This window comes from Callorhinus ursinus, unplaced genomic scaffold (genome assembly GCF_003265705.2).
Source record: "Callorhinus ursinus isolate GAN/ISIS: 27379988/994484 unplaced genomic scaffold, GSC_fseal_2.0 scaffold7, whole genome shotgun sequence".
Classification (NCBI taxonomy): domain Eukaryota; kingdom Metazoa; phylum Chordata; class Mammalia; order Carnivora; family Otariidae; genus Callorhinus; species Callorhinus ursinus.
This window is the reverse complement of record NW_027397069.1, coordinates 48,395,801-48,467,889: the sequence shown is the minus strand read 5'-3', so window position 1 is coordinate 48,467,889 and position 72,089 is coordinate 48,395,801. Positions and strand designations below refer to the sequence as shown.

At 41.4% G+C, this 72,089-nt stretch overlaps 1 protein-coding gene across 1 annotated transcript; it reads right to left on the bottom strand.

Moving 5' to 3' along the window:
• Positions 1-33,631: 33,631 nt before the first annotated feature.
• TNFSF11 (TNF superfamily member 11) lies at positions 33,632-64,968 on the bottom strand. The gene is made up of 5 exons (XM_025874694.2): positions 64,738-64,968; positions 57,806-57,973; positions 39,141-39,186; positions 38,962-39,060; positions 33,632-35,062 (listed from the first exon to the last, which is right to left on the bottom strand). Exons 1-5 carry the CDS (start codon positions 64,966-64,968, stop codon positions 34,641-34,643), a joined length of 966 nt encoding a protein of 321 aa, XP_025730479.1. The 3' UTR covers positions 33,632-34,640.
• Positions 64,969-72,089: the final 7,121 nt, after the last annotated feature.

The following is a 72,089-nucleotide window of genomic DNA, read 5'->3' as shown; positions in this document are numbered from 1 at the left end:
CCTTTTGCATCAAAATCTTTAGATTTGAAACACAGATCTTCTGATCCTTCGATTCATCCTCTGATACATAGCAGAAGAGCTGGCAGAGAAGGGGTAAAGGAATCTGATTTTCTAAAAAAGAACACTCTTTTATTCATAGGCAGTGGACCTTCTAGGAATAGCTGGATATAGTTTTTAAAAGTCATAAATATTAAATCTGGAGGGATTTCAAAGGTAAATAATTTAACAAACATGCTTCGTTATGTCTTCCAGACCTTCCCTTTAGTCTTATGAGCATTTCCATGATGAAAACTTGCTATCTCGCTATTAAAGATCTATCTCCTTTCCCTGTCCCCCCCCCTTTTCCTGCTTTTCCATTGACCACATGCATGTTAAATGCAAATGCATGTTCTCCTCATCCAGACTCAGCTGTATTAACCGTGCAGGGGTGGGGATGGGGATAGGGTGCACACTCTATGACCTGCTTCTCATCAAGCTGTTCCCTACTCAGCACATTAACCTGTATTTAAATTTTTGCAAGACCAGGTCAGGTCACAAAGAGTAACAGATATCCTGAGATGGCTTTTGTATTATGCTGGCCCCTAGTTTGTTTCTTTTTTTTCTTTTAACTCAACAGAAATCCATGCAAATGGGAAGGTGCTTGCCTGCCAAATATTTTTGCCGGATCCGCACATATCATTTGAATATTTGCAACCACATGCAAATTATGCCTGGTGCTCTGTATCTTGAATGCAGGAATCTTTACTGCACTAACTAAGACATATTATTCACCACTCGGGAGGTAGCAGAGGGATTGATTTATCTTGGTACATACTGCTTACCCAGCAGCTGTTAGATTCAGAATCGTTTGCTTAGAAAATCCATCAGAATTAAAGAGCAAATTTCAAAATAAATTGTTATCATTTTCATCTGCAGCCCGGCTGCATACACCGTGGGAAGTACAAAGATCCTTTTGCCTAAATGTTTCTTTGAACCCCTTCTTAGTAACAACAGTTATAAAAGCAAGTGCCTCGGGAGTTTTTCCAGTGACAACAGCCAATGTTTCCTCGTCATGTTGAGGTGGGCTTTCAACTTCATCTGATTTATGTTAACGGCAAGCCAGCTCATCCAAATGAGTCAGATCTCTTGAATCATTGTAGGTCTCCAGCTCTGAAAGGAACAAACAATCTAGAAATGGAAAATGGTTGTTCATCCACCCTGCAGAATACTGTAGCCTTCTAGAGTGTTACCATTTCCCTTCTCCAAGGGCAAATCCCCTCTGCTCTCCTCCATCCTCCCCTCTCTCTGCAGTCTGATTCAGGCTCATAGTGTAAACATCTTTCTTTAGGATAATTTATTTTCTTCCTCAACCACCATCACAGGTAAGACTCAAGCCGAGATGGCAAAGGAATCTTGGTCCTGGGATCCTAGCCCTTCTCAGGTAGCATGGCATTAGAGCAGAAAACAACAGTGACCATATCTAACTTTAAAAATTCTGTTAAGCAAAATAAATAACAAAAGACCAGTATTGCTATTTTGCTCCAGTATGCAAGTTAATGTGTGGCCTTGGTCCTGAGAAGTTTACGTTCTCACCCAAAGCAACAAAGTGATAATGGTGTTCAACCTCAAGTTTCTTCCCTAATCTCAAAAAAACAAAAACCAAAAACATCGCATAGCTCCTTCTTTCCTCTAGAAAACACCCTGACAGTGGTAATCATTGAGTTGCATGACATTTGTGTCAGCCATGGTTCCAACATTAGTTCATACAATTTGAACAGACTAAACAACTAATAGTCAAGTGCTAAATTATGTGGTGTAACCTCTGGGTACTATAAATGTTCAGTGAACAGATAAGGCATGGTTGGCTTCACAGAAGGGTTGGTACTAAAATTCTCTCCACTGAGTAATCCAGAGATGGTGTCTTTTCTATGTTCTCCTTCTATTCTTCGTTCTGTTTTATGAAGCCTGACCTCTTCTCAGAAACCTTTAGAAATACTGGCAATTTTTAATTTTCTCAAAGCAAATGAAAACTCTCAATTTTGAATTTCAGGATGTTGGGCTCTATAACTTACCCTCCTCGTGATACCGAGTCATCCTCAGCCCCAGAGCTGGGCTCATGGCTCTAATCTAAACAACCCTCATTGACCTCATCCAGTCTCACCTTTTGTGCTTATCCCGGAAGCTCCCCGACTCTCACCCCAGGCTAACCCCCGCTCCTTTTGTAAATACTGTTGCTTCTCATCTTCCTCTTCCTCCTTCTCTTTCTTTTTTTCAAAATTTCCACATTTCCATCTAACTCCATTTCTAACTCCATCTAACGCTGGTCACCCAGTCACTCAAACAGACCTGACAGGGCTAAGTATGTCAGCAAAATGGCGGTTTGGAGTTTTTGGTTTGGTGTGGTGGAGTGGTTGTTTCTCTCATTTATTTCCTTACATGTTTTCATGTGTGTGCTCCTGACTGCCCCAGTAAATTTAAAACTCTTCAGGAGCAGGAGCAGTGCCTTCTCTTTGCTCTAATGTTCCCCATAGTGCTCAGTGCTCTGCACACAGTGGGTGCCCCAGAGTTGCTGCTGACTGATGGATGTAATGAAAGCTTCAACAGCTTGATGAGCCAATGGACCACAGAATGGTATAATCACACTGCTGATTGTCTCAACCCCCAATCTCTGGGCAGAAAGCCAAAGCCCACCCAAGATGTTGTAATGGTCTTATAATGACACAGTATTTGTTTACAAGGCTTCTTAAGAGAAAGTCAATTGGTAGCATCTGAAGCCTTCTAGACATGTTGTCTGATTAGCCTTCCTATTGTGGCTCTGGAGTGATCTAACCCTCTACAGAAAAGGAGCAGCCACAGAGGATATGGAGCCTGCTTTATATGTGTCCTTGATGACGTTCGTAAGACCACTGAGAGAAAAACCTACTGTTCCCCTACTCCTGGAAGTCTTCTTTGATCTCTTGGGCCACTGGTAATCATTCCATTTTTTATAAATTCCTGTTGTGTCTATTGCCTGGAGCACATAAATTGGTCTTTGATATTTATAGCAATAAGTAGATAATGCCAGTCAATAGCAATGACCAATAATAACAAATAAATAGGAGATTCTTGCTAATTATCCTCTGAAGCAGAGTTCACAGATATCGTTCATTTTTAGTCTTTACCTAAAATTAAATGGCCATTAGAAAGCAAGAATTCCCATTCTTGTCCAGCCATAGACCACCAAGATGAAATAAGTTCATATCCTTTTAAGTCTGTGATGGAAGTTTCTCTTTTCTCTTCCCCTGGAAACAGATATTAGCTACATGGAAACACGGGAAGTTCCAGCCATTGGGTAGTGATGATATTAAGGTACTTAACTTGTTTTTGAAGATCTGATATGTTTCCATGGAAATAACAGTTGGAAGCCAATAACTGCAAAATAAGAATTCTGGTTTTTCCTCAGCTTCTGGCTGCTGATAGAGAGCCAGATTTTCATATAAGCTGAAGAATCTCAGAATCTTTGATCTTGTGCATTAACTGTACTCCATTAAAACAAAAATCACATGGTTCCTTTTTTGTGACCTTCTATTAAACTTCAGGACTGTCAACTAATATTTAAGTCACCCGACAGACTGAGTTGTTGGCCAGTGTGGTAAAGGAAACAGTCCTGAGTCTGTAAGTCAGAATATCTGGGCTCAAATCTCACAAATTCTAGTGGTGGAAACTTGGACAAATTATCTGGACTCTTAGAGTCTCCATTTCTTAGGTAGAAGGCAAATTATTATTTACAGGGTGATTATGAGAATTAAATGAAAGAAAACATGGGAAACATTTCATGCAGGGCACCCTGTAATAAATGTCTATTGGACCTTAGTGAGGTGCTCGCTTCGGCAGCACATATACTAAAATTGGACCTTAGTGAAGAAACAGAAAAGCAGAATAGTATGTGTTTGTTTCCACCTCCACCCACCCTCATATTCATGGACTTTCCCTCATCAATCAACCTGAGAGGCAAAACACTTCCTTTTAACATTTCGTTGTTATCTCTGACCCAAAAGAATTTCATGATGTGTATTAGTTTCCTCTCACTGCTGTAACAAATTCCTGCAAACTTAGTGATTTAAATTACACAAGTTTATTACCTCAGCGTCTGTAGGTCAGAAGTTCTGCCCAACATACCTGGATTCTCTGCTAAGAGTCTCACAAGGCTGACATCAGGTGTTGGCTGAGCTGCATGCAGTTCACATCTGGGGCTCAGGGTCCTTTTACAAGCCCACTGGTTGGAACTGGTTGAATTCAGTTCCTTCTCACTCTTTCCACATGGATCCTTCCATCTCCAAGCCAGCAGCTGTGCTTCAAAGCCCTTTCAGGCTTTGAATCTCTCAGAGGTCTCCCTCACTGAGGTGGGAGAAAGCTCTGCTTTCCAGGGCTCATGTGACTACACTGGGTCTAAATAATTCAGGGTAATTTCCCAGGTGACGGTCAGCTGATTTGTAACTTAATGACACCTGCAAAGTCCCTTTGCCACGTAGCACAGCTATTCAAGGGTGAAACACCAGAGGGTGAAGGTCATGGGGGCCAGAATTCTGCTGAACATATCATGTGTCATATAGAATAAGAATATAGGTTCCTCCACTTTATCTGTTACAAATGTGGAATTGGAAAACAGTGTGAAATTACTATGGTCACCTAACTGTCCAGCGACAGAACCAAATAGCCCAACTTCCCTCTAAGTATTTCTGATAGACTTGTGATCTCCACACCGAACATTCTGGATCCTACTCTCTCCTCCGTCCTATTTCCAGCCTCAGTATCAGCCACCTGCTTTCTTATCTGCCATCTCTTAATTCAATTCAATGGCAAGAAAAATAAAATTCAGGAAACAAAAAACCTCGGTGCCCGCTGTCAAGACCACCACATACTCTAGGTACACGGCAGACAGGACAGACAGTGTGCAGAACACCAGAGGACAAGGAATCTACTCCTCCATCGTGTCTCCCTGCTGTGCCTCTTCTGTTCCAGAAGGCAGCCCTCCCCACCCCACCCCGCCGGCAGCCTTGCTGGAGCCACTGCAACCACAGACAGACAAGAGCCAGGACCCGTGGTGCTGCCGGTCCCGAGTGGCTCACCCCAGACCCCTTCTGGCCAAAGCGGCCCGCCCCCCTGGTTGTAGCAGCTTCTCCTCACCCCCCGTTTCCCCCCGACTCCTGCCACCCACGCCAGCAGCACTAGGTTCCTGGGAACCTAGTGATACTAAGCTGCTGAATTTGGGGCTAATGTGTCATGTGACAATAGGTAACTAATAGAATGAATTAACCTTGCGTGGATTAACAATAAAGTACTCATCCTTTTAAAAAAAAGAAGAAAAAATTCAGTTTTCTTCAGTATGATTTTGTAACATGAAAAATCAAATATCAAATCACCATGTGCAATTTTATTTGTCAATTATACCTTGGGAAAGCTGAAAAAAAAATGAAGTACATATTTTCTCTTCGGAGACTCAACACTGGAGACAGATTTCAGGGGTATGATGGAGTCTGTGTCAGTGTTCTCCAACTGCTCTTCATGAAAACACTTCCAGAGAACCCCACGTTCTCTGGAATATTTTCTGAAAGTCATGGGGCCAAGGAAGCCTCATTCCCGGTCCTTCCATCCACAACCAACAGCATGGTAACCTCTCTCTGCTGAGCCAGTAAGAAGTCTGAGTGTAAAGAAAGTTGAGAAACAGGTAAAAATGGAAGATCTGGGCTAAACACGTGAAATCAAAGAGCCCCAGCACTTCGCCTAAACCGTTAAGTTGATGTAGACATGTGTGTGCTAGGAGGGTTCCAGAAGCAGGTGACATTTAATTATTCATGAGAAGGAGAAGAACCCCTCTCCCCCTTTCAGCACTGTGCCTCTTCAGGAAAACTGATGGCAGGGGGCGGGGAGGGGTGTGGGATTTCAGAGATGTTACAAATAAGGTGGGAAATTTCCCAGAAATGTTTACCTGATTTTTGAACTACCATATTCTTTAGGTAGGTCAGGAAACAAGGCCTAAATTGAAAATGTGGAAAGAGGAAATTGCCCCTAAGTTCCCAGCACGAAGCCCGGTACACCGGCCTCAAACACTGACTCTACAAGTGAGCTGTGTGGTTCCTTCAGGAAAAGGGTCTTGGGCTATAAATCTGCTTCACGGAAGGTGCATTTTACATCTTACCACTTGGAATGCATGTCCTTGCTAGTGGACAAAGGCCAGACCAACTCTCTCCTGTTTATTTTCTTTTTTGTGTGTGTGTTTATTTTCTAACAATACTTTATTCTCTTGGAAAACAAACATCCCCGAAGTCCCCAAGAACATTTGCATTTTGGTTGATAATGTGGTCACTGAGGAATACTCTTGTTTACTTTACAAGTAATTGCTTTGACTCAGAGAACACCTGTCTCTAGAAAAAGACTCCCTTCCTCAGAATATTGTCTTTGTTTCCCCAGGGCATTATTGATAAACCAAGTCACAAAGGCTAGAGACCTGGTAGTACAATGTTCATTCCCCATGGGGAAGAGCCATCCAATGTAAAGCAAAGCTTGGATTTACAAAAGTAGCCCTAGTGATAGTTCCTGAATTTGGAGGTTGTATTGGAAGCGGCATTTAGCAACTACCATTACAAACAAAAAATCAAAAATCAGTGGCATGTGAAAAGAAAAAGTTGTATTTCATTCTTACTCCAGGCTGAAATAGGAATTCCTTGTCAAGTATTTCTCCTGGATGCCTTCTCCTTCATTGAAGACTTGGGGATCCAGCCTCCACCTTGCTTTACCAGCCTCTAAATCCTCAGAGTTCTCCCCACTCAACTGGCAGGTGAAAGAAAACAAGAGAGCCATTGTTTCCAAATTGTGTACCAACATGCCCCGGTGTGTGGCAGGGGATTCACAGGGGGACCACAAGCTAGTTAAAAATATTTGGGGAAACCCAGCAAAAATCAGTATGGGCTGGACACTGCAAAAACGACTTGCTTAAGGTTAATTGCAATTTGATCATTGAATCAGGCTATACTCATTTATACAATGCTACATTATTTTATTGAATATAATCGACATAGAACATTGTGTGAGTTTTAGGTGCACAACATATTGATTTGATACATTTATATATTGCAATCTGATTACCACTGTAGCATTAGCTAATACCTCTATCACGTCACATAATTATTTTTTGTTGTGGGAATACTTAAGATCTAGTCTCTTAGCAACATTGCAGTTTATAATATTGTTCACTGTAATCGCTATACTATGCATTAATTCTCTAGGACTTATTTATCTAGTGATTCCCCAGTATGTACCCTTAAACTTCATATCCCCAATCCTTCCACCCCCAGCCCCAGTCCCTGGTAACCACCATTCTTATCTGCTTTTGCAAGTTCAGCTTTTTTAGATTCCACAAACAAGTGATATCATACTGTATTTTTCTCTGTCTGACTTATCTCACTTAGCATAATGCCCCCAAAGTCCATCCATGTTGCTGCAAGTGGCAAGATTTCTTTCTTTCTTGTGGCTGATTAATATTCCAGTGTGTGTGTGTGTGTCTGTGTGTCTGTGTGTGTGTGTGTGTGCGTGCGCACGCGCACACGTGTGTGTGTATAGATATTGATATCTATATTGGTATCTATATATATCACAACTTCTTTATCCATTCATCTATTGGCAGTCACTTAGGTTCTTTCCATAATTTGGCTATTGTGAATAATGCTGTGATAAACAAGGTAGTGCATGTATCTCTTTTAGACTTCTGTTTTCATTTTCTGGTTATATATTCAGAACTGGAATTGTTGAACCATATGGTAGTTCTATTTTTAATTTTTTTAAAGGAACTTCCATGTTGTTTTTCATAGTTACTGAACCAATTTAAGTTCACATCAACAGTGTACAAGGGTTCTCTTTTCCCCACATCCTCGTCAACACTTCTCTTTTCTTCTTGATGATAGCCATTTTAACAAGTGTGAGATGACATTTCATTGTGGTCTTGACTTGCATTTCCCTGATTAGTGAAGGTTAGCATGTTTTCATCTACCTGTTGGTTGTTTGGATGTCATCTTTGGAAAAAAATATCTATTTAGTTCCTCTGCCCATTTTTTTTATTGGATTTTTTTGTTTGTTGTTATTGTTATTATTGAGTTGTATGAGTTCTTCATGGTTTTGGATATTAACCCCTTATCTGATATATGGTTTGCAAATATTTTCTCTATTATAGATTGGGTTTTATATTTTAAAAATTATTTCTTGAAGGATGTTGGTGGGGATGCGGAAAAAGGGGAACCCTCTTGTACTCTTGGTGGGAATGTAAGCTGGTGCAACCACTCTGGAAAACAGTACGGAGGTTCCTCAAAAAGTTGAAAATAGAGCTACCCTATGACCCAGCAATTGCACTACTGGGTATTTACCCCAAAGACACAAATGTAGGGATCCAAAGGGGTACGTGCACCCCGATGTTTATAGCAGCAATGTCCACAATAGCCAAACTGGAAAGAGCCAAGATGTCCATCGACAGATGAATGGATAAAGAAGATGTGGTATATATATACAATGGAATATTATGCAGCCATCAAAAGGAATGAGATCTTGCCATTTGCAATGATGTGGATAGAACTGGAGGGTATTATGCTGAGCAAAATAAGTCAATCAGAGAAAGACATGTATCATATGACCTCACTGATATGAGGAATTCTTAATCCCAGGAAACAAAGTGAGGGTTGCTGGAGTGATGGGGGGTGGGAGGGATGGGGTGGCTGGGTGATAGACATTGGGGAGGGTATGTGATATGGTGAGTGCTGTGAATTGTGTAAGTCTGTTGAATCACAGACCTGTACCTCTGAAACAAATAATACATTATATGTTAAAAAAAAAAAAAGAAGGCGAAGAAGAAGATAGCAGGAAGGGGAAGAATGAAGGGGGGGAAATCGGAGGGGGAGACGAACCATGAGAGAACTATGAACTCTGAGAAACAAACTGAGGGTTCTAGGGGGGAGGGGGGTGGGAGGATGGGTGAGCCTGGTGATGGGTATTAAAGAGGGCACGTTCTGCATGGAGCCCTGGGTGTTATGCGCAAACAGTGAATCATGGAACACTACATCAAAAACTAATGATATAATGTATGGCGATTAACATAACATAATAAATAAATAAATAAATAAATAAATAAATAAATAAATAAAATTGTTTCTTTTGCTGTGCAGAAGCTTTTTAGTTTGATATAGTTCTATTTGTTGATTTTTGCATTGGTTGCTTGGACTTTTGGCATCATATCCAAAAAGTCATTGCCCAGTCCAATGTTAAGGAGTTTCTTCCCTATGATTTCTTCTAGGAGTTTTACAATATCAGATCTTATGTTTAAATCTTTAATCCATCCCTAGTTAATTTTCAAGAGTGGTGTAACATAGGGGTCCAGTTTCATTTTCCTGCATGTGGCTGTCCAGTTTTTTCAACACAATTTATTGAAGAGACTATCCTTTCCTCATTGTTTTTTGTTCCCTTGTCAAATATTAGTTGGTCGTATATGCAGGGATTGATTTCTGGGCTCTCAAGTATGTTTCATTGGTCTATGTGTCTATTTTGATGCTGTACCATACTATTTTAATTACTATAATTTTGTAACATTGTTTGAAATCAGGAAGTGTGATGCCTGGCTGCTTCTAAAATTCTTTACTTTTGATTTTTGACAGTTTCATTGTCATGTGTCTTGGAGAAGGTCTTTTTGCATTGAGATAATAGGGCGATCTATTAGCTTTGTAAACCCTGATATCCAATTCTTTCCCCAGGTTTGGGAAGTTCTCAGCTATTATTTCTTTAAATAAATGGTCTCCTCCCTTCTCCCTTTATAATACCAATTATTCAAATATTTGTTCTTTTGATGGAATCTCATAGATCATGTAGGCTTTCTTTGCTCCTTTTCATTCTTTTTTCTTTTTTCTCGTCTAACTGGGCTATTTCAAAATTCTTATCTTCTAATTGATTAAGTCTCTCTTCCATTTGTTCTACTCTCTGCAGATATTCTGTATTGCATATTTTTATTTCATTCATTGAGTTCTTCAGCTCCAGAATCTCTGTTTGGTTCTTTTTTATGATTTCTATCTCTTTGGAAAAAATCCCATTTTGATCATGTATTTGTTTCAAGATGTCATTGAATTATCATTCTGAGTTTTCTTGTAACTTGTTGAATTCCTTCAAAATAGATATTTTGAATTCTTTATGAGCTAGATCTTAAAATTCTGTGGCTTTGAGCTCAGCTATTGGAGAACTGTTATTTTCTTTTTGTGATGGCATATTTCCTTGGTTTTTCATGTTCCTTATAGTTTTGCTTTGTTGCTTTTGCATTTGAAGTAGCAGACACCTCTTTAAATCTTTGCTAGTTACCTTCAGACAGAGTATTCTATTCCATGATGTTGTTATTATCTGGGGGTTTATCTTTGTATGGGTATTCCTGCCCCACTTCTCTTGCTTCCTCTTGTAGCAGGATTCTTAAGCATTTAGGTCTCTGGTTCTCACAAGTCACCAGGCTGGTTACTGGAATCCTCCCTTCGCTTTCCAGGAGGTGGCACTATAACTCAAATTTGTGGTTTCTCCATTGTCTGTTTTCTGAGCATGCTCTCCCTACTGAACTCTTACCATCCCGCATGGGAGCAGGCACAAGGAGTCAACCACAGAGTGGGGGGTAGGTGTGGGTTTAGCATTTGAGGTATTGGAGTGCCTGCAGACCCCACTGGGAGATCCACCAGCATGGTACTACATGCTCATGGGTGGACTTTCTGCCCAACACAGTCAGCTGGAACCATGTCTTTATCTGCCTCATTCCCAACCACCACCCCACCCACCCCCAGAGTCCCTGTCTCAGGACTCTGAGTGCTGCTGGAGAGAAATGGGTTTCTCCAGCCATGACCAGCAGAGCTGGGGTAAGTAGCCACTTACAACTAACATTCTCCCTTGGAGGAGAGGTCACCATTACCAGATAAATCGACCGTGTGCAGTGTTGCCTTGGGGTGATGGGGACTGCTAAACTTTCTTTTGCCAAAACCTTTGCTGTGACGAAATTCATATATTGTTTTGCTTGAATATCTTGCTGTACCTTTAGATGGCTGGATTTCTGCAAATTCTCTCCCCTGCTTGTGTATCTGCCCAGGTCAGTACCCTTCTGTTTTTTCCTGACTGCAGCAAGAGGGATCTGGGTAGTTTGGGTGGCTCCCTTGATTCTGCAGCCTATCCCAAGGTCTATCTGCTTGTGCTTGAGTGCACAGGTGGATGAGACTCCTCCCACATTCCTGGGCATATGGTGCTAGGTCCCACAACACCGACAAAGGCACTTTTGTCTGTAGATGGATGTCTGTTTTGTTGTTAAAAGGCGGGGGGGTAAAAAGGAGGAACGTCTTATGACACCATGATTCTGATGTCACTAACAATGCTATTCCTTTTTGAATCTGGGTTTTCAGCCATTGTTATTAAAAAAACCAAGTACCATATGAAAATTAATATGCATCAGGAAATGAGGGTCGCTGTGTCTACTCTGATTCTCAGGTTTAAGAAGATATGCAGTGCCCAAACAGGCATGCACATTCCGTTAGTAAGTAACTGTGGTTATTTAAGAATTAAATAAAAATATTATTTGGCTTTGAATTCATGTGTACTATTTTTTCAACATCATGAAGTTATTAAGATATAAATACTTATTAAGTTGCTTGGGCCTAGCCACTTTATAACTGGAACTGTTACATATTTCTTCGACCAAGAAGTAGCATAAAAAATTTACTAAGATTCTAAGAGCACGATGAACTGAGAGTGGAGGCTTGTGCTAAGAAATATTTAAAGGTCAAGCCAGAAGTAGTATACATCACTTCCATCTGTATTCCACTGGCCAGAATGGAAAATGTAGTATAGCCATGTGCCTAGGAGAAAAAGGAAAACAATCTGATGAAAAACCAGTCATTCTCCACTGCAGAAATGAGTAAGCAAAGGCACAGAAGGGTTCCACATCTATAGTCTGAGTTGTCCTGAAAATTGATAGAGCATATATTCTCAGTAACTCAGCATCCCCACCATCCTTTCGATTCTACAGCTCTTGGCATCCACAAAGCACATAAAAACCATTGTTCCACTTATTTCTCACAACCTCCTGAGCTGGGCAGAGCAAGGATTTTCTCCTAGATTAAGAAATAAATTGCAAACAACTGGATTCCTTTAGGTCATCCAGGTAGTGAGGAACAGAAGTCAGACCCAAATCTGAGTTTTATGCCATCTTAAAAGTTCTTTCTGCTGCAGTCAACTGCCTGGCCAGTGAGAAGTCACTGGACGGGGGGAATTTGTGTTTAGCCAGAGGGACGTGATATGTTTGGCAGGGGACTGAGATAAGCAGGAACGGGCGCAAGGATTGTCAGACGAGCAGTCCCTGTCCTACAAGTAGAAGATGGTCATGTCCTGAAGGGGACAGTTCTTGGGACAGGAGACACTGTCATCCAAGGTACATATGTTCTTCGGCTTCTCCCACACTGGGCAAGCTCACAGAAGGTGTCTGGCCTCACCCTCTCCCCAGCTCTGAGGCTTGCACAGGCTTTGTACCGTCAGCTCTCAATTCCAGTGACAATTGATCAGGGAAAGGAGAGAGAACTGTCACCCAAATCTTATCTACCAGTTGAATTGCCTTATGATTTGAGCAAATTTGTCTTGAGGACTTTTTTCTAATATAGTTGAGTTATATTAGAAGTCGTCCCTCTCTTTTTTGAGCTCATCACTATTAATGGGAAAAAAGGAAGCTGGCAAGAGCAGGGAAGAAACCTCTTTGGGGTCCGGAATCTACCAGTGAAAGGCTTATAATGTGAACAATTTTTCTATAGTCTATATAAACATTTGTCTAACAGAGGCAGTTGCTCAGCCTCTTAAGTTCTCTTCGGCCCCTGTAAACAAGAGGTAAGAAGCCGGAAGCACTGAAGCTGAAGAAGTTGCCATCTATAGTTTTCTTGCTCTGAATGGTGGGCATGCAGTGAGAGATAAATGAGCTATTGAAGATAGTCGAGAAGAAATTTTCTTGCATGGCCAATCTTTATGTTATTGTATTTTCTGTTCACGTTTATTTTCTTCTTCAAGCTTCAAATGAAAGTCATTAGAGGCAGGGATTTCATCACTGGGTGTAGGTCAGAGGCCAGTTGACTTTCTGGTATATTCCTTTTTTTGGCAGTCAGCTAAAAGACGCCAGTTTGGGGGCGTGTGCTAAGACATGATTTGAGACCAGGCTCTGGGAAGAAAACTGAGTTCCCTTATGCTTATCCGTGATTTATTGCTACTTGAACCAGAACTAGCTTGCCTGCAAAGCTATACTTACTGCCAGGCCATTGAATCTGACAGGGCCAAAGCTAAAATTATTGATGAAAGACTAAAGACCACATGTGAGAAGTTTATTCTTTTGCTGTGATTTCTAGATGTGCATGCAAGTGGCTCACACAGAACATTTACACCCTGCAGGTTTCTCTAGTCAAAGACACAAGCACTTTGGGCTGGCGGGTGGAGTGCAGTCCAAAGAATTCCCAGTTTTCTTTGCTGCCATTAAAGAGAAATCTTGTAGACATTTTCATTCTTGTAAGATACCTTCACAGGAATTCAATTTGTGGTACTAGTAGTCCACTCTGCTCATAAAGATTCTGGGAGAGCCAGGGAAACAGCATGGTCCTTGTGTCTAAATGTTGAAAAGGAGAATCCTAAAGCATTCAGTGATTTGCTTGGACTCATTTTGTTGGGAAGCGATGATCACAAACTAGACCAGAGTTTTCAAGGCCTAAAGAGAACTTCCCAGTGCTTTTGAGCTTTGGCATAACCCCGTCCCATTTCGCTCATTCCTGCTCTCCCTCAGTAATCCATGCTGTTTGAGAACTGCCATTTCCTATTTGCCTGCTGTGTTGTGACATGCTTTACATGCATTGTGTCATTTAATCCGCACAGCAACACGGAGGGTGATGATGACACCAATGCTCAGGGTAGAAAGTAGTGGCAAGAGAGGCGGATTTGAGCTATTTGACTCCAAAATCCATATTCCAAACTAGCATAAAGCACTGCCTGTTTTGTCAGGCTGAAACAGTAACTTCCCACTTCTCTTGGGTTGGTGGCATATTTTCTCAAGTAACAGAATTTTTGGAGGTATCTTTAAGATTTAAAACTGCACGAATTAAGTCAGAAGTCACTCAGATATCAATACTAGATTATTTCCATGTGTCACAGATTCCAAAGAGAGTACCCACAGTTACCACATCATTCCCCTGGCAGACCTTCAGCCTTGGGTCAGTCAGCGTTTAAACAGAACTGTTGTTGCCCCGACCAAGAGAACAAATTCACACATACTCCCAGAAACGCAGGGCTCTCTCTGATGTTGCCTTGTTCCGCTGTACCTCGTATCCCCGGAGTAAATTACGCTCTGCCCGATGTGTAGCCACACCACAGATACAGCACAACGTTCCCACTGATGGTCATCATTGCAACTGGATATGTTCTTAGTTGTAACAAAACATTTTTATTATAACAAAAGGTTGATGGCATTTGGCTGCCTACCTAAGAATGTAGGAGTGTGGTCCTGCAGACCAAATGAAAACCACTGGTCTGAGGTTCGGCTGAGAGTCAACCAGGTGAGCCCTGCTCCTTGTGTTGTAGGGCAAACAACTCTGAAAATTGCCCTCATCAAAGCGATGGTCTTACCAACCAAATGCAAAAAGCCCAAGTTTAATAGCTGAGTTTGCCTAGTGGAGAGGCGAGACATTTCTATTTTTATGACTAGCTTTGTCTCTCCGTATATATATATATATATATATACATATATATATATATATATATATACTATGAGTATGCATGGCTATGTTCATGTTGTTTATATGCCACACTGGCACGTATCTTAGTGTGTTCTTTACATGTGACTTCTAGCTGTAGAACCCTTTTGTCAATTCATGAAGAGAGTAAGAGCTACCTCCATTGCTTTGGCATCCCCCTACACTCTTCATCCTAGCCATGATTTACAATTCAGTGATCCATATGAGATTCAGGATGTTATTGAAGATTGAATGTCTTTTTTTAAAGATTTATTTATTATTTATTGTAGAGAGAGAGAGAGAGCTAGAGTAGGGGGAGGGGCAGAGGAAGAGGGAGAGAGAGAGAGAATCTCAAGCAGATTCCCTGCTGAGTGCGGAGCCTGATCCCACGATCCTGAGATCAAGACTTAAGCCAAAATCAAGAGTCACTTAAGCGACTGAGCCACCCAGGCGTGCCTTGAATAATGTCTTTTAAGGCAGCACATCATAGTGGGATGGCGAAGACTTAAAGACAATATAGCCCTTTAAATTATAGAACCTTGAAATTCTTGGGACCTGGATGGTTTTGTGACATTAAAATTATTTCATGTCTCTGAGTTGCCATTTCTTTATCTGAAAAAAAGTAGAAGAAATAATGTCTACCTGGTAGAATTGTAATAGGAATTAGAGTCAAGTGTGATGTCTGTCAGTAGAGTAGTTCTCCAAAAGGATCCATTGCTGAGCAAGTAAGAGAATGAATGAAGTGTGATGGGTTCCACCAGCCAAAGCTTTCATGCCCTACATCATTCTCTGTGATCATCTCTTCCCAACTAGGGGAGTCCAAACAAATCCCTGACAATGGGGTGAACTGTTCTTGTTTAACTTGAATTTTTAAAATTTTAGGATTTTTCTTCTCTACATTTAGGAACAAGGACCATCCTGTTTCCCTGGCTCTTCAGGGATCTTTATGAACACAGTGGATTACTAGTAACACATATTGAGTTCCTTTGAAGGTAACTAGTGCAGTAAGTGATAGCAATTCTACTATAATCACAGGGTGAAGCTAGCTGAGAATGTCTCTGTGTTTAGGGTAGTGACCAAAGACAATAAAAATGTTCAGTGGGTGAAATAATTCTGAGGAGCAAATATTCAGGATTATTTTTGTATAAAAAATTAGAAAGTACCAATGACTCTTGGTTAGTTAGCAACAGTACTTAATCCCTTATGTGTACCAAGCCTCTGGATTTAGGGTGGAAGAAATATAAAAGAAATAAGGATCATGATGACTTCAGAACAGTTATCAAACAACATAAAATACCCTTATTTTATAATACATAGTATTTTATATATATATTATGTATTACATGTATTTTATAATATATGTTACTCCTATGCATAATATATATATGTAATTCTCATAGATATGAAAAATATACCATACTATAATACTGTAATATATACATTATATATATTGCTACATATATTACTGTATTACTATATATTACATATATATAATATTCCTATGAGATTAGGCAGTGCAAGCCAAGTGGCTATTTATTTGACAAATACTTACCGAGCACCTACTATGTGTCAAGGGCTGTGTTACATGGCTGAGATTTGATGATGAGCAAGGCATATCTGGTTACTGACCTCCCTGAGCCCAGAGTCTAATGCAAGATAGAAATAAACAGAGATTTTCTGTTTAGGACAATACATGATGCTAGGCTAGGGGTAGAGTAGAATATTGCAGAAGCACAGAGGAGACATATGTAACTCACTGGAAGGTGGGAAGGTGGAGGGGTTAGGACAGACTTCTTGGGTGAAGTGATCTCTACGTTGCAATCTAGTGAGTGAATAAGAGTTACCCAGGTTGTGAAAGTTGGAAGTGTGTTCTAGGATATCGGAACAGCATATTTGGAGGACCAGAGATAAGGGATCCAACCAAAGGACATTGGAGAAGATAAAAGATATACAGTAGGTGAAAATATTGCTGCAAAAAACCTACACATGAATGTTTATAGTAGCTTTATTCATAATCACCAAAACTAAAAAGGAATCAAATGTCTTTCAACAGGAGAATAGGTAAACACATTCTGGTACATCCATACACTGGTATATAAGTAAGTAAGTAAGTAAATAAATAAATAAATAAATAAATAAATAGAAATGCCCTAACAAGTCATGAAAAGACCTGGAGGAACCTTAAATTCATAATACTAAGCCAGAGAAGCCACATAGCATATGTTCTAACTATGTGACATTCTGAAAAAGGGGAAAATATGGAGATAGCAAAAGGGCATTTGTTGCCAGGAGCTCAAGGGAAGGGAAGGATGAATGGGAGGATTCTTAGGTCCGTGAATCTATTTCGTATAATAATTTAATGATGGATACATGTCTTTGTACATTTGCCAAAACCCATAGAATATACAACACAAACAGCGAACCCTAATGTAAACTGTAGACTTTAATTAATAACAACATATCAAAATTGGTTCATCAGTTACAAAAATGAACCACACTAACGCAAAATGTTAATAATAGGAGAAACTGTGTGTGTTGGAGGTAGCAGTTAAGGGCATAACGGAACTCGGCTCGGTTTTTCTGTAAACCTAAAATTGCTCTAAAAATTAAGGTCTATTCATAGACAATTATCATATGATCTCACTGATATGAGGAATTTGAGAAATAAGACAGAGGATCATAGGGGAAGAGAGGGAAAAATGAAACAAGACGAAACCAGAGAGGGAGACAAACCATAAGAGACTCTTAATCTCAGGAAACAAACTGAGGGCTGCTGGAGGGGAGGGGGTGGGGGGATGGGGTGGCTGGGGGATGGACATTGGGGAGGGTATGTGCTACGGTGAGCACTGTGAATTGTGTAAGACTGATGAATCACAGACCTGTACCCCTGAAACAATACATTATATGTTAATAATAAAAACAATTAAGGTCTATTCATGAAAAAGACATTCAGTGTAGCTGAATTACTGAGTGCCAGATAGGGTGTGTTTGCTGGGGTGGAGGGGGTGGGGAATCATGTCTGGAGAGGAGATTGGGAATATAGGCATTTTTTGGATCATGAAGGGTCTGTGAGGCATTAGGCTTGACCTAGAAAGCAAGACTTATCCACTGGATGGTTGGCTATAGGGAGAGAAGAAGAGGATTTTGAGCAGATTGTGATAACTGTTTTTAAAATCAATCATAACAACCTCGTATAAAGTGTAAAAAGCATGCTTGCCAAAGAGGCTTCTAGAGAGGGAGAAAATGTAGGCAAGTTCTTTAAGAGGCCATTTCTCTTCCCTGTAACTGCCCACTCAGTTGGTCTTGGTGTGCTTTAGCAGCTGTATGAAGGCCTTCACTGGTAATTATTCTTCTAGTTTTCCATGAAATGTGAAGTATTCTGATAGACGTCCACCAAGTGTTGAACAGGTCTTACGGCATTAAAAGATAAGAAAAAGCACTTAGAGCTTCCTCCGGGCATTTATTTGGTCCAATGTTCCTGGCTTTGAAAAAATTGTGGCTCTTGGGCAAAATACTAATAGTTAAATGTGAGGAAGGGAAATGAGGGATCCATGCTTATTCATTTTAAAAGAAAATAGCACATATGGGTGCCTTAATTATAACAATAATATATATGCAAAGTAAAAAAGTAGAAAATATGGGAAACACAAAGAAGAAAATACAACTATTTGTAATAATACTATTCAGAAATACATGTTTCAATACTCAGTATTTCAAGTTTTTTCTATGCACACATGACTCTTAAAAATTTTTTTTGAGTTTGTAATGCGCTTATTATTTTGCTTTGTTTTTACCTGAACAACTGAGTTTTTAGGGTAGATTGAAAATACTGTACAAAAAGACCCCAAACTATAGTGGTTCCATCAAGATATAAGCTTTCTTCTCTCTCAGGGATAAATGCAGAGGTGGACAGGAGTTCCTCAGGTCCCCAGGTAGCTCTGCTCATACGGCTGCCTGGGGACCCAGTCTGTGCACATCCTTGGGAACACTGCTCTAGTCCAGGTGGGTGAGGCAGGCCTGACAGCCCCGCATCACATTTCAGCCAAAGGGAAGGAGAAACAGAGGGGATGGAAGGCCAACAGCTTCCTCTCTTAAGGATGTGACCGAGGAATGGTTCACTTCTTTTCTGCCCGCTTGTCATTTGCCAAAATTCAACCACATGGCTACACTTAGTTATAAGGGAGGCTGGGAAAAGCTGGTCACCCATTGCCCAGCCACAAGCTTGCAAAACCACAGCATGGGAGAATTTTACTAAATGCCAGGAGGCCTGAATACTGAGGACAGTTCCAGCCTCTGTCTCAAGTCCCCCAGTTACTCATCTGTGCCCTCCTAACCACACATAAAACATACTCCTGCCCCAAGGAGACAGCCTAAAGAGCCATCCAGTTACTAAATCCAACTCAAAGTTTAAGAGTTCTGGGTGACATCAAGTCTTTTCCACCAGAGTTGAAGGTGCCCTGATCTGGAGACGTTTAAACTAACAGGCATGTTTTCTGGCACCTTCTGCACACTTACTGTTCAATAGTGGAGTCAAATAGCATAGTTGCAATGAAAATTCCTCTTTTGGAAAAAGGGTGAATGAGGCAGAATCGTTATGGTCCTTAAGAATGATGACATCTCTTTGGGAAGGAACTGTGACAAGTCTGCCACAGCAAATAACAAAAATTCCTTGGCCAACAGACACTGGTTCCCTCCCCTCTCTGAGAGAAGGTCCTTTGTCCACTGACCTCTCAGAGACTCTGCTTGTCCATTAAGTTCTGTGGCCACAGCTACAGTGAGTGTGGGAGAGCATGCCTTCCTTGGGGACGCACAACTTTCCCGGGGGTTGCTTTAGGGATCAGAAAATTATGAGCTTCTGCGGGCCAGGTTCGTGGTTTCTTTGATCACATAGTACTTGCAAAATTCTTAGCTGTTTTCTGGACTACTCCATAAACATGTCAGGATAACCAAAGATCTTTTCTGCATAAATTTTAAGTGTATGAGCACTCATTTGTTTACTCAACTCTGTACTTGGACTATTTCCTCTCTAACTCAGTAACAACTCAGAGGCCATTGGAAATAACAGGGTTGGATGAGTAGACACTATGCCTAATTCTGTATTTGCCAGTGGACTGCCTCCTAGGGTTCCGATAAGAGCAGGCCCCGGAGAAAGGTTATAGACCTAGGTATTATCGCTTTCTGTTTATGGTACTGAAGCCGTTCAATTTCCCAGGTCCATGAGGTCTGAAGTACTGGACTGCTAGTCAATTCAGACTGCAGTCCCCCGCACAGGGGACATCCCCATCTGAGCTCTATTTCCTTTCGTCTCCGCTGAGATGCTGACGAATTCTTGCCAAACTTCACCTCTCTCTTTCTCATTGCCTACTAAAAGTAGCAAGGAACGGCCAACAGAAATCAACATTCTGATTTTGTCTCACTGTTTCCCCCAGAGCTCCAGGCCTGGTAAGTGTGTAAACTGCCTTCAAAGTTATCACAGGGACCAGTTTTTGTTTTTGTTTTTTTATTACTTTTTTAAAAAATTTATTAGAGAGAGAGAGAATGAGCAGGGAGAGGGGCAAAGGGAGAGGGAGAAGCAGGCTCCCCATGAGCAGAGAGCCCAGCATGGGGTTCTATCCCAGGACCCTGAGATCATGATCTGAGCAGATGCTTAACCGACTGAGCCACCCAGGCATCCTTCACAGGGACCAGTTTTGCCAACTTCTGTGCTGTGATTTGATAAAGGTCGCCAGCTTGTCAGCCAGCAATATCTGTTTCCTTGCTGCCTATCCCGTGATTGTTAAAGGATCAGTTTTAAACACAATCAATTTTAACACAATTGTTAAAAGATCACATACTCATTAAAGTGATAGAGTTTACATTTTTGTTACCCCTGCAGGATACTACTTCTGATACCAGAAGTAGTTTATATTTTGTTATGATTCAGACTACGCTACTGTTACAAAAAACCCCAAAATGTAGTATTGCAAAACAGATCGAGAACATCTTTATTGAACAGTTTTTTATATACATCTCTGGATGACTTACTTAAGAGAGATAATACTTAGAAATGGAAATGTTATGTGTGAACACTTTAAAGGACTGACTAATTGCCTTCTAGAAAGATTGCAGGAGTTTGTAATTGCAGCTGCAGTATGTATATCTGCCTCCCCACATAATCTCCAATACCTAATATTTTTTATATTTTAGAAATCTTCCCCAATTTAATACATTCTTACCTTTAGAAGAGATTTTTACTGCAAGAAATGAAATCCCGAACTACACATATTTACTGACCACCTATAATAGTTTCTCTGAAAGACCAAACCAAATAGGGTGATTTTTGAAGGGCTCTTCATCTTCAAAGGAAATGTTTTGGGAGGAGAGAAGAGTCAGGTTGGAGAATCTTAAATAAATTTTATGTTGTGGGGCACCTGGGTGGCTCAGTCAGTTCAGCGGCTGCCTTTGGCTCAGGTCATGATCTCAGGGCCCTGGGATTGAGCCCCGCATCGGGCTCCCTGCTTGGCGGGAAGCCTGCTTCTCCCTCTCCCACTCCCCCTGCTTGTGTCCCCTCTCTCACTGTCTCTTTCTGTCAAATAAATAAATATTAAAAAAATAAATAAATAAATTTTATGTTGTGTGTGTTCGTGTGTGCAACTTGTTCTCTGATTTAAAGAATAAATACAATCTCACTGTGAGAAATTTAAGGAAAAAAAACAGAAAAATATAAAGAAAATGAGAAATCACTCCTAATTACACCACAATAGAAAATCACCTTTTAATGGTTTATTGTCCAACTATTCTTCTTCCTGAGTATTTATATGCCTGTATCATTTTAGATCCTTTTTTTTCCACTTAAGAACATTTATACTTTTTTTCATGATATTAGAAATCCTTCAAAAATCTTTCAATGACCACATTATATGGCTCTAAATTAACAGAAACTAGTATTTATTAAGTACTTATTAAAATAGAGGCAATTGAACCTCATCATTTGAAAAACAATATAAGGTCAACAATATTGTAACCTTCACAGTGGCAGACTTCATTACTGTACCCAATTCTTCATCCCTCCCTACAGAGTAGTGGTTCTCAAGCAGGGACCAATTTTGCCCTCTAGGGAACATTTGGCAAAGTCTGGTGACGTTTTTGGTTGTCACAATTATGGAGGTGCTACTAACGTCTAGGTTGTAGAGGCCAGGGACACTAACAAGTCATAGGACAGCCCCTCACAAGAAAAAACTATCAGGTCCAAAAGGTCAATAGTGCAAAGGTTGAGAATCCCTGCTGTTGAATCCTAACCTTAATTGTGTGATTTTTTTTTTTTTTTACATCTTGACTTGAGGTTTGGTCAATGCAACTTGCTTTAGCCAAAAGAATGAGGTGGAAATTTCAATGCAACCTTGTCTTATGAGTTTTAACATTTCCCTCTTGTGGCTCTTCTATCACCACATGAAGTACATGCTTGTCTATCCCACTAGGGTAAGGAGAAGGATGAGAGACTCGTGGAGCAGGGCCACCACCAAGCACATGGATCTGCAGGGAGGAGCCCCAGCCCTGCCTACATGGGGCCAACCCCAGCCAACCTGTATTCATGCGAGCTACGATAATTCATGAGTGCTGTTTTAAGGCACTGAGTTTTGGGGCAGTTTTTTATTTAGCAATAGCTAAATAAAACATTAGATGATAAAACTAATTGCTTCAGGTCACAAAATTAGCAAGCCAGCCCCATTTCAAACACAGATCTAGTTGACTCCAAAGCCTAGTCTTAAACCTTGAGAGTATATTGTTTTTCTAATACCATCATTTATGTAATCATTCTTCTTTTGGATAACTAAGTTATTTTCGGTGTTTTGCAGTTGTAAATAACGATTCTTTGGTAACCATTTTTTTTTACATGTATGTTTATCCTCCCTTTGATTTCTCCAGTCTAGAATTTCTCTGTCAAAGGATATGGACTTTGATGAGGAAATTGATGCATTTTGACTGTGTAATTTTTTAAATGATTTTATTTATTTTTATTTTAGAGAGAGAAAGAGAGCAAGGGAGGAGCAGAGAGAGAGGGAGATAATCTGCAGCAGACTCTGCACTGAGCACAGAACCCAAGGTGGGGCTCCATCCCAGGACACTGAGATCATGACCTGAGCCGAAACCAAGAGTTGGTCACTCAACTGACTGAGCCATCCAGGTGCCCCTTGACTATGTAATTTTTAAAACATATTTGAATCATCCAAGTAATTTTATTAATTTAAAAAAATCTTAACGATCAAATCACAATATATATATATATCTGTATGAAATCATCATATTGTACACCTTAGGCTTACATATGTTCTATGTCAATAATATTGCAACAAAGTTAGAAGAAAATAAAATGAACCCCAGTTCTATTAATTAAGAATTTAAATAATATAGCTCATAGCCAACATTATAATTTTAGATAAAATATACAATGCATAAGAAATTAGTTTTAGGCAATATTTATAAAATTTAAACTGTGGAAGCTTACAGTTCTCTTAAAGATAACCATGCAGTTTCATGCAAGATGCAATATATCTGTGCTTCTAAACTATATTATGCATCATTTGCTGCACCTATAGTCAAATATAAGTTTCTTCTTTTTTTTTTAAAGATTTTATTTATTTATTCATGAGAGACAGAGAGGCAGAGGCAGAGAGAGAAGGAGGCTCCCCACTGTGCAGAGAGCCCAATGGGGGACTCCATCCCAGGACCCCGGTACCTGAGCCGAAGGAAGACACTCAACCGACTGAGCCATCCAGGCGCCCCTTAAGTTTCTTCTTATAACTGGAAAAATGCAACCCACTTCTATGGAAATTTATTTAGAGGAGCCATTTTCAACAATGAATCAGGACTAAAAAATTTTTTTGAAATGGACCTGTCTAAACAAGGCACTCCCTGAAGGTGAAGTTAGCAACAGTTGGATGCCAGCACAGGAGTTAAAGCTGACTAGAGGCTGATGTTTTTCAGGGATCCTGTGTCTAATAAAACGTCAAACACAGTGGCACCTGAATAATGTTACTTTGCCACTGCAACCCTCGGTAAAAAATATAGATAGATGTAAATGGCTCCCTAAAGCCAGTGTGTGACCCCAGTGCCGAAGGCAGGATTTATTAGTGTTTATTTTCACTTAGCATAACGACTTCAGCCCTAGAACATCAATGCCAAACCCTTCCTCCCAAAAGGTAGTGGTCAGCAAAAAGCAAAGCAAAGACTATCCAGGTCTCCCTACAAAGGGAGGGACGAGGAGGCTGAACCAGAAGCTCGGAGGGTGGGAACCTAATCAACGTTCTTTTGACCCTGGGACTTGGCGCTCTGAAACTCAGGCTTGAATGTTGCCTTTAGAACAGGGTGAGGGCTGGGGCGCCTGGGTGGCTCAGTCGTTAAGCGTCTGCCTTCAGCTCAGGTCATGATCCCAGGATCCTGGGATCAAGCCCCTCATCCGGCTCCCTGCTCGGCAGGAAGCCTGCTTATCCCACTCCCCCTGCCTATACTCCCTCTCTCTCTGTCAAATAAATGAATAAAACCTTAAAAAAAAAAAAAAAAGAACAGGGCGGGGGCTGCACCAAGCCCACCCCAGCAGCCAAGCCGGCCTTGCTTTGCTGTAGAGCGCCAAGCTCCGCCACGGCCGTGAGCAGGGTGCACGAGAGCAGCGAGGTCTCACCGGGCCCTGCACCCAGCCCGCCTGCGCTTGGGGATCAAGGCTCTGTCCAGGCAGACTTTAGGTTCTTAGTAATTGTATCTTTTAATTGCTTTGCTTTACGGAAGACGCGTTGATGGATCAATGGAGCATGCCCTGGGGGCTCAGAATGTCAGCTGACCCGGGGTCCCACCTGCCACTGCCTCGCCTCTCCTGTCCCTTCTGCCTCCCTCATCCTCTCCCGCTCCCCACAGGGGACTGCTGCAGCTCCCACCCTGAGGACCAGGTCATGGAGGGGGTGGATTGGGAGGGAAGGGAAGCCCACTTCTGGCCCTTGGCCTCCACCCCGAGTGAGCACCTGGAGGGGGAAGAGGAGGTTAGCTTGCCCCATTGTCATTTTGTCCTTGGCCCCTGTGTGGGAGGTTCCTGTGGCTCTCGCACCCTCTTCTCATGGCCGTCGCTAAATTTCCTAATCTGGTATAATCAGTGGTCAGAGGGGTCTGGTCTGAATATTGTCTTCCTCTGCGGGGTCACTGCCACCTCTCCCTGTCTGTCCCCGCAGTGATGCGCCTGTCTGTTCACTCACTCTCTATCCCTACAACCCCACAGCCCTGAAGATAAGTCATTCAGTTGAAGTCCTAGGATCTTCATTTTAGAATTTAACCTGGAGATTAAATGGCGTGTTCAGGGTCACAAAGGAGCGATGGCAGAGCCTAGACCTAAACTAGATCTCGTGAGTCATCCAAATTCCAAATCCAGCCCTCTTCCCACTCCAACATCTGCTTGAAGCCCTTGATGTTGATAAATGATGTTGAAGCCTGGCTTCTGCCTGACCTCTCCTGTCTAAACATAGTGACTGCATTTTGCTCTCATTAACTTCTGCTGCTGGCATTTAGCCAGGATATGCACAGAAAATGGGAGAAGTGTGTATCTGGCCATTGTATTGTACATAAAAGAGTGTTGAGTAGTTGGCCTCTGGTGTATAACTGCCTGGGTTTGAATTCAGGCTCTGCCACTTACTGGGTGCCCTTGGCCAAGTTGCTGAACCTCTCTGGCCTCAGTTTCCCCATCTATACAGTGAGGGTAATGATAGTAGTCATTTTCTAGAAACATTAGACTTGATGGCACTCAACAAATCTCTCAAAGATGTTAATTATCATTATATAATAATAAATAATTATCATTATAATACAGTCTTCTGCTATTTTGTAGCTTGGCGGGGATGGGTAAGTTCCCATACGTCCTTACTACATTTGAACATTGGTATTTCAGATGCTGAAATCTGACCTTGCCGCAATAACCTTCTGCTTGCTCTCCCCACACTCTCCCCCTTCACCCACCCCTGTATCTCTACTTACTTAGCCTCTAAAGCGATACCGTGTAAGAAGTGTAGCCACCCTGGGATGGCATACCATCAAGAAGCCTAGGCCATTTTGAGAAGGTATTTGAAGATGCTCTAGCCAACAGCGAGCGTCCGTGGCCAGCCACAAGTGAAGGTATTTCTAAATGATTCCAGCCAAGAGGGTGCTTTATGCAACTACGTTTTGGGTGGTTTGTTATGCAGCAGTAATGACCAGAATATGAAATGACCAGATATTGAAGTTATCAAACACATCAAACACAGATTAAGCAGTGCAAAACAATAGATGGCGGGGGGGAGAAGTTCAGCAGAAAAGCTAAAACTTCTAAAAAAGAATCACATAAGAATTCTTAAACTAAAAACTAAATCACTGAAATGTGCGTGTTAAAGGGGGTGAGCAGCAGGGAAGATGCTGTACAGGCTAGGATTAGCGAGCTAGGCGACAGATCAGTAGGAAATACGAAGACTGACATGTGGGGACCAAAAAGGATGGAAAGTACAGAAAAGCATGGGGGGTGCACTTGGGACCAGTAAAAAGGTCTAATATGTCTATAACTGGCATCTGAGAAAGGGAGGAGAGAGCGAATGCATTAAGAAGCGGATTCAGGGGGAAAAGAAACCCAAAGAACACTAACAATAGGTTGATCATCTGACTTCTGCTTTCAGGTTCAGTGTGGGGTGAAAACAGGGGCATTCTCTAGTGTTGAGCAGTGACATCCAGAGTTCAGAAACAACCAAGAACTAACAAGGAGGGGGAGTTTATGATGTGAGAAAAGAATCTGGCATCTGCGGGATCCAGAGGAGAAAACTGAGATAACTAAATCGTAGACTGAAACTCCCGAGGGCTGGGCCTAATTCATCTTTTTAAAAATATCAGTGACACTTGGCATCTGAGAAGAGATTCTCGCTAAAACACTTACTGAGTAAGAAGCATCTGTTCCACAGAGAAGGTTGTTGCTTATCTTTAGGCTGGCTAGTGAAGAGCTGCCTGGGGCAGCTAGACACCCTCCGGATGCTACCTTTTGGGTCCTCTCATTACCTTTAGACTTCTTTTTTCAAGATTTTATTTATTTATTTATTTATTTATTTGAGAGAGAGCATGAGCAGCGGAGAGCAGAGGGAGAGGGAGAGAGAGAATCCTAAAGCAGACTCCGTAGTGAGTGCAGAGCCCTACGCAGGGCTCAATCTCATGACCCTGAGACCATGACCCGAGCCGAAACCAAGACTCAGACCCCTAACTGACTGAGCCACTCAGGCGTCCCTCAGGCGTAGTGTGGAGAGGCCCAGGGTAGAGATTCCAGGAGAAAAACTAGCAAAAAGAGGTTGATGCCAGTAGCTATTTTGCATTTAATCTGTTGGCTCAGAGAAATGATGTAAGGCTTTGGGACGAGTGAACACCATGACTATAACTGTGTTTTATTAATTAATTTATTTATTTTTTAAATTGTCCTGCCTGGCACCGTGGAGGAGGATTGGGTGCAGCACAGAGGTGGAGATTGCGTGGGAAGATCAGACTAGGGCTTGGCCACATCTACCTGCTGACCCGAAATTGACTGTTGTGCCATTGAAACTTGTTTCTTAGCCATTTTAATGACCAATTTTTGCAGTCATTGAGGCCAGTTGTGCAGCTGATCCAAAGCGGTTGTTAAGTCATCTAGGAACGCAACATGGCTATCGATCTCATGGTACAAGTAGTCAAACAAGTGTGGAAGAACAAGTCCTGAATAGGGCTAATGTTAAAAGAACAGAAAGCTTTTATGCTGGATCCTCAGTGTATTGGCTCGAGTAGAAAATTTAGGGAGGATTTCAGATTTCAGAAACATGTGTGCATGTTAGAAATCCAGCCCCAAAGTGGTACTTGTAAGCCAAGTAAGCAGAGTAGCAAAGGTTCAGGTGAAGGTCATATAGCTGTGAGTGGATAGTGCCCAGTGGAGTTTGTTGCAGAGAAATCTTCCAGTTTGAGTTCTGCACACAAATGTGGCATAAAAATCCTTAACAATATGGTTTTCCATAAGCTAAGCATATAGCTCCCTCTGCTCTCGTCTGACTTCTGTCTAGAAGCCGATTTGTGGGAATTGTAAAACTTACTTTCTGTGCCCTGGGAGGCCCCCAAGGGCACTGGTGGAGCCTGGGCCAGTTATGCTTATTATTTCTTCCCTTAACGTTGTTGTATTGGAATTTGATGCCTGGATCTGCTGTGACCGTTTTGCTAGCGGGAGGTCAGCACACAAAGGAGGACAGATCAAAGGGAACCGTAAGAAGCAGATTTGGAGCCCTGATGTACTACACTGAAAGCCTGATTCACCGCTAGATTTCTTATTATGCAAGGAAACACATTTCCTAATCTCCTGATTGTTCAAGCCACTTTGAGTTCGGCTTGTCTGTTATTTACAGCTACAAGCATCCGAAGTTACACCCACCAAATACACACAGGCACACACGCACACAAAATATCTCTTCCCTAACCAACGCTTGCTGTCTGAAATGCTTCTCCTTAGTGAGCCATTCTTTTCGCTGGGGAATTTTCTCTCTACAATATCTACATATCTCTGGAAGATCCTCTTTAAATCTTTTCGTTTTTCTAAAGATTGGTTTAGATGTTGCTTACTATTTTATTGAGTCCTTACCAAATGCTAGACCCTCAGGGCTGTGAGGATTTGAGGTTAAGGGAAGGTGCTAACAGATGGGAGTGGTCTTTAAAGACTTGCTTACAATAAATGAAGGAGAATTATCTAGGCCACTGTCTTAATGGACTCCCCTCACTTTCACGACTAGGCTCAGCACAGGCTGATGGGCTCCACCAGGAGGAGAGAAGAAAGCAAAGAAGTGCCCAGTGGAGAGGGATAGCGAGGTGGATTTGGCCCTGAGACTCTAATTCATTGCTACTTGCCTGTAGGAAAGAGAAAATGATCCATCACCACCGTGATTAAGGTGTACTTCTTTTGCCTTTCCCCTTTCTCTTCCACTTTAGAAAAGGGAAAGGTTGGAAGAGATAAACTCAATCTCTAGAATGTGAAACCAGAGTTGAACAGGAGAAAAAAATTTTGACCTGTCAAGTCCAGGTAGAATTAATTTAAAGACTAATGTGTCACCACTGATAGTAGGGCATGCATGGAGCCCATGACCACTAAAATCTTGCCCGGAAATGCTTGTTGGTATGGGGGATGGCACCAGAAGAGGTATGCTTGAGCTGGAGGAGGAAAGCAGCTTCAGGGAAGATACTAGATGTCGATCAGGTCAAATTGTGTGATTGCTCTGAGTAACTTCAAGAACAATGACCCTATCTAATCCATATTACAATTTATTCTTTCTGACATGTTTGCACTTTTTTTTTACTTGAGGTCTCAAGAACACGAGACAGGTGATGTACTATGATTATTTGAATTTGTGAATAAAGAAGTGGAGAAAGGCTAAGCTATGAAACAATTGTTGAAGAGGCAAGTCTAGATCTCTCTTCTCCCGACATCAAATTTTCTCATCTTCCCACTTTTTCAAACTTCCCTGCCTTAGGATTCTATGTAAGAAGGTACTACACCTGAAAAAGCTCATCATGAAAAGTGGCCTCTTTGGCTCCACTTCCCCTTCCATCCCTCACCCAATTCTATGTAGCTCCAGCAAGAAATGGGGGCAAAGCCACCCAGTTTGTGTAATTGTTACATATCGCAGCCCTAGAAAATTAATTTTAATATCTATCCTAGTGTCTCTTATAATGCATAGCACAGTGCCTTGCTCAATATGGCCATGCATGGCAGCTATGGAAAAAAGATAAAATATGTGCTTGACTCTGGGGCTAAGGATGTAGCAAATGGGATGGGAAGATAATAATAGTGGCCCCGATTTGTTGAACCCCTCCCATGTGCCAATCCTTACAACCTCTCAATGCACATAGGTTGACTCCTTCTTTACAAGGCAGGGAACCAAAATCCAAATGGTGGCGCCTGCCCCAGGTTACCAGGCAGCAGAGCTCAGACTCCAATTCTGGGTCTAGCTGACACCCACGTTTGTAATCTGTCTTCTAAAAGATATGTACATTTCACGAGGAGTTTCATTCCACCAACATAAGATTTTTTTTTTTTTTTAAGTGGAGCCCAATGTGGGGCTTGAACTCACAACCCTGAGATCAACACCTGAGCTGAGATCAAGAGTTGGCTGCTTAACCAACTGAGCCACCCAGGCGCCCCCCACCAACATAAGATTATTAAGATCAGATCTTTGAGAAAATGAAGCTTGTGCAGAATCCATACAGAAGGAAAAAAATGGGTTTTGCCCAAGACAGTGACATACCATGATTTTAGGACCCTCATAAGAGAGCTTAAAATAGGTGGCACCTGGGTGGCTCAGTCGTTGAGCATCTGCCTTCAGCTCAGGTCATGATCCCAGGGTCCTGGGATCAAGCCCCACATTGGGCTCCCTGCTCCGCGGGAAGCCTGCTTCTTCCTCTCCCACTCCCCCTGCTTGTGTTCCCTCTCTCGCTGTGTCTCTCTCTGTCAAATAAATAAACAAAATCTTAAAAAAAAGAGAGAGAGAGCTTGAAATATCTATCAGGGGTTTTTTTTGTTTGTTTGTTTGTTTTGTTTTGTTTTAGGAGAAATTACTGTCTCTGAAGCCAGCCCTGATCCCCAGGTTCTTAGTTCTGCATGCTACTAATGGAGTAAGTAACATCTAGCTCATTCCTTTGCCAAAAGGAAGAGACACCTTCAAATTTTCAAAACAGAAGATTCTACAAGATTTCTCTATAAACACTGAAAGCCAGTAGCAATATAAATAATGTTATAACTGGTCCACATCTGATAATATCAAAGAGATTGTCACTACAAATAGCTGGAGTACTGGTCAAGATGTGGTAACAACAAGCTTCTGAAAAGAAAATAATCAGTCAACAAAGGAGAGGGGAGGTGAGGGTAAATGATTAGGAAATAGAATTTTTCAATTACGAGAGTAGAAGAGTAGAGGTAGCATAAAAGTGTTGCTAATCAAAAGGATAGATTTCTGTTTTATAGCTAAAATCTAACACTCACGGTGTGCAAATTTTTTATTGTAAAAAGTGACACAAGCCTAAATCATAATAATGTGAATCAATAACTAATTAGCATTTATAAATGCAGCTTCTGGGAAACATATTTCAATTTCATAGCAAGGAAGCTAGAGAATCGATTAACAAAGCCAAAAGTGAAGCCAGCACTTGCTTGACATGCCCCGAATGACTCCACAGGCTAAATGTACAACTGCAAGCTGAGTCAGAGGTGTGTCCCCAAAATGTACAAGTGGAACCCCATGCCACTGTCCCAAGCCAAGTCAACAAGTAGACACAGAGAGACAGGATGAGACACGAGGTGTTCAGGTTTCCACTGGAGTCACTGGGGAAACAGGTCATCTTCCCTGGGAACTTTTCTAAGATGGCCTGATGGAAACAAATGAGACAAAAGAAAGCAGAAAGAGAGGGAGGAAAGCGACTCCACTGAACAGGAATTGCTGCACATGTTGTGTTTTGGAAAGATGCAAGTGTGCGTGAATCTGGTATATTTGTAGAAGCTGACTCATGAAGACAGAGGACTTCAAATTTTGCATGCTTTCCTTCCTTCGGATTTGGCATGTGGTGGGAAGAAGATAGAAAGGGGATGTTTACAATGAGCAGACAATTCCATTTGCCAGAGCATCCAGAATGTGTTGGTTTCCTCACATGACCTTGTCAGGACATTCACTTGGTTGTTGCTGAGTGTTGACATGATCTGGTTCCATCTCAGTCGGATACAGCAGCCTCCTTTTTCCTCACAGGCCACTGGAGAAACCAAGTGGTCCTCTGACGCAAGGGCCAGGGATGAGGGGGGAAAAGGAAAAGAAAAAAGAAAAACATTAAAACAGGAAGAGTGGAAGTGGGAAAAGGGGTGAGTGAGAAGAAAGAGCAGGAGTAAAAGTAGTGCATGAATGGAAAAGTTGGGTATTGAATCCTGCATTTTAGATCCTTCTACTCAGAACCTGGAAAACCTTGAGCAGCACTAGAAAAGAAAAAGCTTTTCCCATACCTCCATACTCTTGGCATATCCACTTGTTATAGCTGACTCCTTCAAGGCACAGGCCAGTTCCCATTAATATTTCATTAAGTCATAGATTCATTCCAAAAAAGCTCTAAAAATCCCTCACCTACCAGGTTGTTAACATATGCAAATTTACATTACAGTCAGGCTGAATTTTCAAGCTTTTCTATAGAGGTCGCCCTTAGCATGGCAGACCATCCGCCATGTTAGTTCCCTAGTCTGGCTGGTGCCACCATGTGTTGTCTCACAAGATCCTAGGTTCTTTCCATCCCTAGACTTTGGATTTTAGCTCATCTTTGAGAGATTGCAAGTTAGTTGCCTCTAAGTTAAAAAATAGTAATAGATATTCTACTCTTTATCCACTTTGGGAGCCTTTCAGCCCACCTCGTATTCAGTCCAGTTTAATTTCTAGAACATCTGTGATTCCCAAGGTTGGGTTCAATGGCCCTCTCTGATGCCACAGCATGCTCTACATACCCTGGAGCTTACCTACCACACTCTTAGGAGGCTCCTCCCCACTAGAATGGAAACTCTTTAAAGTCAGGAAGAACACTGTAGGATCCCCAGTGCCTAATACAGTACCTAGCACATAGTTGGTGCTCAGTGAATAATGTGGAACAAATGAATGAATATCATTCACCTATGGAAAGACAGAATCACATTCCAGGAGCCAGTGCAGCTAATAAGGTTCTTTATATAACAAGATTTTGTGTCAGTGGAGAGTGGAGAAATTCTGATTGCATATCAAAATTCATTTTTCCTTAAGCCAAGGCTCAGCAATTGAGATATGCAATCATATTTTGTGCCAATCTACCTCAGATTTACTGATAGTTTTAAAACAATAGGTGGGGCGCCTGGGTGGCTCAGACGGTTAAGCGTCTGCCTTCGGCTCAGGTCATAATCCTAGGGTCCTGGGATTGAGCCCTGCATCTGGCTCCCTGCTCCGCGGGAGGCCTGCTTCTCCCTCTCCCACTCTCCCTGCTTGTATTCCCTCTCACTGTCTCTCTCTCTCTCTCTGTCAAATAAATTTTAAAAAATCTTAAAAAAAATAAATAAATAAAACCATAGGTGTATTTTGGACAATGATTGAGTCCTACAGTCATAGCTTTGCTGCTTAAAATGTGTATAATTTCTTCTTTAACATCTGCTATTTCTTTCCTTCTTCCATTCTTCACAACCATCAAGAAACATTTATCCACGAATGTCAAGTGCCTTAAATTATGGTTTCCTGTGCCTTCCCAAGTTGCTTGTTTTCTGCTGTCTCCCTCAACGTGAGCAACCAGGATGGGTTGAGACAGCTCCCCGACATAAATTTCCATGAGGTGGAGCATCTAGTCCATTGTTAATGTTTCCTCACCATGGTAAGCTATAAAAATGTTCAGGGGCTCCTCCAAGTCAATTGTCCCTCAGGGCATTAGGAACTAGTGCACAACACCACTTTTTTTTCTTATGACAGATGCATAACACAAACTTTTCTTTTTTGAGTGAAGAAGCTTCTATTTCCTATCTGACTCCATTCTTGCATACATATCCCTTGTAAATTATTTTTCAAATTCGGAGGTTCATTAATTTAATTGAATCTGTTCCTAATTTTTAATTAAATCTGCATTTCTCCCGGTAACCTTCGGAAAGATGGAAGCCACAACAGCATATTGGAGAGAATGGGATCACAGAGTAATACAGACATGAAAGAGAAGCACAATATCACAAGGCAGGTCTTCTTATAAATTTATTTTTGTACCAAAAAAAAATTAACATTCAAAGGCAATGTTTTTACTGTACAGTAGAAAATATCAACTATATTAAAAATGGGATTTTTTTTTTTTTGCTGGTAAGCCACTGATAACTGTTCCATAAAAAAAACCCACAAAATTTACAATTTGCAACACTTGTAGAAAAAAACACCTGTTCAATAATTATATAAATACTCTTGACAGATTCCAGTAGCCCATTATGTATACTTTTTGGCAATGTCAGCTTTCTAAAGTCAATTAGCTTCTAAATTTGAAAGGCACCTGGTGGCCAACATCCTGCTTATTATTCAAGGCAGCCATTTTAATTTTTTGCACAGACTTGACAAGTCTGAAAAATCTATTAAGTTAAAAAGAGTAAAGAAGTATAATACAGTTGATATTAGCAAACAACATTTCTTTTTCCCTTAGCTGCAAGTTTTCCCCAGGGGATTTACAAAGTGCACCAGTTAAATATGTCTGTACATTTAAAACATTAAATATGTCAACAGCAAGACATTTTTAAATATTTGAATCAAATACTATGGCACAAATATAATTTACAATACTTTGCACAGAAAACATTACATCTGAAATATAACTTTAGATATTATATAAAAATACATATATCTTCTCTCCTCATTAGAAAAAGTATTTATTTGCAGGTTCTGGCATGATGTAACGATTCAAAGGAACTTAACCCTTCTGATGATCATCCACTGTCAATTAGATGACACCCTCCCCACGTGAGCTGCAAAGTGGCACATAACCACAGGCTAGATCCAGAGAATTAACCCCTCCCATAGCCCAAATGCAGTTTCATATAAAGGCAATCATAATTGCTCTAATCTGGTATAATTTTAGGAATTCATTACAAAATTTAAAAGCCATTATGTAAGAAAGCCTTTAGACTGTAACACACTTTACTCCAACATCTCCCATTGGCTGTAAATACACATGCTCGCTACAGAGTCAAAAGCATGGAAAGAGTCTTCTTGTACCATTGTGGGTCATACCCCTTAGTAGTCTCACATCTATATACATCTTTCTTGGCTTGTTTAAAATTTTTTTCCATACATCCTAGGAAGTACAGAATAACGCTCCACACAATGGGACTCAATCTATATCTAGAACTTTAAAAGCCCCAAAGTATGTTGCATCTTGATCTGGATCTAGTAGTGATGGGTTGGATACCTCGATGCTTATTTCCTCACCAGATCGTAGCTTAAAAAATCCCCCAACGTTTATGGAATAAAAATGGAATTCGGAATTCCCTGACCAGTATTTGGTGCTACCTCCTTTCATCAGGGTATGAGAACTCGGGATTTTGATGCTGGTTTTAGTGACATACACCATCAGCTGAAGATACTCTGTGGCGAGGTCTCCCGAAGTTTCATGATGCCGAAAGCAAATGTTGGCATACAGGAAATAAAAGCCATCTTGGTTAACTATTAGTTTTCCATTGCTGAAAGTCATGTTGGAGATCTTGGCCCAACCTCGGTCATGGTACCAGGAGGACAGACTGACTTTGTGGGAACCTGAGGATAGGAAGGGCACATGATTTAAAATCCACCCCTTCAATGAGAAGGACATCCTCACAATTCCATGAGGTTGGAGAAAAACCTAACAGTTATTGTTCCAAGGGGAGAATACTTCCTCAGAATTTATTTTCTAAAAGGGCAGAAATGCATTAAGATGTGCTTAGTATTCTCTGCTAGGTACCTGAGAGAGTACGAAGACAAATACTCAGTTTTCCTTCCCTCAGGAGCATACGGTCCATGACCGTTAGGTAGGGTATGTGTTCAGTTAAGAAGCAAGGCGTGAACCTTGAGAGCCAAGGTGCAGAGATAATTGCCATGGGAATTCAAAGGAAAGAGAGTTTAGTTCTTCCCAGAAGAATCAAGAATGACTTTGTTGGATTGTTACTGAACCTGAGAACTTAAAATAGGTACAGGATTCAGTCAACAGAATCAGAAAGAGCACTTAAGGTTGAAGACAGAGAATAAGCCCAAGGCAGTTGATACAGAAAAGCAAGAGACAGAACTTCCAGGCTGCTTGATTCCAATGGTTCCGATCCCTTCCAAGGACAGTTTATTTCCTCAACTCCAGAGGTGGGCGCTAGAGTGAGCCCGAGAAGCCATTTCAGGCACTGCAACCTCTTTGCACCCTTCCTTCCTTTTCACTGGAGGTCCTACCTCAGGTCACACCAGATTAAAGCATCCAGAGCGTAACTATCACCCCAAATGTAAATATCATTCCAAATATAAATATCATCCCACGGTCCCAAGTGAATCAAGATGAGACTGCAAGATTATTCATCACAGCCCCACAAACACTAGTAAAGTAATTCCTCCAGGCTGGTAAACAGCCACCTAATCCATTGACAGAGCAAACAAAATTCAAGATGTTTCCCACCTAAAATTATCCCATGTTTCCCTCTTCTTACCCTCCTCCCGTATTCAGTCCTTCTCTCAATTAATAACTTGTCTTAGAGTTTATCTCCTATGATGAGTCTTAATAGAGAGAAGCAGAATGACTAAGGTAAAGTCTACCCTCTCAGTGGGATGGATCAGTTAGTATTAGACCAAGGGCTCATAGGTACAGCCTGGAGAGGCGAGAAACGAATAGGAAACAGGGAGGGGAGAAAAGACAGGAACCTTGACCACAGGCCACTTCCACCGTTAGCCAGTGAATTGGAAAGAGTGTCCATATTCCCTACTAAACATATCTCTATTTTTATTCATCCATTCGTCAATTCATCGATTCATTTAGTTGATCAATCATTCAAGAAATAACTGTGCGGGGGTTTCTTTGGAGATTCACTCTGCCCATAATTAAGAATGTTATTAAGCAGTATCCTCTCGAAGCACTTAACACTAATAGTGGAGAAAACAAGAAATAGGCATATAGATTGGAAAACATAATATCTTCGTTGCTGCATGTCACACAGCACTTGGTGGAAGTTCAGTTAAGCAACTGCCAAGTGAATGCTGCAGAAGTGAGTGGCGATCAGGAACACTCAGCCCAATGAGGAGGACAGAGGAGCCAGGGGACAGGGAAGGCTTCAATCAAATGTGGATGGGCTGAGAAAAGGGAGAGCGTAGTGTCAGCGACGGAAACTGTTGGAGCAAATAATGGAATGCACACAGCAGGCAGAGGAGAAAGGGAGTGTGAATGAATGTGAAGACTCAAGAATAGAGAAGAGCGGGAGACAGGGAGAGAAGAATACACTACTATCAAGTTGAGGGACCTCACATGGCAATCCTAGGTTTCCATGACAAACAAGGTACGCTGATGACCTTTTACCCCAGGCCCTCATCCCCTGTGGTCAGTGCCATTAGGCGCTAGGGAAGAGAGGTCTCCAAATATTTAGCCTGAGCCGCCCCCTTAAGAAAGCCATGCAGTCTGGCCTCACAAAACACTTCCCGATGCATTTTATTCAGGAAGTGAACAGTCAATATAAGGCAGATTCTGATTTTTTTCTTATGTGTCAATCAATATAAAACAGAGGCCAAAAATGAACATGCGAAATTAAAGCCACCTTCCTCTGAAGAATCCCGTACTGGCCAAAACTGGGAGATAAATGGACTCAAGGAGTTGTTGGCTCAGCCAGAGACGCAAATGCTATTCTCTTAAACAGAAGCATACACTACTTCATTTCACTCAGTCACAAACTCAATAACTGTCGGAAAATAACTAGGAGTTTTGCCTTGTTTTTTGGCAACGATTTGACGCTAGGTGCCTGAACAGAGAGCTTGCTATTGCCAAACAGACTTTGGCACACGGTGTAATGTAATATTTATCATATGTCATTTAAAATGAACTGAAAAGATAAATGCAGAGCACATTCATAGCACAAACAGCTGATATATCGGTATTAATTTGATTGCATTTGCTAATATGCAAAATAGTTTTCACTCAGAAAATTAGTGTAGCTTCAATGTAAGGCACACATACACATGTGCAGAGAGAAAATTTGTTTATGAAGCAGATATCTGAGGCAGGATAGATGGTTTAGGAGAATGTGCTACCAACCAAAGCATTGGTTTCTCAGTTTCCATGTCTGCAGTCAGGAAATACCTCTCTGGGAACCCCTGCTATGAGAGTGGCTGCAAAATCATTACTAAAACTTGGGTTGTTGTGGTGGGTTTTATTTTTTTTTAACTCCAAGAAAAACTAGCCTTAAATCATTTTTAGAACAAAGTGGAATATGTATAATCATTTAATAAAACTCAAATGTAGTAACAAGTTGCACTCACGGAGTGCTTACTAGATGTCAGCTTCCATGTAAGCATGCTCTGACATTGCCTCATTGAATCTCCATGGCCACCCCATGAGGTAAATACCATCTCCATCCCCGTAAAGAAACTGACACACTAAGGATTCCAATAACTTGCCTGAGGTCACACGGCCAGTACGTAGTACAGTGGGGCTTCATACCCAGGCAGCCAGTCTATGAGCCCCTGCTATTAAAAGTACATTAATCTACTTCTTATGGGAAAATAAGAACATAAGAGTCCCCAATTTTTTTCCCCTCTGACAAAGCCAACTGGCCACAAGGTACTAATATGATGGCCTATAGTGTAAAAATCATGGACCTGGGAATCAACTAGAGTGGAACCCAACTTCTAATCCTACCACCCCTATGACCTTGAGCAGATAAACTATGTGGACCTCAGTTTCCTTGTCTGCAAATCTGAATGATAGTCACTTACCTTGCAGGGTTGTGGTAAGGAGTAGAGATAACGAATACAGTGAAATGCCTGGTACATTGTATGTTGAACAAATGGCATGATAATAATAATGTCAAGTGACACTCTATTGTAATGTTCTTTTAACCTTTGGATGTTCACCTATCCCAAGGTAGAGTCCCAGTGGGGATTACATGGTGAAATAGCTGGGGCCCTGGTTAGATGTAGGCACAGAGCTCTGAGTTTCCTCATTTCTAAAAGATAATCAGCTCTCCAGGGCATTGAGCTAAATTCTGATCCAGAGAAAGTGATAGGCCCTTGGAGAAGGAGGAGTATGTCTTCTTTTCTAGAGGGCTACTGCCTCTTAAACATTACTCTGTTAAGGCCCTACCTGGAACTCTGCAAGAGATAAATCCATGCACTTTATAGGTTGGCAAGGGGGATGTACCAACTTTGGCTTGGAGAAATACAGATGAACAAAACAAGGGATTGTCCTTCCCAGTTCTGCAACCTCAACTGGCAGTCACTAAAAATAAGCACCCATCTTGATGATCTGAAAATGAAGAGTGATGATGTCCATTCTGGCAGAGTTGAGAATAACTGTTTCCACAAATGATCTTTCTTCTGGTCTAGAAGTTAAGGGCTCTCAAAATTTTAGTAACCGGCTAATAATAGTTTGGAGTATTCAAACGGACCGATCAAGGACTCTTGAAATCTTTTTCAGGCTGGATGCAAATGGAACTTACCTGATGGGATGTTAGTGGCATTAATAGTGAGATGAGCAAAAGGCTGAGTATGAGGCTTGCCCCTCCTGGCCAGTTCTAACCATGAACCTTCCATCATAGCTGGAGATGAGAGAAACCATGTTAGCCCCAAGAGTACTGACCCTATTTGATTTCAAATATTCATGCAGATTCATGCTTACCTTTTTCTGCTCTGATGTGTTGTGATCTAACAATATGTTGTAATTCCTGAAATAAAAAGACAAAAATCTTATTTATATATTCACTCTTCCAGTCAAGCCATAAGAATTTAGGATTGTTGGACATATGATAAATTAATCTTCTTTCCTTCAAAATATGCCAGACATACATAGGCAGTGAAATTCTTTAGTGTTCTAGGTAGATATCAAGAGAAGTTCAACCTGGGGTGCCTGGGTGCCCAACTCTTGGTCTTGGCTCAGGTCATGGTCTCAGGGTGGTGAGAAGCCCCGCATCAGGCTCTGTGCTCAGTGGGGAGTCTGCTTGAGATTCTCTCCCTCTGCCCCTCCCCCCACTTGCATGCTCACTCTCTCTAAAATAAAAAATCTTAAAAAAAAAAAGAGAGGCTCATCCCAAAGAATTATGTTGATATGCTTAAAAAGTAGACCACACACATGTTATCTAACAAAATACTTTGGACAATAAGAGGAAATAAAAGACAATGTAAATTATAAAACCTGGAATAATTAAACGTAATTAAGAATTTGTAGCAGATACACAAATGAAGATGAAGTTAACTAGGAAAATAACAATTACCACAAAATATATGACCCTCTTAAATCTTTAAGGAGGCTCTTTTTATGTCTATTTTATTAGTGAATTCCTGTTACCACACTGAAGTTCAGCTCACAGGAAAGCAAATAATGCTTAGCTCCCAATGGTTAATTTTTTATTTAAAAAAAAAATCACAGTGCATTTAAAGTACTATATGGAAGTCTAAGAGCTTTTAGAATATCAATAATTAAGTTAAAATACTGCCACAAATAGAGGTTTAGAAACTCAAACCAGAATGGGGCACCCGGGTGGCTCAGTCGGTTAAGCATCTGCCTTCGACTCAGGTCATCATCCCAAGGTCCTGAGATCGAGCCCCACACTGGGCACCCTGCTCAGCGGGAAGTCTGCTCCTCCCTCTCCCTCTGCTCTTTCCCACCCCCCGCTCCTGCTCTCTCTCTCAAATAAATAAATAAAAGCTTAAAAAAAAAGAAAAACCAGAAAAAGAAAGAACACAAGTATGTAAAGAGCACAGGTAATTGCATATCTCGACTTGAGCCCTGAAATAAAGGATCCATTAGGTAAGTAACTGCATGCCCCTCTGAATCAAGACCTTAGCTACCATTAACTATTATGATAGAATGGGTGAAATGTCAGGTTTAACTTCATTTCAAATCCCTTATCAGCCACCTACCTGAACTAAACATATTAATAGCACCTCTATCATAAGGTGGGGATTAAGATTAAATAAGGTAATGCATTTAGGCACTTAGAAGTGTCTGGTAATGCAAATACCTAGATAACAGAAACACTCTTGGAGAGATTCCTAATTTCTCTATTATTGGGATGACCATCCATGCTAACCATTTCCCACCCACCCCCAGCTCCATCCCATGATATTTAAAAAATTAGCCACGTAACCTAAGTTCTTTGAGTGTCTGGAGAGAAGGGCTTTGAGATAAATGATAGATGATAGATAGATAGATAGATAGATGATCGATAATGGATAGATAAATAGATGATTGATAGATGATACATAGGTAGATAGATAGATAATGGATAGATGATAGATAGTGGATAGATAGATAACAGATGGATAGAGAGATGATAGATAGATAATAGATAAATAGATAGATAGATAACGGATAGAGAGATAGATAATAGATGGATAGATAATGGATAGATGATAGATAATGGATAGATGATAGATAATGGATAGATAGATGATAGATGGATAGATGGATAGATAGATGATAGATGGATAGATGATAGATAATGGATAGATAGATGATAGATGGATAGATAACGGATAGATGATAGATGGATAGATGGATAGAGATGATAGATAGATAACAGATAAATAGATAGATGATGGATAGATAGATAATGGAGAGATGATAGATGGATAGATGGATAGATAGATGGCAAACACAACTTCAACTGTTAACAGTTGGAAGGATTCTAGAGATAAGATAACATTGATTTTTCTCTCCATCTTCAGGACTCTCAAGAGAGATAAGAATCTATTCTATTTTTAAAAACGTTTGGAGGAGATGGCACAACTGTTTTCTGTTACCTAAAGAAGTCACAGTGTGACTGACTTTTACAAAGAAACCTTGGGCGCTCATCCAGGGCTAACTTCTGCCCTTGCCTTGACCCAGGGCACTGCCCTGCGGAACTCTGGAGCACTGTTTGTAGAAAATTCTAGGCAAATTGTGGCGAGTGGCACAAGGCAATGGCCCTTCCCAGGCCTTATCCTTCCCTCACCATCCAAGATTTATTTTTCTCCCCTGCCGACCTCCGATATCCCAACTCTCTTCTTATGACTTCTGGATTCCCAATGGTACTCTGATTTCTGGAATTTCCTGGTTTAGTCTCCCCTGTATTTATAACAGAGATTTATAGATGTACAGTGTGTCTTTATACATTGTGTGTATCTTTACACATTTGTATACAGTGTATCTTTTACATGTGTATATCTTTACAGCTTTATATATATGCATATATATATACACACACATATACAATCTATCTTTATTCATTATATATACATTTATAATAGAGATATACCTTGTATATATATTTATACATTTACAATATAATGTCTTTATACATAGCGAATATCTTTATACACTTATATATACAATGTTTCTTTACCTGATTACTATCTCTTAAAAGATTGGAACAGGATCCTTGATGACAGAGTAATTCGGGAATTTAAAGCTACCCTTCATTTTCCCTCTAGCCCGGATTTGCCTCATCCTCAGAGGGGAGAGGGAGGAGGGGGAATGAAGCAAAGCTAAGTATGGCATATGTCTACAAATGTCTGCTTCGTGCTTTTCTATGGAGAAAAACACACCTTTTATTGAGAAAAACAAGGGAAGAGCTTATGTGCTAGCTCAGCAGTTCTCAGACTTGAGCATGCATCACAGTCTCCCAGAGGGCGCATTGAAACAGAGTTTCTGACTTAGTAGGTCTTGGGTAGGGCCTGAGAATTTGCATTTCTAGCAGGTGAGCTAGTACTGCTGTCCTAGGGTCTCAATTTGAGAACAGCAATCCCCCTGAAATCCCAAAAGACTTCAGAGATGGGCCAATCTGACATTTGTTTGAAGGTTGAGACCCGGGCAAAAGAAGCAGCAGACTAAAGTCACTGATTAAATGGGCAGGGAAAGTTTGTTCTTTCCCACCTGGGAATAAACTTCTCCCGCCCATTTCATCAGTGGCTTCTAGGTCAGAGCTGTCACAGAAACTTTTCATTTACAAGAAAATTCAATAACCAGCACCATTCAGAAGCACTTTCAATGACTGCTAAAAAACAAAACGAAACAAAACAAAAAACCTCCAAATACAAAACAAAACAAAGAAACCCTAATGTGTCCTGACCCAGAATGAATTAGAACTCTATCTAGAGAACCATCACGTAATGCTGCTTTCATGTTATACCTGTTCTTAGGTACCCAAAATTGCAATTCTTCTCAGAAATCCTATAGAGAAGTTTCCATGTGAAAAGGCAGTGCATTATGTGTCTACAGCCTGAGGCTACAAAAAAATGTATTCTTGTTATCTATTCTTGTATCACTACCTCACCCCCAATTTTTTGAACTCTAGTTGATGTGCATAGATGCCAACCATAAACAGAACATTCTTCTAAGACTAATGCAATTAGTCTGATACTAACTTGGTATTTTTTTTTTTAAAGAATCTCTTCAGGTGATTCTAATATAGGGCAGGCATTGACAAACATTATTACTAATTGAGTGCTCCCATGAATGGCTGTGTGGTGATGTCTGTATTTGGCCATAGATTTATTATTTCCTCATAACTTACATATATTCCACATATTCATGCTGAAAATTAAATAATCCCTTACATGTGTATCTAACAGAGTATTTTCCCTTGGACTATCATATTTGATGCTTATTAGAATCAGAGGCTGGGTAACTATCACTAACCTCATTTTTCGGACTGGTAAATGGAGGCTGAGAGAATATGCACTCTCCTAATTAAAGCTGGGACTTGAACTTCTGTCTCTGACTCTCCCTTTACAAGAGGTGGCCATCAAATACATGCCTGAAAGCTGGCAGAAAAGTTTCAATGGTCCTTCATGGGGTTCAGAACATGCTACTCCAAAATATAAGGCCTCGGCATATTGAATAATTTAAGCTGAAGGAATTTGAGAAATGGCAGGTGCAGGAAGGACCCTTGTGCTTCTCCTCTGAAGTGGTCATAAGACACTTGTGTGAGAGATGCTCTCCTCCTAACTGGCAGAAAGGAGCATCCTTATCTCTAAGATGTGAGGATGCTAAGAAGAACCTGAAGGAACAGGCCCTTTTGTCCTGTCACATTTTCCCACACCTTTCCACTCTCCATCAAACCTAGTATAAAAATCGTTCAGGCTAACCATTTCTTCAGGTCTTCATTTCTTTAGGAAACATACATTCAAAACATGCATATGCTTTTCTTTCATTAATCTTGCTTTTATCAATCTAATTTACAAAGCCCCAACTGGAGAACCTAAGTGGGGAGAGGGGAAAAGATCTTTTTTCCCTGGGGCCTAGGTGGTTCAGTAAGTTAAGCGTCTGCCTTCCGCTCAGGTCATGATCCCAGAGTCCTGGGATTGAGCCCCACATCAGGCTCCCTGCTCAGTGGGGAGTCTGCTTCTCCCTCCACCCCTCTCCCCTGCTCATGATCTCTCTCAAGCTCTCTCTCTCTCAGATAAAGAAATAAAATCTTAAAAAAAAAAAGTATCTTTTTTTGTTTCTTCCCCTATGCCTGTCAAGAAATCCTTAGGGGTTTTTTTTCCTCCCTGGAGTAGAAAGTCTGAAAGGAGGCTTATCTTCACTGGGGATCTGACTGCTGAGTCTCTGCAGGTTGCCTGGAAAATCTGACAAAAAAAGAGTTTGACATCAGGAAATATGGTCTCCGAATTTCCAGGCTCAGAATTGGCTGAGTCATGTTCAGGGCTTGGCTGGTGAAGTGCCCGAACCAGGGCCTGCAGACCCTGGGCACGAGGGGCATCACATTTCCAAATGTGACTCTGCCGAGTCCACTCCACACAGCAGGAGCAAATCTATTTTGTCATTTTTCTCAAACAACAGATACTTGGCTATGTATATGCTAAGCACGGATCTTTCTTGAATGCCCCCCTAATATTTTTAATTTTCAAGATTATAGGAAACTCTTCTAAACGAGTACTGAAACTTCACTCCAACTGACAATTCCATTTATTTTCTAAGCAGCACACTTACATTTATTTTCATCCACTCTAGTCCTCTACTTCTGTCACACTAATTAGAGTGTCTTAAAATGTACAGTTCTTTATTCCCAAATCTTACCATTCAGACATTGCTTCTGGTTTCTTTGAATTCAAAAAGTTCTGATCATCTAATCAGAAAACACTACAAAGAATATCTCAGCTCCTTTCCTATGAACAAATTATTCAGATGAAAGAGATCTTTTTTAGTATATTATGTGTGTTTATCTTATTTTAAATCCAGTTGTAAGTTAAAAAAAAAAAGTTAAGTCTCTGGATAAACATCCTGTGCATATGTGGTCTACACGATCATAAAGAAGGATAGGTAGCTTTGACACACCTCCCGGCAAACAGCCTTTAGCAGGAGCCAGAAACAGTTGCCAAGGTGAAAAATCTGGGCAGTCCTCCCTGCAATTTTCTCTAAGGTCTTCACTAAGAGCCACAAAAGAGAACCCGATGTCTGCTCCTCAGGAAGACCAGCGATCTGCCTTCTCCGAATACAGTATGCTTAGCATCTGTTACTTGCAGGGGACAAAAAGAATTGCCCCCTGGTTTCTACAAACTACCCATGACAACTAGGATCATTACCTATAAGTGACTAAGAAAACTCACCTGAATGAATGAATTGATTTTGTGGTCACACTGTAACAAGTAGGCTTTTCAGCAGAATTATGCATTTTTAGATAAGCGTAATTTGGGCCTCGATTATGCTAGCTTCATTTAACCCTTCAAAACAAACAGAAAAAGCGAACTACTGGTAGGCAGCCAAAGAAATTGCTGCCAATGCAAGGAAAAAAGAAACCCTCTGACATACTGCCACCTAGTGAACGCTGTCCAGCACTGACAAGCCTGGGACGCCACAGCCAGGCTTTGCAGACCTGATCGCGCAATCGCCCCCACTCCAAAGTCTAAAAACAATACAGCTGAGGAAATTTCACAACGTTTTTCAATCTTCTCATTGTGGCATTTTCCTTTTGAGACTGCACTAATGTTTCATCTTTGCTGTCAGAGTACATCTGAACACACAAGAAAACAACCGATACAATTTTTTTTTTTTTAATTTCGACTTTGATTTCACTCCTAGAAGAATGTTCTGATTTCACAATTCCTCCACCAGGAAAGAAAGCGCACAAAAGATCGATGTGATTGTGTAACTGTGGTCTCTAGGATTGCTTCTTTTCGACTTCTCCCGAACTCAACCTCCAAGAAGCACAATCCCCAGAGTATGGTAGGGTAAATTTGAAGAGTGCAGACCGGGTCTTCAGTCTGTTGGCGCAGCCTCTTTCAAACATCTTCTAAAATATTTTAGGGTCTTTCGCCAAACATAGGGAGGTGGGAGATCTCTCAGAACTGGCTCAATCTTGACAAATCAAAGCCACTTAGGAGAGATTGTACTCTTTAAGAATAAATACAAACACTTATGAGTATTTTCAGCTCCTTTGTGGAGTTATGAAAATTTTGCTCCAGGTAATTTCAACATTTACAGCAAATGTTAAGCTTTTGCAAACTCAGCTGGACCACTGCCCCAAACAAGACTTTGATAGCATTCCAATTCAAGAGCGAATGTTATTAAAATGGTCTTATTTGCTTGATGGCAGTGTTTTATTATCTTACGAAATGACAGAAGTTGATTGAAGCTCCCACGGAGGACATTCTTAGCTGTAAAAATTCCCCAAAAAGGCCAAGTTACTGGAGGTTGAGCTTCTGAGACTGAAAATGGCACCTGTGCATTGGGACGAGAATTGTGTGATCCACACAGTGCCTGTCAGTCAGAGCATAGAAGAAGGAATTTGTACAGCCAGATGCTTTGGAAACCACTGGCACCAGCTCATAGCTGGGGTCTCAGGTGGCTGCCTCCCTCTGCAGTACCCACAGCAGCTGCAGGGACATCTGGCTGGTTGAACAAGGATTTAACACCCCGTTTGCCAGATATAATACAGGGTTCATACACTTGTTAACATATGTAATGCATTCATTTTAACATCTTAATGATACCCTTCAAGTAATTCTTCTCCAACCAAGTTACAAGAATAGGGTATTCATCAGCCGAGTTAGCACATGAATGCCACACATGGGTTGTTTCTGAAAATGAATAGCCAGTTTCCCATTCCTGCAGAGAAGTCCTGGAGACTTCCACCACATAAACTGCTCAAAGAGCCATCCCCTCCTCTCTCCGCCAAGTACAACTGCCTTCCTTCAAGCTCTCATCATTTCTCATGAGGATTATAATTGCCTCCTACCTCCTCTCCCAGTCTCTTGCTGTCCTCAAACTGATCCATTGCTGCTGGAGCATCCAAAAGTATACGGAGGAGCTTGGTCCTTCTCTGAAAATCCTCCCGGAGTCACCCACAGGCTTCAGGAGCAAGTCCACATTCCTCACCTGAGTTTAGAAGGCCCTGCGAGATGTCCTGGTTACTGCTTCAGGCTCCCTTGCTATTCCCCCTCCCCTGAGCCCCCAAACTCCACCACTGAGGCCACTGTGGGACACCACAGGTACCAGCCACACATGCTACTTAGAGTCAGTATCCTGCCCTCCGGTTCATACCGACATGGTCTCCAAGTGCTCTCTCAGAGAGACGTCTTACTGTCTTATCGGTAGCTCGTCTTTATTTGTAAAGATTTTATTTGCCTGGTATTCTTGCCTTACAAGGCACAGAAAGCATACCCACCCACAGAAAGAATACCCAGGTGTTGTCCAACAACTAAAGAGGCAGCATTAATATAGATGTCTCAGCCTCTTGCTTTCCTCCCTCCCCTAAAGCTCACATTAACCTTCTAATCCACAGGATATGGGGGAACACTTTATAGGCACCTGGATGAAGAGGGGGGCCCCGTAGTTCCTAATGAACTGTCTGTGGTAACAGTTCAAAATAACCTCAAAGCAAAGAACTTTAAGAGGAGGATCCACTGAGCATGCTGTCACCTAAATACATGTTATGAAGGGCATAGCAGAGTCTGTGCTTCTCAGCCCACGTGCCCTGAAGCATAGTCTTCTAGGGCGCCAGGACAAGAGAGGAGCACTAGCGAGGGGGAAGGGCAGCTCCTGACCATCCCCATGGCGGGGGGGTGGTGCATGGGGAGGAGGACTGGGTCCAGTGGGTCCAGTGGCCCAGCTAGCAGCAGGAAGGGGAGCCGGCGTATAGGGCATTGGCCCACTAAACCTGAAAGGAAGAGCCATCTCTGACTCATTTGCAACTCTACATTTTGATCCCTAACATTCTTTATTTCTTAATATAAGCTACTGATTTACAGAATTCACCCAGAGCAAAGTTTTCCCAACACAGATTCTATCCACAGCCCACACCTCAGCACCCTACCTCTTAAACCTCCTAATTTGTTTGCCTCCTAACTCAGTCAGCCACCACCATCCCACGAGCACTTCTGGAAATTTCTCAGTGAAGAACTTTACCAAGATGTATGTTGGTCTCCTCCTCCCACCCAAGCATAGTCACCGGGGGCTCATTTCTCCCAAAAGAAGTCTGCTGATTGGAAAAGATACGTCTTTGCAAACAGAAAATGCACTCTCCCCACCAAAGGGCTGAAGAAGAGCATGCCCTTGTTTTCCTAGAACAGAGTGATGCTTTCCTGGCAGTGTGCTGGCTATGCTGGGAAGAGAAAATTAGTTTTTCTTGTTTAACCTTCATGGTTTAAATGAGGAACCTTCTGCCACAGTTAAGGGTCCCCTAGAGTTTTCATAAAGTAGCCTTATGACAGCAATATTAGTCTTCATAAAGAGCTCAATCTCAAAATGCCTTGCACTATAGTTCTTGGTTAAGAAGTTTAATCTAAGGGCCTGGAGGAGTGACTGCAGTGTGGCATCTTGGGCAAGGCGTGCTATTTATCCTGTCTCTGCTTTCTTCTGCCACTTGAACTAATATGCCCCCTTGCACTGGCAGAGCTTTGACATTCACAGAACCTTGTGGCCTCCAAAGGAGGCTTACTCTCACAGACCCTCCCCAAGGTATTGGACTACTAGGAGTATGACGCCAAGGGGAACAGAGGTACCAGACCAGCCACTGAGGACAAATGAGGCCAGGGAGGAAGGGGCAGGGTGGCTAGTCAGGGTCCTCCAGCCTCAAGGTCCTTTAACGTGTTCATGCCCCAAAGGCAGAAACTGCCCCCTCCAAGAGGTAGGACAAGCATCACACTTGGGAGTGACCTCCAGCCCTTTGTGAATCTTTCTGAGCATACATAATGTGGCTAGCTTCTGGCAAGAGCAAACCAATAATCGTCTGATGACACCAAGAGCAGGGATGAGCAGGGCTCACTCACTCATTAAGCCAGTTCTTCAAACTTTCACTGAGCACCTACTGTGTGCCTGTCACCGGAGAGAGAAACTAAACATCACACAGTCCCTGTCCTGGAGGCTCACATTTGAGTGAGTCAGCCCCACACCAAGCTCCTACAATGGATGCCCTGAATGACAGGAGTGAATAAAGAAGCTCTGGGCACACACACAGGAGCAGGTTCTAACCCAAGTGTGGGCAGGCAGGCATCAGTGGGGGCCTCCTTTGAGAAGTAATGCCTGAGCTGAATTTTGAAAGACAGAGAACCAACTACACAGGAAACGCCTGGAATAACGTATAAAGGGCCACACAGAAACGCCCATCTCTCATTCACCCATCCATCCATTCCACAAAGTTTAATGATGGCTGCTGGGGGTGGGGGGGCAGGCATCCTATGGTGTGCTGAAGGTGCTGTGTTTCCAGGAGAGATATCATCTTTGCCCTCACTGTGCTTTGGATCATAGCAGGGAAGCAGAAGGGAAAGGGCACAGCCAGGTTAAGGAACTTCTAGCATTTTACTGTGGTAGGGCCACTGCGCACAACAAGCTTGGTGGGTGACGGAATGACACACAAGGTAATGAGCCTAGAGAGGCAGGGGTTGGAATGAGGGTTTCCAGAGCACAAAAGATTATGTGTTATATGTTCAGCAGCTCAGACTTTATCCTGTTGGTTACGGGGTCCACCGAAGGATTAGTTAAGCAGGAACGTAAGGGACATGTTCAGATTTGCATTTTAGAAGTCACTCAGCTGTGGAGAGGATGGACTAGAAGCAGTGAGACTATAGATGGGGTGGCCACCTGCAGTGATCTAGGCAAGAAACGATGCTGGTGACACCTGCATTAAGGTGACAACAGTAGGGACTAGGTAGAGAGAAGTAGTTGAAGGTTTTGTGAGGAGGTAGAATTCACAGGATGGGGGCCAAGTAACGAGTGAGTGATGGACAGTGTGAGACGATCTTCTGGCTTCTGGCTGGGGTGATGGAGATGATAATATGGTCCTTCACCACGAAAGGGTCCGAGAAGATAAAAAGCAGGCATAGGCACTGGGAGGAAGAAGTTCTGAGCTCACCAAAACTTTCTGAATATGAGCCCCCTGATTTATAGTTATCATTATCATATTTACCACCACCACCACCACCACCACCACCACCACCTCGTGTTCTTGAAGGGCAAAGATTGGAGGCTAGGGCAGCACCTAGTAATGAGGAAGTGATGTGAGAACAGAACTCTCTCAGACCCTGAATCTCAAAAGGTTCAAGCAAACATTTGTCTCATCATCTTAGCTGCAGACCCCTCTCTGCAACTTTCAAAACCCACATTTCCATACCAGAGGCTGGCTCCTTCTCTTCACATCCACCACTTATGTTCACCAGAGTCTTCCCTGTACTCTGCTGGCTCTCACATCTTCTTAGGATGCTTAGTACACCTTCTTGGTCCTAGGTGCTATCTCCGCTCCCACCCTGAAGCCTTCCTTTAAAGATAGACCAGTCCTTCTCAGAGAGGATTTCTGAAATCACAAAGTCTCCTACTGAATTACCAAATCTTTATGACCAATCTGGTTTATTTATTTTTTAAGTAAGGTCCCCAAGGTATTCTTAAGATCAAGCAGGCTTGGGAAACACCGTTCTAAGGAACATCACTCTCCAGTTCCACAGGCTCTATTTCCCCTAAGATGAGCCACTCTGTGGGGAGCAATACAATCTATCCTTTGCGACCTTCCCTTCTAACCAAGGACCCCGAGTTTTATTCACTTCTAAAATTGTAGGTCAAGATCCCAAGCCACATAATTAGATGCTCTCTTCCAGGTGTGTCTTTCCTTATCTCTTGTTTCTTTAAGAATGTCGTTCCAAAATATCTTCTCTTCCAACCTGGGATACTTCTAGCACACAGATAAGCCCACCTCTGATGATGCCACTCACTGTTATTTCCCTCTTGGAAACCCTCCTACCTTTTGCCCTGGGTCTCCCTGAGATTGAGCACATCACAGCCAATAGCCTATTGTTGGGTCAAAGGCAGTAGATGGCCTTGGTTTTGTAGGAAAATTCTGTGGGTCTTACTTCAGCTTTCCCATAAAGACAGTTTTCATAAATGCTAAATATGATTGGGGTTGATTGAATTGCAGTTCCCAAAACTGTTACGGCGCAGATGAAATCGCATTGGAAAACCACTACATGACTAACATCTTGATTTGGGAACACCAGTGCCCCCAAACCCCAAGTTTCCCTGTGGGTTTACAAGAAGCTTTCTTGCGATACATATGCATATACAACAGCAAAGTGATAATGACTGGGGTTTAATTTTTCCCCTTGTGTTTGTTATGTGTGTATTTAACTAAAAAGCAAGTGAGAAATAATGGTATATAACAACTCTAATGATTATAATTTCATAAGTAGTTAAGATCCACTCAAATTTTAGTTGATTTCTTACATACTTTAGTTTTAAAAATGGGAATAGTCTTCTTGTAATAAGTGACATCAAAATTCTAAAGGATCAGTTCTCTCTATGGAGAACACAACCACTTAATCTGATAAACCTTTTGGCTTTAAATTAATGTTCTTGAATCCATGAAACCTACTAAAAACTGTGTAGGTGACAATCAAGGTTCATTCAGAGATCACAGATGTGGAGATGTATATGTCTAAACAAATCTTTGAAAGTTCTTTCAAAAAATGCATGCTGTTAAATCCATTTTTAAATGTCTCTGTCTCCTGGAATCCAAATAATCTTAAGGTACTTTAATTTTTAGAAAACAAAATCTTAGCCATTCCAATTTTTCATAGACTTAATGTATTGTATTCACAGAGTTAACTCTGCTCACATAGTGAGCCTACTTTCCTGCCTAAACAGGGTTTAGTGAGTAGTGGAGACTGGTCACTGTCCCCTAGAATGCAGCCTCTTCACTTCCCAGTGAGTTATGGGCAACCCCCTTCCTCAAGCCTTGGTGCAAATGTCTGCTCAGCTAGAGATAATTGTGCTGCTTCCCTTATGGCCAGGCGTGGTCTTATGAGTAACTTCCAGCCAAGAGGATGCTACTAGAATCAATGGTATCCCAGCTCCCAGGTACCAGTCTTGGCCTTTTCTCTCCTTTTCCTCTGTCTGGAAATGGCAACAAATGGAAAAGCCAACTTGGACCAAGAGATGGAAGGTACAGAAGGTACCAGATGAAGATGGAGGAGTCTCCCTTCTAGCCTTGGACTGCTCACCCCTGGATTATTGCATGGGAGAGGGAAAAACTCCATCTTATTTAGTTCATGAATGAGGGTTCTCTTTGTTACAGCAGCATGGACTGTGCCAAATAACAGTGACTAATTCCTGGGGGATCAAAGTATTGAATATCTTTGGGTACACCACTCTTAATACAAGGAGATAGTTTTAATTTACACTGTGAATCCAGTAGGAGATGAGACCAAATATGTACTGATCCCCAGGGAATAAAACAAGAATTCCAGGTAAGAATTAACTGTTCAATAATGATGGCTCTGGTTTTACTCCCCATTTTCCAGTAAGCCTTTGGAGGCTCAGAGGCTTCCTGACTCCAGGAAATGGTTAGTCAAGAATATGCCAACAAAAGATAGTTATTGGTAGTCATTATCATCCTTGGCTTTTCGTATTCTGTAGTGCAATTGCAGAGACCAGAGGAAAACATGCCTAAAGGGAAAAGTCTGGATGGAGATAACTTTCAACAAAAATTATCTGTACTTTTGCATCTGTACCGAGACCTTACCACCTCAGGCTACAATATTAATAATTATCCATCATAACTTTGGTTAAGACACCAGAGAAATGAGAAGCAGGCTACTAACACTCTGGCTTTATGAGTTGGTCGATGACCCATGTTTATTTAAAAATATTAGTTCACAGAGTTCCATAAGTCACAATCATTTATTTGTTCTTTTCCTTCATTCTTGAGACTACATTATGTGTGACATATTCAAGTGTGAGCAAAACGGCTATAGTTCTCGTCCTGAGGGGAGTTTGCAGGTTTGTTCTGTGACCTCCAAACACTTCTGATTGTACAGCTCTTTCAGGGAAAAAGTTTTAATGCTCCCAAACATACATATTTATTAATTTAAGTATTGAATAAAACATTCCTGTATACTAAGCACATTATGGAATAGTCAAAAAGATGTTTTATAAGCTAATATTAAAAAATCCATACACATGTAAATCTTCATGCTCCCTTGCCGCACCCTGGCGGAGGGGGTCATCTTGAATGCACTAAACATCCCACATTAATCTCTCTGCTCCACATCATTCTTTCAAATACTTTTCATAGTAAGTTTCAGGAAGTTTTTCACAAACAGGTACTTCGTGTGAAACCAACAACTGGGCATACTAAAATCATGCCGAGTCACAGCCCAGAGTGCTCAGAATGTATATTTAGGGCCTAAACACATGGTTTTCCACTGAGGCTGGCCGAGAGATCTAAGGACCAAGTGCCCCTGCTCAGGGCCTGAGCTCTCCACTCCACTCCTCAGGCTAGCAGAGGCCAGAGAGGCTGCCAAAGCTGGAAACAAGAATTGCTTTATAAATTGGACACCATATTTGTACTAGTGTTTTCTTTATTGTCATAGACTGTTATGATAGACTTTGTAAATTGTGGTTGGTAGGACTGGATTACTAAGAGGCTTTCAGAGTTCTGTGCTAAAGGGGAAAAAAAGCCAAGAAAGCCCAGCCACAAACAAAAAAGGGGGAAAAACAGCATTACTTGCCTGACCAAAGACGGGCTGGGTAAACAGCACTTTTTGCACACATATAATGTAATATTGTGCTTATGTCTAGCATTTGTTACCACTGGATGGGTTTGATCTTTCAATAATGATTGCAACCTCACATGTAATTTGTTTTATGGGTTCACTCAATATCTATATTAGAACTAAAACAAAGATACAAACCTACTTTATGAATGCCTGATACATCTATTTTCAGCATTGGCAAGAGAAATGAGAAATCTGATTATTTTGGCAAGATGTAAAGAATGTCATATTAACCAATAATTCTCATCAAAGGATAACACAGCTGGCAAATCACTCTTTGGCGAGGGTAAGAGAAGAATACTTCCTAGTCCAAGAAGAATACCTTGGGTATAGGAAAAATTATGGCAACGTGCCTAGCACGCTATGTGTGCTTAATAAACATGGCTTGATTCTAATGATAAGGTATGGATAACACTCGTCTCATTCGTAAAGATCCTCTCGTCTGGGGGAAGAAATAGCATCTTCTACCTCCAAACACTCATGGGTATATTACAACAGCTCCTTACTCTTGAAAAAGGATTGTCTGTGTGTAATGTTATTACCCATGAATAAGGGTAAAATCTTATAGCCCAACAACACAAAAATGTGCTATTAGCAAAATAAAGTTCTCCTCATCCTGTGAGTCATACTAATCTGTAAATATAATTAAAACCGTGTGCCTTTAATGAAAAGAGTTGATTATTCTTGTCTGCCCACAAATCTTTCTCCTTTGGCTGGCCAGGTACTGAATCTCTTATAGTGAGTGTTGCTTATTTGGAACGAGGCACCAAGTCCCCAAGGCGCTCCTAAAATACTGAAAACTCTGCCATTATTGCTCATTTTAAGTACAAACTGGTTTGTTGTTCTATCTAGACAGTTCGCTTAGAAAGCTCAAAGGAAATGGGACAACAAACAGGTATTAAGTTCTGATCAGGCAGGTGGGGGCAGAAACTGAGGCAACAGAAGGTGTAAGACTGGAGCAGTGATTGGCCACCAACACTCTCTCCAGCGGGATTTGTCTCCACTTAGGACATGAGGTAAGCCTATTACTTTTTAAAGATTGTAAACAAATCCTCCCAGTGCCATGTTCAAACCATTCAAACTATGCCCACTTATTTAAAATAATGTTATATAGTACTAAATTACATATACACACATTCACGCACATCCAGTAAAGTCTACTCTAAGGGGTTTGGTCTCCCACGGATCAGGACTTTGCATAGTTACGTCTTTCCCTTGTAAATGCTTCTGTAGAAGCATTTAATCTCCGTAAGCTTTTTTTTTTTTTTTAAGTCTTTCGCTTAACCAACTGAGCCACCCAGGCACCCCAATCTCCGTAAGCTTTATCTGTGCCTTGTTAAGTTCATTTTTAGGGCTGTTTAAACAATATGAATGGAATTTTTCATTTGTGTTTTCTAATTGTTGTTTGAAATGGGGACAGCTAGTGATTATTACTTAACTAATTTTTACAAACTGATTGACTTTGCTTGCAGCCTTTTAGTTCTTTCAAATTTACCCTAGTATACAATCATATCACATGCAAAGTTTGCCTTCATATATGTGTATGTATATATTCATATATTTTCTTATTTTATTCTCTCATATGATTACATTAGCTAGTATACTCTGAACAATGTTAAATAACGGGGCGGGGACACTAGGCATCTTTGTCGTGTTCCTGACTTTAAGAAAATGTTTCTGTTTTTCATCCCATTAAGCTAACTTTTAGTTTGAGGTATTTAGGAAAACATCAAGAATACATCTGGTTTTGTTTTCTAATGGATTTTAAACATCAGAAATAAATATGAAATTTGGTCAATCACTTATTTAGTATCTATGAGATGCTAATGTTTTTCTCTCTTGACCCATTAAGATGAACCACTTTTGCATTCCCTTAAATAAATGTTAATGGTATCCGTTTTTCTCAATATTTTTTTATTTTCAAAATTATCTTGGCTGATCCTATTCTTCCAGAAAAAAACCCCGAAGGATAATTCTTAAGAACCAGGACGCCCGTGAAATTAAAAGCTTATCTCTTCATTGTAAGGAGGTACAATATGGGTCAATTTACACAGAAAATTAGGAGATAGTAATTTACCTAACCAGAATTACCTTAATTAGGGGTTCTGTTTTTAACTAATAGATTATCTCTAGTACATGTAAATCATTGTTTAAAGATAGATTACCCAACATTTGGGAGAGGGCATAAAAAAGCAGACCAATGAAAATGAAACATAAAACAAAATAAATGAACAATAAAAATGAACAGACTAGCAGAGTTGCTGTTTCTATAGCCCAAAAATTACAATATAGGACAAAAAGATCAAATTAAGCCCACGCTTTAAAATATCTATCTACTCCATAAAGCTAAGCACCTATACACTAAATTATAACAAAAATGTAATATGTAAAACTGGTATGCTCTTATAGATAGTAGAGCAATATGTATTTCATTGATTCTCTGATGCATTTTTTTTTACATTTTAGTAACTCTGAAATTAAGATGCAAACAGAATCTATGATGATCATGTTTAACATATTTTTTGAGATTTTATTTATTTATTCATTAGAGACAGAGGGAGAGGCAGAGGGAGAGGGAGAAGCAGGCTTCCCACGGAGCGGGGAGCCCAATGTGGGACTCAATCCCAGGACCCCGGGATCATGACCTGAGCCGAAGGCAGATGCTTAACCGACTGAGCCACCCCGGTGCCCATGTGTTTAATATTTTTGTCGACATTTCTTTCTTTCTTTGTGATGCATGAAATAATGACATAAGTTAAAAATTGGTGGCATCTTAGATTTGACAAAATACAGCAAGTATCAACTTTAGATACAAAACAGCTTCATCTCCCTACCTCTAGCACATATCCTCTTTTCTTAAAATGCTATTATTATCTGTGAATCTTTTTAAAATAGACTAAATTAAAATGCAATTTAGATTTAAGGAGTTTGACAACTTTAGGATTTACCCTAAGATGATCAGAGATAGCCCAGGGAGTTGCATACTAGAGGCTGGGATAAATGGGTTGATGCAAGAATCCACACAGATGCGCATGTTAGTATGCAATGTGTGCAGGCAGGCATGCACTGGAGTCACTGGGTTCTACCCAGTTTTTGGTGGAGTCAGTAAGTAAAATAATTTCACAGCTGCAAAATTCTCAAGTGACTTTATTCAGAAAAGTAGAACACGCAGTTATTAATTGCAATGTTTCTCACTTGGAGCTGTCGGTGTAAGAGAAGTCACTGGTCTCCCCCATCCCCAACTCCTCCCTTCTCACTCAGCTCTCCTGGAAGATGAGAAGATGGACACAGAATTTCCACCTTGCCCACCACGTCACTTCCTGCTCTGCCTGCTTACCTCCTCACCACAGATGACAATGGATAACTTACAATTATTTTTTTTTTTATGCATGAGCTTGGTTTTTTTTTATTATTATGTAATGTTAATCACCATACATTACATCATTAGTTTTTGATGTAGTGTTCCATGATTCATTGTTTGCCTATAACACCCAGTGCTCCATGCAGAACGTGCCCTCCTTAATACCCATCGCCAGGCTAACCCATCCTCCCACTAGAACCCTCAGTTTCTCAGAGTCCATCGTCCCTCAAGGTTCATCTCCCCCTCCGATTTCCCCCCCTTCATTCTTCCCCTCCTGCTATCTTTTTCTTCTTCTTTTTTTTTTTAACATATCATGTATTATTTGTTTCATAGGTACAGAACTGTTATTTTTAACAGAGTCCTGGACCCTCTAGAACCCTCAGTTTTTCAGAGTCCATCATCTCTCATGGTTCATCTCCCCCTCCGATTTCCACCCCCCTTCATTCTTCCCCTCCTGCTATCTTCTTCTTCTTTTTTTTTTTAAACATATAATGTATTATTTGTTTCAGAGGTACAGAACTGTTATTTTTAACAAAGTCCTGGACCGACAGATGTGGAATAGGAGATCCTACCTTTACAAAACCAAATGTAAAGGAAATAGCAGTGAGTCCTATAAATTGAGGGAATGGTTTCTAGGGCAGGGAATTCACACCAGCAAACTGACCCATTAACGACCACAAACTATCTTTGTCCTCCTTCAATGTATGAATTTAAATGACTCCTCTTAAAAAAAAAGAAAGGAAAGGAAAGAAAAGAATATGTGCATGAATGTCTCTAGTCATCATAAGAAGCCATTACCAGCTTCAAAAGAATTCTACTAATCTCTTTTAAAAATTCTCTTTAGCTCTTTTACAAATTATAAAAATGAAAAAGAACAAAGTCAAAAGCACTTAGCCAGTATTAATTTTCGGTATTAGCAGGGTCAGTGAGGACCCTTGACTTGTAGCCTCATGCGGACTCACCTTTTGTACAGCTGCTCGGAAGGCCTGTTTAATGCTCTTACACGAATCAGGAATTAATTTTGTTTCTTGACTCTCCAGAGTTGTGTCTTGCAAATCTGCGTTTTCGTGGAGTTTGAAAATTCTATTAATGCAATGAGTGTCATCTTCTGATATTCTATTAGGATCCATCTGAGGGAAAAAAAAAGTCAGGACATGGAGTAATTATCATTGATCATTCTGCTATTTAATAAAGTGTGACTGACTTAAGGACCAAAAAATTCATTCTTACAAGAGTCTTTATGTCTCCAACAATTAATAGTGAGTACAATTCCCCTCAAATTGGTGAAACATTGACTTCTAATTCATTTTTATGAGTACCTATGATTCACAACACAAGTATACACGTGTGAATCATGGGGAAATGATCAAAATTGTCTGCCAACATGAAAGTCCTCGTGCGGGGAGGACTGTCGAGGAAAATCACGTGAGGTCAGTGCAGGTAGAGAAAGCTTTTTCTCTTTAAGCCATACCCAGCATGCTAGATAGGATGATGAAACTCACTTGGATATTCAAAGCATGAAGCCTACGAAAATCAGGTGAAATAAACACCATCTTTAGCCACCATGTTTTCTGGCCTTTCTCCCTTAATCAATGTATATATATTTTTTAAAGATTTTATTTTTTTAACAGAGAGAGACACAGCGAGAGAGAGAACACAAGCAGGGGGAGTGGGAGAGGGAGAAGCAGGCTTCCCGTCGAGCAGGGAGCCCGATGCGGGGCTCGATCCCAGGACCCTGGGATCATGACCTGAGCCAAAGGCAGACGCTTAATGACTGAGCCACCCAGGTGCCCCCAATGTATATTTTAATCAGCCAAAGAAGGGAGGGAGAAATCCAGTTCCTAGGTCCCCCAAAAAACCTAAAGCCAGAAGTATAATTTCCCTTTGTGTTGAAACTCTCATCAGTGTTTCTTAACCTGGAGTGGTATGTCTGTCAGGGGGCGAAAGTTAATGTCACATGGGATGAAGAAGGCTGTTTGGGGTGAGCAGGCTGTATGGATACTTGCAGGGGGGAGATGCGAAAATTCCTACAATTTAAGGGACTGTCCCACCCAAAATATCCCCATAGAGTTGTTAGCTGGTTGTCTGCATACACATCTCTTTAAGTATTACTCTTTTCTTGAGATTGTCTACCCCCTCCTCCTGAGGTTCTGATAAGCCCTTGTAACAGTTTCTTTTTTTTTTTTAAAGATTTTATTTATTTATTTGACAGAGAGAGACACAGTGAGAAAGGGAGGACAAGCAGGGGGAGTGGGAGAGGGAGAAGCAGGCTTCCCGCGGAGCAGGGAGCCCGATGCGGGGCTCGATCCCAGGATCCTGGGACCCTGACCTGAGCCGAAGGCAGACGCTTAACGACTGAGCCACCCAGGCACCCCGCTTGTAGCAGTTTCAACTGCCAAGCAAAGGGTAGAGATAATTTAGCTATCAATTGTTTTAATAATAATTGTTTAACTTATTGTCCTCTTCTTTCAAAAATTCAAGGTACCTTGTGTGCATTTGCTCATTAGTAGGTACATACTGGATGAAGAAAGGAAAAATTATAGAAGTTTATAATATAAGCTCAGTGAATTAATACCAGCTCTCTCAGTGCCTGGTTTATCTTCTTAAAAGTAATCAAAAAAGATGGGTAGGTTTATTAACCAACCATCAGAAATAAACTGGAAAGTATTCTATCCATATCTGAGGTTCTTGAAATGAATGATAACCTTTCAACACATGTGCACCCACTAATACAGATTTTATTATTTCAGTCTTGCATATGGGAGAGGTGTCCTTAACAAAGCAAAACTATTTGTAATCCATATTTATTTTTCATATTTTCTTTACAATAATCAGTATAAATTGGAATATGTGAGTTTTTATATAAGGAAAGCTTTTCAATCACCCCTTTTTTTTTAAAAGCTCACTTATGCCACTAAGTTTCCCACAAAATCAGAGAAGCCTGGGCAGCTGATATGAAGGGTCATTGGGTTCAGAACTCAAGAAGGAAGAATCATGCCAAGGCCTCAGTTGGCTCACCACCAAGAAACTGCTGAACTACAAGAACAATGTGGTGTTCGCGGGGAAATGCCTGGAGACCCTAAAATTGGTTGAGCTCCAGGCCTGCTTACAGACTAAGCGCCATCAAGCGGAAGCAGTGTTGTCCGCCATGTTGTCACTACTGGAAGTAGAGTCCGAGCCCCTGTAGCTTCAAGGGCTCACCTGGAGCTCCTTAGAAACGCAGACTCTCAGGTCCCTGGTGCACCACCTGAGAATCTGCATCCTAACTAGATCCCAGGTCCTCCCCATGTACATGAAAGTTGGAGAATGCTTTCAAATATGAAATGTACAAATATAGATCTTCAGCTCTTAAAAGCTCTCGAAATTTCCTTGGACACCAATTTTAATTTTTTTCACAAGCAATAGCAGTTAGTACAAAACTCTTGTGACAATAATAATGGCTAGTGATCTGATGCAAAGAAATGTAACACAAAGATTTTGTCCCCTGTCTTTTAAAAAGTCTCCACTTTTTGGTGGCCCAGATGCCACCCCCAGCCAACTGAACCCACATCCCTGAGGGTAGGGGCCAACTAAATCTCTCTCCCCAAGGGCTTCAAATGTGCTCTGGAGAACCACTGTTTAGGAAGGCAACACAAGAACTAAAACGTATATAAACGTCATCCAATTGTTTTCCCAAAAGAAAGCATGGCATAGTTAATTTCAATAGTCATTTATTTTGTTTACTTAAAGGCCATACGTTAGAAATGTCTTGTTAACCTATAACCAGACGTCTTTCTTGTTCCAGTGTCTTGTAGCTCTCCATTCCCCAAAATGGAGACCAGGAAAAAAGAGAGGAGTTGAGGAGTGGGGGCTGGCAGACCACACACACCAGTGGGGGCCTCGGCTCTGGTAGTCTCCATGCGGGGAAGACCCTAGGGCAAGGCGTGGGGCACTCCACAATGCTGGTCCAGTGGCTGAACAGAGGACTCTCCTATCACACACCCTCTCTCCAGACACACTAGTCTGGAGAGAGAATTTGCATGACTGAAAAAAATGCTACTTTTTAGTCTAGTTTAGCTACTCATTAGATAACTTCCATACCGCAAGTTTCTAGTGTTGTGAATCATTTGAAAAGCTTCTTCAGTAAATTGAACATACCAGGCACTGGGTTTGATGCTGCCAATGATGTAGTGAGCAAAACAGGCAGTCCTTCCCTTCTTGAACCAATGTATTGTACACAACAGAGGAACGCACAAGCTCATCAAAAAAAAAAAAATCATTGTAAACTGAGTTACAAACGAATTCATTGTACCTAGAAATGTCTGAATGTATTCTATAAACCTTGAATATCTGATTTAAAAGACTTTATAATGCATTTATCAGATGATGTAGTTCATCTGAAATGAAAGTCTTTAAAAAAAACAAACTTCCTTGAAATGTGATCATGTGTAGGGTTAAATGAAGCAGGATGCTTGACATTTGTGCTACTTCGTTATCTGTTTTTTCAAACAGGCAGCCCGCACACCTCCACATCAGAGTCGCAGTCATGACTGCTCTCTAGTTTGGGGAACAAACACCCAGGGAGGTTGGTGTGCATACTGGGCGTTTGGGGGAAGGAGTTCAAAGGGCAACAGAGATTGAGTTTTCTGAAAAGCTTACCTTGTAGCTAAACTCCAAACTTTGAATATGGTTATATGGATGTTAAAAGAAAGAAAGAAAGAAAGAAAGAAAGAAAGAAAGAAAGAAAGAAAGAAAGAAAGAAAGAAAGAAAGGAAGAAAAGAAAGAAAGAGAGGAAGGAAGGAAGAAAGAAGAAAGGACACACGCATCAATTTTACAAGCAACTTTTTGGAAGTTTTTTTTCTTCTTCTTCTTCGCAAACCAAAGTATGAATACTATGTGGTAAATATATAGCACAAACCACATGCTATTTTTTCTTTGGCAAGGTTCGTGGAGGAAAAGCCAATCTACTTTAGATCTAGTACTTTTTTTTTTTTCTTTTCAATCTGGGCACAGGCAATCTGCAAACATTTGGGAGGCTGATTCATTTTTAACTATTCAAACATGAGTTGAGAAGGGGAAACATTTTTTAAAGTCACTAATTTTTACACTATTCTGGGCATTCTTCTAAATGCATTTAAAACTAAATTAAGTGGGTTTTTTTCTTGAAGAATTATATAGCAACCCCCCCCAAACAAAAACAATAGAACTGGCTCCTTTTTCTCTTTTGTTTACTATAAACTGCAAACATGTTACTTGATCCTAGATGATTTCATTCTAATTCAGATGCATTCAGAAACCCCAAGTAGTTGACACTTCCGACTTTAGTGGAACTAAATAAAGTATCTCTTATTTGCTACCAAGTTCTAATCTAAAGGAGTTGACATGAGTAAAAATGTTATATTAGTGATGGGTCAAATCGAGTCTACTCTCTTAGCTAGTAGAAATTTGAAAGAGGGCCTCTGGCATATGTAAAAGTGGAAAGAATTGTAGAATGAACTCCCACAAACCTATCACCAAGCTTCAACAATTATCAACCCATGGCCAATCTTGTTTCATCTATAAGCAACCACTTCCCTACCCCGAACCCTCCCCACCTATTATTTTGAAACAAATGCCAGACATCATAGCATTTCACTTGTACCTTACTTTAGAAAGTATCTCCAAATGATTAGGACTCCTTTAGGTATCAAAGGTAGATACTATATACTCAATAAAACACAACCAAATCTAGTGGTGTCTTCCTATGAACACATTGCTCCTGATATAACTTCTTTCTAAAGAAGTTGCCCCTTTAAAAGTGCAGTACGAAAATGGGGTTCAGGAGTAATGGCTAATATATTTGGCATAAGTTTTAGAGAAACCCATTCTTCATGGCATTTAGGAAAATTATACCTATAAAATCTGATGACATTAAATCTACAAATGAAAATTTTCTAGGTAGGCTTACTAATTGGCCTTTTACTTTGGAAAAAGGTGTTGAGAGCTTCACTATTACTCATGTAACGTCAAGACGGCTAAATTTTGATAAGCGATCATCAGACAGACCCCCGAGCCTACCAGACCATTAAGACTGCTGTGGAGATGCAGAACATCTGTCCTAAGAGCCCAGCGTGCCACTCTTTTCTACATGGCCACACCCATTTCCACAGTTCCCACCAATCTAAGCTGCTCATCTTCCCTACAGCTCATTCATTCCCCTCTGCTCTTTCCCTGCTGAACACTCACTTCACAATTACTGCTACGAAAATGCATATTCCTAAGGTGTTAGAAAAGATAAAAAGTAGTAGAGAATGATTGCATCTTTTGTCCTTTTTCTGAATGCTGCTCTCTTGTATGACTAAGAAATTTAAGTCTTTTGTTATAGGTACCTCCATTATCTGGCACCATGCAATGCACGTAGTAGGTGGACATTTTATGAATTGAATTAATGATCCTTAACTCCCATTCCATAGCACTTAATAGTCTCATCTGCCGTGTAGGCACTCAATACATACAGACTTTACATGGAAGGAGAAAACTAGGTGGGAAAATGGGTGAACCACTCATTCTTGACTGCATCATACTCTGAAGAAAGAAAAACATTTCATCACTTTGATATAGATGTGTGTAATCTTTGTTGCAAAAGTTGTTCTGTTAAGAAAAAAATATATCAATAGGTAAAGATTATTTTTATTAAGATGCAAATAAATACAAGTGTCCTAGTATTGCTCATAGTATTTTCACCTTTTTTTAAAGTAGATAATCAAACTTGCTCTATAAAACACAAAACAGCGGATAATGAATATTTAACAAAAAGCCTATGATTACAAGTAATGGAGTTCAAGACTCTGGCACATGTCAAAAACCCATACAATCCAAGCAATGCTGTGTTTTGATGCATCCAATTTGGTTTAGTAATCACCTTTGAATCTGAAAACCAATGAAGTCCAAACCCAACTCTCTTTTCCCATAAAAAAAAAAAAATTGCACAGTCAGCCCTCCACTTCCTCTGACAAAGAGTTCACAGCACCAGACAAGAACATTTGAATGAATCTAACCAACTGCACTGCAATTTCCAAGAAAACACAAGAGCATAAACCACCAGAAAGCATAATATTACAGATTTACCCCTTCCTTTCTACTATCTTTCCCTGCAGTTCCCAGTCCTCTTTCTCATCGTTTAGAAGTTTAGTTATTTGCTAGACTGTAGCGAGGCTGTATCAGGGGTGAGAACTTCACCACCATCACACACACCTTGCTTCCCTCTTCCGCCCACCTCAGTGGGAAGGCACCGGGTCCTTCCCTCCTCTTGCACCCAGAGCGAGCGAAGCCCCTGTCCCGCAACCAGGCTTCTCTGGGCGCACCGTCACTTGGCCCATCAGGCGCCTTGGGCATCTCCACTGGGTGCTCCAGCGGCTGCCTGCAGTGCAAGCACCGCGCGCGACCTTCGGCTCTGCGCTCTCCTCCAGCACGGCGGCCCGGAGCCCACCTGCAAAGCAGCCAGCCCCACGAACCAAACCCTCTGCAGGTGGTGGGCAGGCAGGGAGAGGGTTGCCGCCTAAGCGCTCAATTTTTCCCTTAAGTAGACGTTAATTCTTAGCTCCAGATTAGAAATGGAAGGGGTTGTAGGGGGAGTGTGCAATCATCCATTAGAGGTGAGCGGCCAATGCTGCGTCGCGGGGGAAATTCAAACGCAACAGGCCGGGCGAGCCCAGCCTCTGCCCGCTGCGGGGCAGGGACGGGAGCGGAGAGCAGAGGCGAGCGCGCGGGGCCCCGCGCCGGGCTGTCCCCGAGCCGAGCCGGACGCACCCTCTTTAGTCACTTTCCCCTCCCGAATATGCAAGATCCAGGGAGCCGAGCCGGGCGGCCAGACTCAGTTTCCCACGAGTGCGGAAGGGACGAGGTGGGCGGACCCCCGGGGAGGCGGGCACTCACCTGAGCTCTGAAGTAGAGGAACAGGGCGACGCTGCAGACCACCTGGCCCAGCCCCAGTCCCAGGAAGGCCACGAAGATGGAGCGGGAAGCGGCGGCGGGCTGGTGCGGCGCGGGCGGCGCGGGCGGCTGGGGGGCGTGCAGGGGGCCCTCGTGCGCGGCGCCGGAGCCGCCGCTGCCCATCTCCTCCGAGCCGCGCAGGTACTTAGTGTAGTCTCGGCTGGCGCGGCGCATGGCGCTCGGCCGGCTGGCTGCTGCGCTCCCCTCCCTCGCTCGCTCTCTCCCTCGCCTCTGCCCGCGACCAACTCTAAAGACGGCGCGGAGCCGGCGCGGGGCCAGGCGGGCCTCGACGTGGGGCACTCAGAGGCGGGCGCTGCTCGGGGGGCGCGCGGGCGAGCGGGCAGGGCGCCCGGCTACCCCAACTCTTATAAACCGCTGGCGAGGGCTGGCCTCGGGAGCCAATCAGCCCCGGGCGAGGCTGCCTCTTCCACTCCCACCTCTGTCTCCCCTTCCTTCCTTTCTCCTCCCTCGCTTTCTTACTCTCTCTGAACGGCCTCCTCCCCATCAGCGCTCTCAGAGGATAAGGGCTGTGGGTTGTTCCAGCGGAGCCAGACGCCACTTGCTCATCTTCAGCCGCCAAGAGATGGGCCGGGGGAGAGGCAGATGGTGCCTCGGTTAAGGATACGGATAAAGGGACATCGCAGACGGGCCGTTAGCATCCCTGAACTTCAGTTTCTCCTATAGGATTTAGGAAGTTGGACTTGGTGATCTCTTGGTCATCCGGTCCTCCTCCCCATCACCCCGAAAGAAGTTCAACCAGGAATATCCTTGGGGATCCTGAGGGTGCGGCCTCTATCATGGTTCCAAATACAGGTTCCGAATTATTTTGGCAGCCTTAGAAAACCAGAGCCCCGGTCCCAAATCCCTGTTTTCTGCACCCTCAAAGTGGCTTTGAGTAGGGCAGGTTTTGAATGTGGGAGCAGAGAGCCTAGAGGCACCAACTCTGAGCTAGGAAAAGAAAACAGTACAGAGAGAAGGGTAGGCTCCAGTAGCTTCATATATGGGACCATATATTACATTCCGACAGGGTTCGTCACATGCCATTCCTATTGCTTGACGGTTATTCTCCTTCAGTATCCGAAAGATAAGAGGGCTATACTCTAAGATATAGGGAGCCCCGGGGGAGCTCCTGACTGTGAATGGAGAAAGATGAATGTTACCCAAGGTTGAAGGTGTAAGTTAAATGTCAGTTTCATTGCTAAAGAAAACTTTCAAGGGTTTTTAAAAAGCCCCTATTCGGAATTGTGCCCCTCGGTGAGAAAATGAAAATATGGATTAGGCTCACAAATTCTGATACATCTTCAGCAGGAAGTAAGGGAAGTGGGTGCTGGACAGTTGAGACACCTACAAAAATTCCACCTCTGTGGTGTTCTACATTTCATGAATCCTTTTTAACTTTGTGTTCTCTTTCTGCATAGTTCTCTAATGGGTTCTTCTCTAGGCAAGATTTCTCACAAATGACACATCTCTAAGTTAGTAAAGCTTGTGCACTCAGGTGAACACTTAGAACACAGCACATTTTGAAGAATAGCAACCAGGTTGGATTTAAAAAAGCATCTGTACAAACGAAATGGTTTGTTCAAATAAAAAAAATGCTTTTAGCATTTATGTGTGTATGTATAACAAGTTTGATAGGAAAAGAGGGGGAAAAATTTGCAGACTCCAGTATAGAAGTAATTAACATTAATCTTCTACTCCATGCAGACCTGGGCCTCTCCCTACTTTTTGTTTGTTAACTTTGAGGATAACATGTTATTTTCCTCTTTAGTCTTCTTTTGGAAAACAATTCTATATTTCGTCTTTTTTTGTAGATCTTTAATAAGATCAAAGAAGTTTAAAATGCATTATAACAACTAAACCCTGGGGCGTATGGGTGGCTCCTTGATTTCAGCTCAGGTCATGATCTCAGGGTCCTGCGATTGAGCCCTGTGTCAGGCTCTGCATCCAGAGTGGAGCCTGCTTGGGATTCTCTCTCTCTCCTTCTCTCTCTGCCCCTCCCCCCACCCCGGGCACTCTCTCTCTCTCTAAAATAATAATAATAACAACAACTAAACCCACAATGACCTCTCTGTAATCCCTTCCATTTTTTCCAGTGTTTTACATACATTTTTGTTCCTTGCCATCATTATCCTCAGATTACAAGAGGGTCCTTCAAATCTCTGAGTCATGTTCAGGTATGTTTGACCCAGTAGCTTCATAGTTTCATATATTAGACCACATGTTATGTTCGTACAGAATTTTTCATGTGACATTCCTACTGCTTGGCACTTGTGTTCCTTTAGTACCCTAAAGATTCTATCTCATTGTATTCTGGCATGCATCGGCTGAATTGGAAACCACTGTCAGTCCATTTGTTGCTTCTTTGAAGGTAATGAACCTTTCCAGCCTCTTTATTTGCTTATTCATTCATCAGCATTCCACCCCTTGATATATAAACTCCACATGTTCAAGAACTTTATCTGTACTATTCATCTCTATATCCCCATATTCTAGAACGTTGCCTGATATATAGTAAGTGCACAGTAAATATGTGCTGAATAGAAATATGATTGGAGGGGACTGCCACAATCCCTGTCCAAGTCACATTGTTTTTTTACCTAATTAATCATGTCACCTAACTGGTCCCACTTCCTCCAGACTTGCTTGCCCCTGAACAGCTCTACACACACTGACTGGGATTTCCTTTTAAAGCAAAAAGATGTATCATTTGCCTACTTCCAACCCTCTAATGGCTTCCAAGTGTCATTGGTATAAAGTCTAAACTCTTGAGATAAAAACCTCCAATGGTCCTTCACAACCTGGCTCAAGACTCCTGTTCTACATCAGTTTTGAATATTATCCTTCACCGTAGTGTGCTTCTCTCCCTTCTGTCCACAGTGGGATGACTCTCCTACTCAGCCTTCCTCTTTCTGCTCCAGTGCCATTTCTCCAGTAGTCCTCCTTTGTGCCCCTGACCTGGGTGGGCTCCTTCTGTTTCATGGCCCCACAACACCGTTAACTCCTCCTATCATGACACTCATGCACTCACTCACTCACAGATACATTACTGGAAACCTACCATATACCATGCACCAGGCTGGATCCCAATGACAGAGTGATCAAGACAAACATGCAGCTTACAGTCTGGTGGGAAAGAAACATATCAAACAAATCATCAAATAATTAACTAAAACTATGATGAGTGTTCCAAAACCAAAGTGCTAGAATGATGAGAACATTTTAGTAATGGGGAGGGGGACTAACCTCTTCTCAAGAGGCAAAGATAATGATTAAAACTAATACTTGAATAATAGCTATCAAGGGAGAGAGTGACCAGGGGTCTATCTTAGGCAGAGAATCATTATGTTATTATAATTCTTTGTTTAATACATCTTCCCAATTGAACATGTCTGTCTTACTGTGAACTCATAAATAGATTTATTATTACCTTAATATATCAATTAACCAGGTACTTTGTTACTAAAATTGCAAAATAATTAAGTCAGAGCCCTAGTGAACTAAGGCATTAAGAGATGTCAAGCCCAAAAACACAGTTGAAGGTTCAAGTTTATGTCAATACTCAGCTACAAACAACATGATGATTAGATCAACATTTCTCATGCTGCATTTCCTAAGACCCTGGTGTATTAAGATGAAAATCCTTTGGAGTCAAGGGACAATTTATTGGTGCATGTAGTTGAAAAATGTAGCATTAGGTCTAGATTCAGGCATGGTTGGACACAGGCCTTCATCAAATGTCTTTCCCTTGAGCCAGGGGATTGAGTTAACCTAATCGGAACCTATGGGCTGAGAGGAGAAGAGAGAGGAGAGATAACTCCCAAAGGAAAATTAAAGTACAGAGATCAAAAACAAGGAATTGATGCTGTGTTGCTGGGCAGGCAAAAATACCAGTTACGACCAGTGACTCTGCTAGGTCAGCGGTGTTCACGCTCTTTGGTTTCAGGACTGCTTTCTATTCTTAAGAGTTAATGAGGACCCCAAAGGACTTTTGTTCATATGAGTTATATTTGTGAATATTTGGCATAGTTGAAATCTAAGCTGAGAGATTTTTTAAAGATTTTATTTATTTATTTAATTGACAGAGAGAGAGAAAGACAGCAAGACAGGGAACACAAGCAGGGGGAGTGGGAGAGGGAGAAGCAAGCCTCCAGCAGAGCAGGGAGTCTGATGTGGGGCTTGGTCCCAGGACCCTGTGATCATGACCTGAGCCGAAGGCAGTGGCTTAACTGACCGAGCCACCCAGGCGCCCCTAAACAGAGATTTTTTTTAACCTATTAGCATGTTAACACAGTAAAGTTTTATAAAATATAACCATTTATATTTTTTTAAGTAGGGAGAAAAGTAACACTGTTTTACATTTTTTCAAATCACCTTACTATCTGGCTTAATATATCCTCATATCCATTTCTGTATTTAATCGGTTATATTACTGAACATCATACAGCCTCTAGAAAATTCCACTGTATACTCTTGGGAGAATGAGAAGGAAAAAGGACCATAATGCTGTAGTTTTATTAGAAAATACTTCTTTTTTTTAAGATTTTATTTATTTATTTGGGAGAGAGAGCATGAGCAAGGGGGAGAGGGAGAAGCAGACTTCCTGCTGAGCAGGAAGCCCAACATGGGACTCGATCCTGGACCCTGGGATCATGACCTGAGCCAAAGGCAGTTGCTTAACCGACTGAGCCACCCAGGCGCCCCACTAGGAAATACTCCTGACTTCACAGAACCCGTGAGAGAATCTCAGAGACTCTTAGGCATTCCGCAACTACACTCTGAAAATGGCTGCTTTAGATGTTATTTGACATTCACTTAAATAAAGGAGGAGGTCCCATGGTCAGATTAGCTTGGAAATAAAATTGGTTGGTGTTTGTTTAATGCAGATCTTATCAGTGGCAGTAATGTACAAAAGCATATTGTAAATCTCAAGAAAAGGGATTGGATATTCACTGATTTTCAGATTTTCTAGTTTGTGGGGAGGAGGAGGAGGGTGGGGTGGAGTGCTTCATGTATCAGGGTTTAATGAGCAGGAATTGGTAAAAACTTGATGAGAGACCCCTGTAGGACACAAATGGTCCATACAACACAAATGACCTACGTGTCGGTACAAAGGTCAGCAGGCAGGGGAACATACAGAGACTGCCGGAACAGGAGAAGGAGGGACAAGACACAAGACCCTGGAGAACACGGAAGGCTGGGAAATTGGAGAAAAGCGTTCCTATCCATTATAAGGCAGCGTGCTAGCCTTACAAAGCATTCCCACAGACTTGGGGCTTTTAGTCCTTGCCAGGGCTTCGTGGCTTCGTTCTTAAACTCTGCTGTTCGATCAGATGACTCTCAAGCTCCTTCCCATGTTTCTAGCATCTTCTGGTTCCTACTTCCCTCACTGCCTCTTTTCACCCTCTAGCCTTTCAGCTTTATGCCCCAGCAACACAGAATTGCTTGCACCCTCCCATTTTTTACTTCTATACCTTGGGTCGTTCAGTCTGCCAGGATTGGCCTTCCCCGGATTTTTCATCTGATTACCAGCTTATCTTCAAACATACAGTTAAGGCCCCCTTGTCTTTATGAAGCTTTTCTTGATACTTTTCCAGAGGCCGGCCACCACTTCTCTAGGATTCTTTGTTACACTATGTCTATATGTTGTCATATCTCTGAAATGTTTTTTATAATCTTTAATTTACTTCTCTAACCTACTAGGCCATTAGCTCCTGAGGGAAGTTACCTTTGTATTCCTACTGCCTGAACCCAGTGCTTAAAGAATGTTTGTAAAATGAGTGAAGAAATAAAGAAAAGAATATGCAAGACAAATACCTTATGATTTTACTCATATGTGGAATTTAAGAAACAAAACAAACGAACAAAATAAAAAAGAGACAAACAAACAACAAAAAAACCCCAGACTCTTAACTATAGAGAACAAACTGGTGGTTCCCTGAGGGGAGGTGGGTGGGGGATGGGTGAAATAGGTGAAGGGGATGACGAATACTGAGTAATGTACAGAATTGTTGAATCACTATATTGTACACCTGAAACTAATATAACTCTGTATATTAATTATACTGAAATTTTAAAATCATAATAAAAAATAAATTAAAAAGAAGAAAAGAATATGCAAACGATTCTGGCATTCTAATAACAAAGGGCTGGACTAGGGAGAAGACTGAGTGTTAAAGAGGAAAGTACCCAAATAATGTCACTCTCTAAATCTCTTTATTACTTTGATAGCCTAGTTAGATTAGGGAAATTTATACAGCAAACTTACAGACATAATATGTCTATACCATAATGAGGAATGTATTTTTTATGCTAATTTTGTAAAATTTTAATATCAAGCTTTAGAACTTAACAAATTTTACCTTGAGTGACTTTCAGATTTTATGTAATTATATAGGAGCAGTTCTCAAACATTTTAGTCTCAGAAACTTTTTACTCTCCTAAAAACCAGAGACCCCCAAAAGCTGAATTTATTTATTTTTTTTTAGAGAGAGAATGCATGCATGACGGGGGTGGGATGGGGTGGAGGGTGGGAGGGGCAGAGGAGAGAAGGAGAGGGAGAATCTTAAGCAGGCTCCACACTTAGTGCTCAGCCCTGAGCCCCACGGGGGTGCTCAGTCTCACAACCCTGAGATCATGACCTGAGCTGAAATCAAGAGTCAGATGCTTAACCAACAAAGCCACCCAGCTGCCCCCAAGAGCTGAATATTTTAATATGGGTTATAGCTATTAATATTTACCATATTAGATATTCAAACAGAGAAATTTTTTTACTCTTTGTGGTAACAATATGTAACATATTTTAAGAAAAATAACTATCATTTTAAAAATAAAAGTATTGGCAAATAGAATTGCATTCTTTGTGTTTACAAATTTCTTTAATGGAAGACAACCTTATTTTGTCTGCTCCTGTATTCACTCTAATGTGATACATTGTTTTTCTTGAAGTGTATGAAGAAAATATAGCTTCACACAAACATATAAATAGAAAAGGGAGGAGTATTTTCATTGCCTTTCCTGATAATTGCAGAGTTCTCCTTTTCTACTATACTAAAACTCAACAAGTGGTCATTTTTTAGCCATTATTTGCACTGTGGCATCTAAAACCTTCAGTGAAGTTTTCCTCCTCCATTACAATAATATCCATTGGTCTATCTTTTTCTTTGAATGCATCTTTTCCCCAGGGATGACTTTGTAATATCAGGCATGGTCATTTGGAAAATATTCATTCACTGAATTCCACAGATCTTCCCAATGTTTACATATTTCATTATATAATACCCCAAATTCACATTCAA

Excerpts from the sequence above, each read along its gene's own strand:
- TNFSF11 (XM_025874694.2), bottom strand. The coding sequence starts at position 64,968 with ATGCGCCGCGCCAGCCGAGACTACACTAAGTACCTGCGCGGCTCGGAG. Across the intron at positions 57,974-64,737 it reads TCCTCTACTTCAGAGCTCAG|ATGGATCCTAATAGAATATC; the intron begins GTGAGTGCCCGC and ends TTTTTCCCTCAG. Across the intron at positions 39,061-39,140 it reads ACACATCAGAGCAGAAAAAG|CTATGATGGAAGGTTCATGG; the intron begins GTAAGCATGAAT and ends TCTCATCTCCAG.